The 71,101-nt window shown below is 51.1% G+C and overlaps 2 protein-coding genes across 2 annotated transcripts; both read right to left on the reverse strand.

The window, feature by feature from the left end:
* Window positions 1-24,323: 24,323 nt before the first annotated feature.
* Matn1 (matrilin 1) lies at window positions 24,324-33,275 on the reverse strand. Its single transcript, XM_008831152.2, has 8 exons — window positions 33,119-33,275; window positions 31,398-31,744; window positions 29,705-29,927; window positions 28,074-28,199; window positions 27,211-27,627; window positions 26,483-26,635; window positions 25,235-25,315; window positions 24,324-24,745 (listed from the first exon to the last, which is right to left on the reverse strand). The coding sequence occupies exons 1-8, from the start codon at window positions 33,222-33,224 to the stop codon at window positions 24,696-24,698; spliced, it is 1,503 nt and encodes a 500-aa protein (XP_008829374.1). The 5' UTR covers window positions 33,225-33,275; the 3' UTR covers window positions 24,324-24,695.
* A 12,552-nt stretch (window positions 33,276-45,827) lies between these two features.
* On the reverse strand, window positions 45,828-68,707 carry Laptm5 (lysosomal protein transmembrane 5). Its single transcript, XM_008831153.3, has 8 exons — window positions 68,494-68,707; window positions 53,847-53,940; window positions 53,302-53,378; window positions 51,288-51,416; window positions 50,674-50,796; window positions 49,418-49,513; window positions 48,341-48,433; window positions 45,828-47,100 (listed from the first exon to the last, which is right to left on the reverse strand). Exons 1-8 carry the CDS (start codon window positions 68,578-68,580, stop codon window positions 47,011-47,013), a joined length of 789 nt encoding a protein of 262 aa, XP_008829375.1. The 5' UTR covers window positions 68,581-68,707; the 3' UTR covers window positions 45,828-47,010.
* Between the last annotated feature and the right edge of the window lie 2,394 nt (window positions 68,708-71,101).

Below are 71,101 nucleotides of genomic sequence, written 5' to 3' on the forward strand. Positions count from 1 at the left end.
AATCTGCAGTGTTTCCTGGGGAAAACGGGGCTGGGAGGGTGGACAAGGGACACTTAAAATCCTCATACATTCTTATGCTTGAATTTAAACAAAGAGCTCATATCCCTTTCATTGTGTGTGTGTGTGTGTGTGTGTGTGTGTGTGTGTGTATTGTGTGTGTGTGGTGTGTGTGTTGTGTGTGTGTGTGGTATATGTGTGTGGTGTGTGTATGTGTGTGTGTTGTGTGTGTGTTGTGTGTGTGTGTTGTATGTGTGTGTGTGTTGTATGTGTGTGTGTTGTATGTGTGTGTGGTGTGTGTGGTGTGTGTGTGTGTGTGTTGTATGTGTGTGTGTGGTGTGTGTGGTGTGTGTGTGTGTGTTGTATGTGTGTGTGTGTTGTGTGTGGTGGGTGTGTGTGTTGTATTGTGTGGTGTGTGTGTATTGTGTGTGTGGTATGTGTATGTGTGTGTGGTGTATGTGTGTGGTGTGTGTGTGTGTTGTATGTGTGTGTGTGTGTTGTGTGGGGGGGTGTTGTACGTGTGTGTGTGGTGTGTGTATGTGTGTGTGGTGTGTGTATGTGTGTGTGTGGTGTATGTGTGTGGCGTGTGTGTGTGTGTTGCTGGGGATTGAACCTAGGGTATCACACACATGCTGGTCAAAGGCTACACCAGTGAGCAGTGAACATCTCCACATCTCCAGTCCTTTTTTTTTTTTTTTTTTTTTTCAAAAAGTTTCACTGAGTTGTTGCCCAGGCTGGCCTTCAACTCACTCTAGAGGCCAGACAGGCCTTGAACCTACAATTTTCCTACCTCAGACTCCCAGTTAGGTGAAATTACAGACCTCCACCATCAGGTCTCACCCATTTTTACATTTTAAAAATCAAATAGGGTCTGGGGCTGTAGCTCAGTGGTAGAGCACTTGCCTGGCATGTGTGAGGCCTGGATTCCATCCCCAGCACTGCAAAAATAAATGTTAAAAATAGAAAACTAAAAAGGGCCCAGCCAACCTCTCACCACACACCTCTGGTGAGCCCACCCTGCTCGCCCACTCCCGGACCCCCAGCACTGTTCTGGCATGCATGCCTGGGCTGCCATTGGCTCAGCCTCTAAGAGTGTGCACCTGGCCACTGCTAACTCTCACCCCAATACAATTTCAACACTGTGATTATGAGGAAGTGCAGATAAAATGAACAAGGCTCTCCAAACTCACATCCCTCCCCAGCATGGGCTCAGGACCAGGACAGGCGGGAACCAAGTGACAAACGTTCTCTTGTCACCTGCCTGCACCCTGTGATTTAATATCGTTTTGACATTTCTCCAGCTGAGTGGCAGCCAGGGCTCCCATCGCATGAAATCAGGCAGATAAAAGCAGGAGCAGAGGGCATGGGGACCTTGACTCCCTGTCATTTTGCCACCATCTCTCCCAGAGACGCGCTGGCGTGTTAAGCTGCTGAAGTCAATAACGAAACGGATCGGGGATGAAGGTGGAAAGAGACTGAGAACCCCTTAGAACTGTTCCTTCCTCAAGAGTCCCAGGGTTCTGCTGCTGTCTCTGGGAGAAGGGGCACCAGGGGGGTTGTACACAGCCACGCAGAGGAGACCCAGGCTGGTGGTGGTGGAGTCACAGGGCTCCATCCCATGAGCTGAGCATCCACTACATATGCACCAGGTCAGGACACCACCGTGAACAACATCTGCAAGGCTCCAGCCCCAAGACAATCATGAGTGTTTCCGTTTCTTTTCTTGTTGCTATGAAAAACTACCCTGACATAAAGCAACTCATAAAAGAAAGGGTTTATTTAGCTCAAGTTCAAGATGCAGTCCATCCTGGCAGAGAAGTCAAGGCAGCAAGAAGCTGCTGGTCACACCATGTCTAGCACAGTTAGCAGGGAACAGTGAATACAAGCCACTGCTCAGCTCCCTTTATCTACTTACACAGTCCAGGGTCCCAGCCAGGGAATGGTGCTGCCCACAGTGGACAGGTCTTCCCACCTCAATTACTACACTCAAGATAATCCCCCACAGGCAGACTCAAAACTATCTCCCAGGGGATTCTTGGTTTTCTCATGTTGACAATTAGTACTCACCATCCCATGATGAACTTGCAGTTAAATAATATTATCTCCTGCTTGTTTACTGATACCCATTTCATACTCAAAAATACCCTTTGAAATAGAATTTTACAAAAAAGGCAAGTGAGGCTCAGGGAAGTTGAGAAGGTTCCCACCCTTGAAGTACTTAGTAAAAGGCAAATCCCTGGGATTTGAACCCAGAACATCTGTGTGTCCATCTATCTGTCTGTCTGTCTATACCCCACACTCTGCAGGAAGCAGCATCTCTCCTTGTCTAGAACCTGAGCCCTGGTCCTCCTGGAGCTTCTGTGGCAGTCATTTACCTTTCTGCCACCCAGTCCCCAGCCTCACTCCTGGGTGAGCGCCAGGCAAAGGTAAGGATGCTGTGTTAACATCTGTGCTGATGAGCCTGGCAGAGGACAGTCAGAGCAAGCACCTTCTGGACTATTTTGACATGTTGAGGAAATCAGGCAAAGCCAAAGGGCCAGTGCTTTGGCCCACGCCTCCTAACTCTGTAAGAGTGGTCCAACCGGCCCCTACTTGACTTCGTGCATTCTGTCCTATATCTTTTTTAAATATTTTATTATTTTTTAACAGAGCATAGGGTAGGGGTTTATTTACAGAAGAGTGGGCACCCCGTATTTACAGCTGCACTGGAAAGTCCACACTCAAATACAGATCCTGTGACTTCCTGACAGCTGCACAAAATGGTGAGAGAGGTGCCTCTTGGTGTTCTCGGCTTATAGATCCTTTTCTCCTTCCCTGACATGCAGCTAAAGTTGATTGATTGGGTGGGAGGGGTAATTGAGTCCCCCTAGCTCCTTGATAAGCATGGGAAGGAGGTGTGACTATAACTTGCCAGCATAGTGGTCAGAGGACATTTCCAATTAACACTCCACCCCTTCCTCTGGTTCTTACATTCTTTCCGCCAACCTTTTCCGCAAAAGTCCCCGAGCCTTGGAGTGGGTGGTAAGTGCGGGATGATCTTCCTCCACAAAAGTCCCCGAGCCTTGGAGTGGGTGGTAAGTGCGGGATGATCTTCCTCCCATTGTGGCAAGGCACTGAACTTTCAGGTCTCTGCATCATCTGTTTTCCATGGGCTGTTGGTCAGTTTCAGTGGGATTCCATCTGTTATAAAAACACACACAGCAAGAAGCAAGAACATCTAAACCGTGGGTGCTATAATAACTTAACCTATGGGCGAAAACACAAACGCTTGGCCGGTACTTTAGCAGATGCATCACCATCTTGGTTTTTTTGAGGCAAGATCCGTCACTGGGACATGGGACTTACTGAATTGGCTAGACTGGTTGTCCAGTGAGTGCCAGGGATCCTTTTGTCTTCACCTCCCCAGTGCTGGCTTTGCAAGAGTGCGCCACCAACTCTGGCATTTCTCTTGGGTCCTAGAGACTGAACTAGTCTTCATGCATGCCAAGCACTTTATCAACTGAGCCATCTCCCCAGTCCATGTCTCCTTCTTTTTGGTCTGCTTCTAAGCTTTTTCTTATTTTATATTTATTACTATGTATTAACTGTACATATTCATGAGCTTTGATACATACATACAGCATGCACTGATCAAACCCGGCCTTCCTCTCCTCCCCCATTTCCCAATCTTTAGCAATCATTATTCTACATCAAGATCAACATGTTTTTTAAATCTACGTATGAAAGCAGCCCTACTTGTCTATCTACATCTGGCTTATTCTACTTAGCATGAAGTACTCCAGGTCCATGCATTTTGCTACAAATGACAGGATTTCATCCTTCTTTGTAGACGAATAATATCCCTTTGTGTATATATTCCACATTCTCTTTCTTCCTGCACTGCTGAGCACCTGGGTTGATTTCCCATCTTACCCATTATGCATAGTGCTGCCACGAACAGGGGCATAGGGTCTCTTTGGTTTGCTGATTTCCTTTGTCAATGTCTTTCCCTTGACAGCAGGTAGATTCTCAGAGAGGAAATGGATACAAAAGTCACTCCATCCCTGCCAGAACTAGGCCTCTGCTCCCCCCTTTCCCTACAAAGTGACATTACCACTTTTGACTTTGAGAGAGGCCCAGATCTGCAGACTGAACCTGACATTCAGTGACACGGGGCCAGGCTGCTGCTGTGCATCTAAAGTGTATTCTTCTTCCCAAACACCTGCTGTGACATCATGTCGACTCAACCTGAATTCCAAGGCACAGTTCCTCCCTCCACCTTTCCATTGCATGCGCCCCACAGATGACCCCGCCCGCTGCCCAAGCCCATGGCTGGGCCCTGGACAGCAGGCCACTCCACCCCTCACCCAGCATCCTTGACGAACCAACACCACCCAACGCCCACAGCCTCCAACCTCCCCTTCACTCATTCCTTCCTCCTGGAAGATTCAGGCTATATGACCATAGGCAAGTCTCTACCGAAGTCAAGACCTCAGTTTCCCCATCTATAGAGCAAGACCCAGATAGGGACCACCCAGATGTACCCTTCGTCACTTGAGCGGCCCAGCAGAGTAGGATGCTACTGGCTTTGAGCACAAACGTGTACCAGGAAATCATCCATCCAGTGCCGACCCTGCTGGCCACCTTTCTTCTCCCTCATATACATCTGTGCCTTCTGTGCTCCCGGAGAGTACCACAGCAGAGAGGGACAGGGCTCCTTTCGCCTGGGACTGCTATCCAGCAGTCAGAGTGACCATAAACCAAGGAACCCACTAAGAGAAAGAAACCATTTCAGGCTGTAACAAGGAAATACAAAAATTAAAAATAAATAGGACACTGTGAAAGAGAGTAACATTCTCTGAGAAAGATCTTATCACCATGGGAGAACAGATACAATGAAACACCAATATTGCTCCCTGGTGACTGGCCAGCTGTCCCCACCCTGTGCTGGCAAAGGGAAGTCCCCTACATGGCTCCCTTCCCACCCCTCACTCATCCTACAAGTTTCTGGCATTTTCCAGCATCCAGCTGGGCAGTATGACTCTGGCCTGTGCCTGCTGTGCCTGGCCAGTCCCCTCTCAGACCCCAGGGAGGTGCCCTGACCTCCAGGATGGGGCTGTGTGAGCATGCCTCCTTCCCATAGATGAATGGACCATATCAGAATACCTGAACAAAAATCAGCTTTGGGCTTGAGCTTGAGATCCTGACCCTGACCCCCACCTGCCCGATGGACAGAACAGAGAAAAGACTGGATCAGACAGAGAGACATACCAGGAAACAAGGAGAGCTGGGAAGGTGTTGTGAACACACTATGCCGGAAACAGACACATGTTAGAATCCCAGGAGCAGAGTTACAGGAGGTCGTGAGTTTGAATTTTGCTGGAAACAAAACTCTGGTCTTCTAGAAAAGCAGGAAATGCTCTTAACCACGGAGCCATCTCTCCAGGCCCTCTGATTTCTTGATGTAGGCACCTGGAGCTATAAACTCCCCTCTTAGGACTGCTTTTATTGTCCCCATAGGTTTGAGGTGCTATGTCTTCAGTTTCATTTGGTTCTAGGATTGTTTTATCTCCTTCTTGATTTCTTCAAGAACCCAATTATCATTCATCTCTCCAGTCATGGGACACAAGTCTTCTATCCCTTCCTCTTAGCAAGCGCTTTGGGGTTGCCAGGACCCCACTGGTCCTGTATCCTTCATCATTACTGTACAAAGTGGGGACATATTCAGTTATAGCAAATGCAGCCCAGCCTGTGCTCAGTTCCCTGCATCCTCCCATAAGCCCCTAGAGCCCAGAGTCAGGGTCTACGGACAGGAGTAAATCCTGTTCATTTGAGAGACCCTATGCCTTCACCCCGGGGGGGTTCCATCCCATCTGCAGCCCTGAGCCATCAGAATTACAACTACCTGAGCGACAGCAGTGGGGCCTGGCGTTCGCAGAGCTCACTCCACTGGCACCCCAGATCTTTGCCATGGATACAAAGAGCACTCCACACTTCATGTTTTCTTTCTAATGAAGCAGGGTGGTTTTGCCAGAGCTGAGCAGCATGGAGAGGGCAGTGTGCCCAGGCACCAGATCTGGGACACTGGACTTCTGACTGCAGGGTTATTGGTCCCTCTGGGTCTCTCGCTGCCCAGTCTGGGGTCACCCAGGCATTGGCTGTTGCTCAGAGCTGTGGGAGTCTATCCCCAGCACAGACAATAGAGGTCTCTTTTTTCTTCTTTTTCCTCTTCCTTCTCTGGCTGCCCTTCCTTGCTGCCTGTAATCTCTGAGATCTGAGACGCAGACGTCAGAATGGCACCACTGCCCTCCTTTAATTAGAACCAGATTCCTCTGCCCCAGAGCCCCAGCTGCAAAGGACAGAGACCCATACTGACCATAATTAATGTTTCTCTGCTTTGCAGAAAATGGGGTGTAGGACCCAGGGTGTGGATTCTTCCTCAGGACCCTCAGTAAAGGAGAGAGCCTGGAGGCAGTTCACCAGCAACAGACACTCCACAGGCAAGAAAGGAAGCCAAGAAGGGAAGCTGCCAAGCTGAGAGCCCTGGACATCTTGAGGGAGAACCAAGGGGTCCCCTAGATGGGCTGGAGCCAGCCTGGGCCCTCCACCAGGACCGTCAGTGCTCTGTGCCTTGGAGGGAAGGAGGGATGGTGAGGGACAAAGGAAGAGGAGGGGAGAATGGGGAGGAGAGATGAAAGGAAGAGAGAAGGGAGAGGAGAAGGAAGGAGAGAGAGTGGTGGGAAGAAGGGAGGAAATGTGGGGTAGTGAGGGAAAACAAGCTGGGGGAGAGGGAGAGAGAGGAGGAGGAGGAAGGGCAGAAGCAGGTGAGAGGTCTCCCAGGTGAGATACCAAGACAAGGGGCTCTTGTGTGAAATGAAGAGTCATCACTGCCTTCTGCTCCCGCAGAGCCTTTGTTCTCTGCCAAAGCACCAGAGGCAGAGCCTGGTTCCAGCCAGAGTCCAGAGCCCAGGGCAGAGGCTGTTCAAACATGCTCCCCAGCAGTGGGATGACTCAATACACTGACACACTGAGAGGCAGCTCTGGCCCTTCCTCCAAGATGCACCCACCCAGTCCCTGAGTGACAGGGGAAGTGAGGTGGGGCAGAATTCTGGGTCTCAGCACCCTAGAGCATACCCCAGAGCCTGACTGCTCCCAGGTTTGGGGGTGGGGGAAGGTTGATTGGTTGGTTTGCGGGGGCAGGCTTGGGGACTGAAAATCAGGGCCTCACACATGCTAAATACATACTATACCATGGAGCTGCATCCTCAGCCTTAATCTGATGCTTAAGCCAGAATCACATCCGAGGTTTGGTGTGTTCACCCACAAGCTGGAGAGAGTCTGGATGGCAGGGTTGGCTGTGCCAGGATGTCCCAGTGAAAACACTCACTGAGGGTGGAGGAGCAAGAAAAGCATTGCCTACACAGAAGATGCATGGATGGATGGATGGAGGATGGATGAATAGATGGATGGATGATGATGGATGCATGGATTTATGGATGGGTACATGCATGGACAGATGGAGGATGGATGGATGGTTGGATGGATGGATGGATGGATAGATGGTTGATGGATGGATGCATGGATAGGTACATGGAAGATATATGGATAGATGGATAGATGGATAGATGGATGGATGGATAATTGAATGAATAGAGGAGGAAATGGTAAGAGCAGGAATAAATAAATAAATAAATACAGTGACTAAATGATAATACACATTACTGGAGGGATGGTATCTGAGTAAACTAGGCTAGTGATTTGTACCAGACATATATTCCCATGTTCCTAGTCTTATAAGAGGGGAGACTGAAGCACAGAGAGGTTAGGAACTTATTCAAGGTCACACAGCTGCTATGAGGCAGACCTGGGACTACACCAGGCCGTCTGGCTGTACAGCCCATGCTGCCAACTCTACCGGAGCTGATGCCATGAATCAGGCTCCCAGAAAACTGGACCTCCCCACTAAACCCTGCTTCATCTGATATTTTAAACCCCTGACAAAACCCAGCTCCTACAGTCTGGATTTCGTCAGGGAATCTTTCCATCTTGTCCCATGGATGGTTTCCAGTGGTGATTTTCTCCCTCAGTTTCCAGCCTTTAAAGGCCTGGAAGGCGCAGAAAAAACTGGAGGGGTTTCAGAGGGCAGGGCAGCAAGGCAGTGGAAAAATCTGAGGGCAGGAGACGTCCCAGCCCGCACGTGTGTGCCACAAGTTGTGGTGCTGAAAGCCAGTGTTTGGTCTGGGAGATGGTTTCTCAGTCTCATGGCCACACTGCTTGCTCTCTACAATCCACTCTTCATTGTAGAGGAAGAAAGGAAGGAAGTGGGCCCAGGAGAATGGGGTGAATAATCACATGCAGATAGATTAAGGCACAGCACCAGCAGCCAAATGTGCCCAACAGTAAAAATAGTTTGTCCCTTAGGTAAGGAACTCTTTATCCTTGGAAGTATTCAGGTCATTACAGGACAATGAAGACAGGAGGCCCGTGTTATAGACAGTATTTTCTGTGTCGATATCCTGACTCTGAGAATTCTAGTTCAGTTCTGGAGTTCCTCAGAATGAGTCTGTGTTGTTCCAAATCTTTGATGCCAAGAGATTTTGTAAAGATCCCAAGAATTCATACCGAGATCCCAAAATGCCATGTGGAGATCCCAAGATTCCACACAGAGCTCCTGAGATCCCATATTGAGATCCCAAGATACCAGAGGACTCCCCCCTCAAAATCCTACACAGAGATCCTGAGATTCCACACGAAGATTCTGTGGGCTGACAGCCCTGGAAAGCATCTGTGAGATTGTGATTATAGGATGCAGCAGATAGGATGCTCACACCCTGCCAATCAAACCTCCAGAAAAGCATCTTTAAGTGCAGAAAAGATGTTCAATTCCAGGATTCTGTACATCTCAGAGCTAGGAATGGGACTGACAGGAGAGAGGTGACAATGTGTATACCAATCAGTCTCTGGAAGGTTAACTAACCAGTTATCTCCAAAGACCTTTCAGTGCTGCAAGCAGAGACCCCGGGAAGTCCCCACCCCACTCTCCCTCTCTCCTTGCCTGACTCAGTCTGCAACCACCTAGAACCTCTGGGTTCAGGGAAACCTCCCAGAAGCCCCCATTCCCCCTTGTGCCTGAACTACATTCCAGCAAAGGACCTGATTAAGAGACCGTGACAGAAGTCTACAACCTGCTTTGAGGTGCTCCCTCAGGCTAGAAAGACAGAATTGGGTATCTAGCCTTAGTCTTGGGACCCAGGCTGGTCAGGTAGGACCACACCCCACATCCTGACTGCTGCTGGATCTTAGCCACTGTCACCTGTGCAAGTAGCTAGGATCATCCCAGGGACTCCTGCACCTGCCTCATGGGGCTAGTGGATTGGATCAAAGCCCTTTAGAAGGACCACCGAGAAGTGACCCCGAGGGAACATTTCAGTTGATCCCTTTAGAACACACTTGGGGCACAGGGACACTGTGTTCAGAGGGCAAGTGAGATTTTTCTGGTGTGTCTCCCTCAGAATATACAGCACAGGGAACAAGAAACAACAGCCCACTGTCACCCTCCTCTGTCTTCCTCCTGGCCACCTTCTCTGCCAAGGCACCTCCACCCTCCCACCCCACCCCCACTTTCTAACTCACTGCACTCTCAGGCTCCAAGCAGGGCTCTCTTAACATTCAGTTCTAGCTTCTCTAGTAATTTCATTCCTAGAAGGGGTTCACAGAACAGGCAGAGAGGACAAGAACACTGGGAACCCAGTGACCCTGGGTTCTAAGGAACATACTAGCAACGTCTCCCCAACCCATCTAAGCAGCTCCTGAGTGGGGCTGGAGGCCTGGGTCACATACTGTGGAAGGAATCAAGCCCTGAGCCCTCAGACGTGGCCATGGAAGAAGAGTGAACCACTGTCTCCCCACCTCAAAATCCTCCAAGAAATGCCCCTACTGTTCTGCCCTTACTTGTCCCTGGCTTGGACCCCAGTGAGCTACAGCAGAGTTCTGACCTCACCACAAGTGAGGGGTTGGTTCAGACAGTTCCAGCTTTCCTGGTGCTTAATGTCCAGCAGGTAGAGAGAGCACAGGTTCCACCTCCAACCTCCACCTGTGTGATACTAGTGCCACCTTTGGGGCCTCAGCTCTCTGGTTCACTGCTTAAAAGCTCTGGCCAATCAGGGACCTCCTATTTCCTAGGCCACTTAAAAGAAAGGCAGAAGAGCCTGAAAATAACCAGAAGCACTTCTGGGGATATGAATTCACTATGGCATGGGATTACACCCTCAGAAACCATGTAGGGGCTGGGGTTGACAACAGCATGACTTACTGCTGGAGGATCAAGGAGGGACCTCCTGAACCTAAGCCACAGGCAGACCCTCCAGGCCATAGCATAGGCAGCCCTGCCAATGACCAGAGAGGGAGGACTCAACCCAGTGCTGCTCAGGGTGGGCCCAGAGCCAGCTAGTTCACAGCCACCAAGAGCTCAGCTGGGGACAAGAGAAAGGTCACCGTGGTGCCAGATACCAGTCTAGCAAACACATGTACACCCACATCGCCAACCAAGCAGCCCTGCCAATGACCAGAGAGGGAGGACTCAACCCAGTGCTGCTCAGGGGAAAGAGGACCAGAGCATCCAGGCCAGGCCAGCCACATAATTCTCAAAGTCACTGCCTCCTACAGGATAGGCACAGGGGCCCCTTACATACCCACAGCCATAGCAGGACCAGTCTTTAACTCAGGGAACAGACAACAACTCGAAGCCTCCATGTGGGCTGTCCATTCAGCCAGACCCATCTGGGGACAGATCAGAGCACTGTGGCCTCATTATTCTCCAGGCTGTTTCCCATGGCCCCTCCCTGGGATGCTGTGGTTGCTATAGTAATCACAAAGCTGGAGGTAACAGAGGCAACTGCTGGTTGCAGACAAGGGGACATCTCAACCCCCAGAATCTGTGGGGGCTCTAGGGGACTTGGAGACACTTGGGGGCTTGAGGGATATGTGCCCTAGGAGAGCAGGGGTCCTGAGAGGCTGCACTTTGAGCCCTACTTCTTCCTGGGCCCTATGGCATGAGGGGAACCCTTTTGTTGTCCCACTAAACCTCACCACATGAATGGTCTCATTTTTCAGATGAGAAAACTCAAGTATCTGAGGTATGCAGTATGTCCATCACAGGAAGTCCAGTGGCAGGGCCAGTGTTCCACCCAGGCCTGCCCAACTCATGATGGTCTTTGGGCCTCAGTCAGCACAGACAGGAAATGACCAATAAGTATGGACTCTGGTAGAGTGCTAGGGAGGGGCCAAGACTGAGAGCGGGTAAACAGAGGCTCAACCTGTGATGCTGCCCTCCTGAGGTGTGTAGCCTTGGGCATCTCAGCCTCCACTACCTCATCTTCCCCCAAGGTGATGTGAGGGGTCAAATGATCCTATGTGCTTGGTGCACCGTTAGTCAGGTGAGGCTGGAGCCCAGGCTGGCCTTACTCAGAATCTCCTGGCTTGTGGCTTCTTTGTGCATCCTTCCTTCTTTTCTTCCTTCCCTCCCTCCATCCATCCATGCCCTCCTTTCTCCCTTCATCCCTCCCTCATATTCCTCCATCCATCCATCTCTTTATCCCTCCATCCTTCCATCCATCCCCAATCTCTCCCTCCACCACCTCTTCCATTTCTCTTTTCATTCCCCCTCCAACCCTCTAGCCCTCCCTCCTTTCATGCCTCCCTATCCCTCCCATTCTTCCCTCTATCCAGAAAGGGGCCTGGCACATGCTAAATGGCAATGCAGACTTCTGACTTATCTGAGAACGAGTGTGACTGGACAGTTACAGACACTCTGCCTGTCCCGAGGTCCCTCCCCATCCATCCTTCAAAGGAGGTGACCTGCTTTTCTAATACACAGAGAGAATCCAAGACTCAGGTCAGACCAACTACCCCAAACACACAACTCCTGCTTCCTCCTCTGCTGTCTGGAGCCCAGTAGCCTCTCCAGACCGAGCTTAACCTCTGCACCACACCCAGTCTGTGTGCTGCTCCCTCTCACCCTCTCTGGTCCAGACCCTGCTCCCTGTTCTCCCCCAGGGCCCATCACTCCCTGAGGCTTCAGTCAACCACATTTTGCTGTGACCTTTAACCTCTGCATGCAGCAGCTCAGGCCCAGCCTCCACAACCTCCATACACAGATGCCTCAAGTTCACAGCCACAGTCACATCCAGTATCCCCTCAAACATGCTTACCTACACAGGGACCCTTATAAGGCACCCCCAGGTCATCACTCAAGTCCAAATCCTGGAAGCCCTCCAGACTCTCCTGTCCACCACTGGGCTCACTCCTCTCTGCACCAAGATTAAATCCAAGTCCCCAGGAACCACCAAACCTACCCCTTACTCCAAGTCTACACCCACGTGGTGACCAAGGGACCTTTGGGCACAAATCTACTCCTGTCACTCCCCAGCTCACACTCTGCACAGCAACCTCCACATTCAGAGGCAATCTTTCAATTCTACACCACCCACAGCACACACCAGCCCTAGGGCCCAAGGGTCTGATCTTCCAGCCCCTCTACCACCCAGTGCCTCCCCAGTGGAGGCTGGACAGTCTTCTTCCTCCTTCCCACCTCTTTACTCACGAACCTCTCCTGGTCTTGCAGGCACCAGTCCAGGAGTCTCTTCTCCCAGGCAGGTTTCACTATTCACAGCAGCTTGTGTTCCCCATCCACAGCTTAACACACTTCATATGACATGTGCTCAACCCCAGTTTCTCTGGTCTACCAAAGCACCATGAAGCCATTAAATGTAGGTGTCATGTTCAGCACTGCCAATGTGGCCATGTCTGACACTCAGCCAGGAGATAGACAGAGGGGATGGATGGATGGATGGATGGATGGATGGATGGATGGATGGATGGAGATATATGATGGATGGAGATATATGATGGATTAATAAATGGATGAGTGAATGGATGGGCAATAAGTAGATGATGGATAAAGAGTCGATAGATTGTGGGTGGGTGGATAGATAGATGATGGATGGGTATGTGGATAAATGAATGGATGGAGAGATGTAATGATGGGTGATTGGATAGATAAATGGAGGGATAGTAGGTAGATGATGGATGGTGGATGAATGGCTATATGGGAGAGTGATGGGTTATGGATAGATAATGGATGGATGGATGGATGGATGGATGGATGGATGGATGGGTGTGGATGGATGATAGATGAGTACATGGATGAATGGTGGGTGGGTGGATGGATGGATGGATAGATGGATGGTAGGTGGATGATGAATGAGTACACTGATGGATGGATGGTAAGTGTATGTATAATGAATGAATACATGGATGGATAGATGAATGGACAGTGGGTGGATGGATGATGAGAAGATGGATATGACAAAAGCTACACATGTAGCACTCAGAGCTGGTTTGGAGACTCAGAGATTTCATGCTATCCATTCCCACCCACCAGTAGATCTCCGCAAGAAAATGAAATTCTCCCACAATACAAAGACCATCTGCATTCCAGACCTACCTGTCCTGGTTGCCTCTTGCAGCCACATCCCTATGCAGTGAGTCTTGTGGCCTTAGTCATAGCAGTTCCAGGAAGCAGTGTCACCACCCAATGGATGGTAAGTCCAGCCACTCAGAGTACGAGGTGTTAGGAGGCCCCCAGTGGGGACTTCTCTCAGGAGGCTCTGCTGAGGATGGATGATGAGCTCCACCACATCCCTCTCAAAAGGAAACCACAGGTCACCAGACCAGAGTGGACCTCCAAGATGATGGTGACACTAAAGTCAATAAGTTACTGCTGCGTTAGGGTGCAAGACCCACCCAAGTCCCTCAGTCACAAACTGAGCCAGACTGGATCCAGGACACCCATCTTGGTGGCCTACAGGTGTCTCCAATGTCCCCTCCCAGCCTTCCCACCCTGCCTCAACCCTGTACCCACACAGCATCTCTCCCTGTTTCTGTCAAACAAACAGGAAGTGGGCTGGTTTTTCTATTTGCCTCACCTTGAACAGTAATGCCCATGAAATAAAGGCTCAATGTGCTAATTGCTTGTGGGAGTTTTCCTCTGTTGCCCATTAAAATAAATACATGACTGGTAAAATATAAAATATAAAATCTCTGTCTGTGCCTGACCCAAAGCCTTCTCTCCTATTTCCAGTGAGCAGTCAGCTCCCTGGGAGGCTCTGGAAGGGGAAGGAGGAACTGTGGGGAGGGAGGAGGAAGCTGGAGGGGAGGAGTAAGAGAGTCTGAGAGGAAGAAAAGGAAGGAGAAGGGAAAAGAGGAGGGGAGAAACAGGGAGCAGGGCACATGGAAGGTGGACAAGCTTGGCCTTTCCTGCCCAGCCCCAGGCCGCCAGGTTCCTCTTTCTCCTGGGAAGGCTTGGGTCAGCTGAGCATAGGCCACATGTATTAAGGCCTGGTGGGGACTAAGGCTGGGAGGATTGCAGTGGACCCTGAGAATGGGAAGCAAAGACCTCAGTACAGAAGTTCCTAGGGACAGAATCCCATTTTGTATCACCCTCAGGACAAAGGCGCCTGCTACCCCCAAAATTTTGCCAGGAATGAAGACAAGAAACCACCCGGGGCATCTGATACTGTAGAGAGGAAGTCCTTCCACAGGTGCTCACTTGCCCCCATCTGCAGCAGACCTGTGGGAGGAAGGCAGAGCAGAGAAGCCAGGGCCAGGAGTTAGCTGTGGGTAACTATGGCCTGTTCTGGACATGGCCAACCTGGCACAGGCCCAGAGGCAGAGACAAGAAGAGCCGGACCCAACCTGGAGCCCCAAGAGCTCTAGGCAACAGAAGGCTCATGGTGCAGACAGAAGGCACAGGCTGTGGATTTGAATCCCAGCACCTCTCCTTTGTTCCGTTGCCTCCTGAGACCCTGCTGTAAGACAGGGACATCCCACTCAGAGGAGCTCTGAGGAATGAAGCTAGTGTTTCCCAGAGCAATGCTCAACCAGTGGAAATCTCCAACAGCTATTCACCAGTTTATAGTCACTAATTACTATTTGTGGAAATGCAATGTAAACATGCTATTCTGTAATACTATATATGTGTTTCTGTTTTATATTTGCCTATGTATTTCTATTATATTTATATTGTAGATGGTTTTATATGTGGCTACATAACATACTGTATTATATAGCATGTGTTATAATCTACTATAAATTTCTATTTATAAACTGCATTCTATTACTACCACTGAAGGACCAGGAAACAGTGTGGGCAGCTTCCTCCGACCCTCATTCATACCAGGACAGCATTGACTCACACCAGGGCTTGAGACTGCAATTGGTGGTCCTGCATGGCACAGACTGTGGGGTCCCTCAGACACCTCTGTTGGGGTGTCTCTGACCCCATAAACACACCAGACCGCAGGAAGTTTGGCTCAGAATGAGGGTGTCCTGGGAACTCAGCCATTGGCCTGTGGGAACTAGAGAAGGCATCTCTTGGGGTGCTGCTTCTTGAGTCCAACTTCTCCCCAGGAGTCATGGCTGAGCTGCCAATCTTAGAGAGCCCCCAAAGAGACCCAGGGACCCAGAGACATATCTGGCCCAGGTCCCTGGGGCCTCTGAGAGCCAGGGAGAGACAGGAGGCACAGAGAGCTGACTGCCTCTGGGGAGACCCACATTCATGGTCGCTTGAGAAAGGGCATTAACCCCTCAGGAACCATTGGAGGATTGCAGGGATTAGATGCTGTGCTACAGGTAGAGAGAGGGTCAGGAGCCAGCTCAGCTCACAGTGACCAGGCTGAAGGCTCCTGCTCCTGCTGGGCGACCACCCCATTTCTGGGCTGATGGTGCCACCTGGTGGCTAGGCTTCTCTATAGCAGCCCCAGGGCCTGCGATTCCCAGCACTTTGAAGATCACAAAATCATCTCTGTGTGCTGTTTGCCTTAAACACACAGTAGATGATGTTTTAACTAATTCCATAATTCCAAGGTCCAAGGCAGCCCTTGAGATGGCCTTTCCCAGTGCTCTGGTTCATGTCACAGAGGAGAACACAGACTCTGAAATCACAGGTGGGTGGAGGGTATCCCCTCTGGAATCCAGGTCTGGCTCTGATAAGCAGGATTCAGCCATGCTGTGAGCCCGCTCCCATCTCTGAACCTCACCATCCAAAGCACAGGGCAGTAGCCACAGTGACTCCCACCTCAACACACCACCTTTCCACACCATCCCAATCCACACCCATCCACACACCCCACACCCCACCTCAGTGCCTATAAACTGGTGATATGCAAATCTTAGTCCTGATGATTACGAAGGAATAGCCTCGGTCTGACAGCATGCCTCCCGTACTCCCAGGCACAAGCCCAGACCTGCCTGCTCCACCTTATCCTCTGTCTCAACTTCCCCTTTGCTTCTGACTCCCCCTGAGCAGGAAAATCTCTGCAACCCAGAACTCAGAGTGGGTGCTTAGTCATAGTCGATGAAGAAAGTGATAGATAATTGCAATTTTTGGTCCTATCGTGACACCATTCAAGTGCCCAGACTTGATAGAGACTTTTTTCAAAAAACAAGAGCTCATGTGGCTCAGGCTGGCCTTGAGCTTACTATTTAACTTAGAATGGTCTTCAACATCTGATCCTCCTGTTTCCACCTCTGAAGTGCCAACACACCCTGTTTATGCAGTGCTAGGGACTGAGCCCAGGGCTTTGAGATCCCAAGATTCCACAGGAAGAGTCTGTGGGCTGACATCCCTGGAAGGCATCTGTGAGCTTGTGATTCTAGGATGCAGTAGATAGATAAGATGCTCACACCCTGCCACTCAAACCTTCTAGAAAAGCATCTTTGAGCCCAGAAAAGATGTTGGATTCCAGGATTCTACGCATCTCAGTGTTAGGAATGAGGCTGAGTGGGAGAATACTTCCGCTGTCCAAGGGAGGTAACAGTGGGTAGCCCAAGCGCTCTCTATGTTCAAATCAACAGTTTTTTAGGTTTTCTGTTTGTCTGTCTGTTTGTCTGTTTGATGGTTTGTTTTGAGACAGGGTCTCACTGTGTAGTCCAGGTTGGCCTGGAACTCATTATGTAGACCAGGCTGGCCTCCATCTCACAGAGATCTGCCTGCCTCTGCTTCCCAGGACCTGGGATTAAAGGCATGTGCCACCATGCCTAGCAGATCAATTTTTTTTTAATTTTCTATGCATGCGGAAATTTTTTTCCTCTTCTTCCTTCTCCTCCACCCCCTTTCTTTTTTCTCCTTTCTTTCTATCTTTCTCTCCTCTTCCTCCTCCTCCTTCTTCTTTAGACAGAGTCTCATGTAGCCCAGGCTGGCCTTAAAATTGTTATGTAGCCAAGGATGACCTTGAATTCCAAATTCTCCTGCCTCATCTCCCAAGTGCTGGGATCACTTTTGAGTGTCGCCATACCTGCTGAGTTTTATTAAATGCTGGAGATGAACCCAGAGTTTTGTGTGTAGCTAGGCAAGCACTCTACCAACTGAGCTCCATCCCTAGCCCAAAGCTCCTATCTTCTTTTCTGTTAATTATACAAAACGGATTTGGTACTGGGACTCTCCAGCCACCCCCTATTTCAAAAACTGTTGCTCCAGGAGAAAACCATGTAACTAAAAGAGGAAGGACGCAAAGCAATCCTCCTCAAGGCCCTGCCATCTTCCCTCCCTGGCAAATCCTACAATGAACCGCATTTGTGAAAAACAGTCCTTGCTCACATGCTGCAGGGCCAGCATATCCCACTGTAGCCAAAGTCCAAGGAAAGAAAGGCTTCAAAAAATCCCAATTAGTTTAGTCCTGTGTATCTACATGAAATTCAGAAAAACAAAATCAGAGGTAAGTTGCTGTCTGCAGATAGACCCTGGCTGTCTGGAAGTCACTTGGGTTCCTATTTTCAAGATAACATTCATTTATAACCTTGGGTTACTCTAACCTGCAGTGAGGAGAGACTGAGTAATCATCTTGAAAGGGTGGATGTTTTGGGGGCCTGCAACAGACATGGGGAGAATAGAGATGAGTTAGGGCAGGAGTTTAGAGCACAAAGACTCCCAAGAAGTTGTTCAGAACCTGAGGTGAGGACAGGTTCTGAAAAAGCCACCTAGCACAGGGTCGCTGGCACCACCCAGCAGGGACTTCTGTAGCATGTCACCTCCAGCTCCCTAGCCCTGGCATATGGTGAAGCCCCTCCTCTTTGGGGACACACTGCTCAGCCTCCTCAATTCTCCCGTTGGGTGCTGCTGACCCCACTTCGTCTACTCGAGGCCTGGGCAGAGCCCCAGGCTGACTGACCGGTCAGAACCTTGAGTCCCTGGCCACCAACACTGTTTCAGCAGAGAGCTCAGCCACAGCCAGTGAAGCTGTAGTCTGCAAACTTGGAGCTTGAAGGGTGTGAGCACAGAGCTGTGGGCATCTCTGGGAGAGGGCTGCCAGTGCAGAGGTGGGCAGGCGGGGCAGAGATCAGATCCAGGAACAGAGAGAGATGGGGGCCAGATGACATTGCTGAGCATAGGGCCTTCCAGCCACGGGAGTCCTTGGCTTCTTTCTTGGCTAAAGTTTCTGTCATTTGTAGTCCAGGCCTTAGGCATCCATTCTGATCCCTGGTACCTGAGAGGCTGACAGTCTGCCTCCCTCAGTTGCATCCCGCATGCTCCTGAGGCAGTTCCTCCTCCTGGGGCAGGAACGCTAGAGACAGGATGCATTCCTTTCCCAGCACAGGCACATACATACACACACATACACTGTACACATACGCACACAAACATACACAGCACACACACATACACACACAAACATACACTGCACACATACATACACACACAAACATACACAGCACACATACATATACACACAAACATACACTGCACACACATACACAAACATATACTACACACACTACACCACACATACACATACATGCATACACAGAAACATATGCAAACACATATACCACATACACATACCCTATACACATATACATAGTACACACACAAACATACATATACACATACTACACACACACATACAGACATACACACATACATACACACACTGCACACTCACACATACACAGACTAAACACACTTCTCATACACACATACATATGTATATACTTACACACATGTACAATACACACCATACACATGCATACACACTACACATACACACATACAAATGCACTTACATATATCCACACACATACACATACATATATACATACACACTACACACACCACATATATGCACACATATACATCTATACATAAACACATGCACAGGCACATACACATATGCATACATGCATACATATACACATACACGGAGACACATAAACACATGTGTGTACACATACACACTAATACACATGCATGCCCACACATACACGCACACACATACACACACTCCATTTTCCCTTCTCCTGTAGAGTCCCAGGTCCCTAGCCAGGCCTGAATGATTGGAGCAGCCTCGGCCTCAGCCACCAAGGAAAACCCCTGTGCTGCTCCTCGCCTGCCTGTTGCTCTGTGTCCCCTCCTAGCACAGACCTGGTCTGCGTCTTCCCAATGCAGAGCCAGCTTGGTGGGGGCCTTCACTACCCGCCAACACTCTGATCTCTCTGCCCTCAGGCATGGAAGGTCTGGCTCCCCAAAAGACTGCCTGGCTGGACTGTGAGCCTGCTGGTTCTGGCATGAGGATGGGGGAGAGTGTGGCATGAGGATGGGGGAGAGTGTGGCATGAGGATGGGGGAGCGTGTGGCATGAGGATGGGGGAGAGTGGCCCCTAGGACTGCTGAGCATACCCTGTGTGCTGAGGATTGATGTCCAGGGCTGGGGAGATCCAGGACATGAGTTGGTCCCTGGTAAACCCAGGACTCCCGACGCCTGAACGAGTCCCACCAGCCACAGGATGGGAAATAAACACTGCCTTCTAAGTCCTAGGAAGGCTTATAGACCACCATGAGTGAGTAGTTTCCCTGCCCTCCCTGCAGGCAATGGTTCCAACACAGCCCAAGGGTCTCAATGTCTCCTGTTAACAGCCCTGCCTCAGATCCAGCAGGGCCAGCCTCATAGTCACTACCCTTCCCTGGAGATGTGACATGGATATTGGGTCCCTGCTACCTCCCACCCACCTGGTGTTTGAGGGAGGCACACCAAGTTGTACCTGTACAGGGAGGATCAGGTAACATTGTCCCTTCACCTAAAAGTCTTCAAGGACTTCCTACTATACTCTAGATTAAGCTCAAAGTCCAAGGCCAGTTTATAACCCTTGCACAATCTCTCAAGTCTCTTCTCAGGACACATGGAGCTGTGTTCCAGCCTCCCACAGCTCCAGGCCCCCATTACCAGCCCCAAGGGCTCTCACACACCTCTTCCTACCCCTCAGCATGCTCTTTCTGCCTTCCCTGTCCTTCTATGCCCATACTAAGGCTGGTCTCTTCCAGGACACCTCCCTAGCCCCAGGCTTCAACAGACACCGGGACCACTGACCACAGCCTACTCCCACAGTCTACAATCCAGGCTAGATTCTCTAGGCCGTTCTTTCTGATGTCTGTCCTCCCCTGCACAGTAAGCAAAAGATACCTGAGGCCACAAGGCATTTTCCATTTTATCCCCAGCGCCTGGTGTGTACTCAGCCTTCAGTGTGACTTAATAAATATGGAATGAATGCATGCGTGCATGAATGAGCCATCCAATAAAGAAATATATGGTGGAGTCTCATTGCTCAGCTCTCTCCCCACAAAACCCTGTACCCTCGCTGACTTCCACCCGTCCTCCCATGTACCTCACAGCCTGCATCCTCAAAGGGCCTTACCTGACCTCTGAGGCTCTCCTACCCTCTCCCTGTAAGTTCACCTGTGGCATCGCCTCCAGGAATTCCAACAGATCTTGTCCCTACTCACCCAGCCCTGGGCTCCCTGGAAGCCCTGCCCCTTGGTATCATATAAAAGGACCCATTGCCCCAGTCAAGAATGCCAAAGCCTAGGGTGAAGGAGTCTGTCTGAGTCAGGAGCCTAGAGGGGGATTCACACCTAGGGCTCCTAACCGCTCCACCCTCCATTCCCATGGGGTATTTCCTAGAAACCCGAAAGGACCCATTGCCCCAGTCAAGAATGCCAAAGCCTAGGGTGAAGGAGGGTGGGCTCCTAACCGCTCCACCCTCCATTCCCATGGGGTATTTCCTAGAAACCCAAAGCCTGACAGCCACTCGACATTTGTCTATTTAATTGTTTCAGTTTGGGGGTCCCTGAGAAGGGCCTGGATCCTCTCTCCATGCCACTGAAAGGAACTGGGATCCATAATGTGTCCAGACTCTGACAGCACTGGTAAAGTGAAGCTGCACTGTTAACTCACAAACTTTTGCCCTTTCTGTTCTCTGTTCTTCCCCAGCACCTAGACTAGGGTCTGGCCTGAGTGCACTGCAAATATTTGTTGCATGACTCAGTGATGGAGACTGCTCATGTCTCCCTCCTGCCGGAGCCCTGGGACCTTCAGACTACCACTACTTAGAACACAGATAAAGCTGTCCTCCAGAGGCTGAAGGTTCAGCACCTGCCAGCAAGTCCCCAGTGCAGTGAGCTCCTTATGATGAATGGCCCTGTGACAAGCCAGAGTACACATGGTAGGGTGGGCTTCCAGCCAGCACCAGGGGCTTAGGAGACCCAGTCAGAGCAGGCCAATTGGGCTACAGGCAGCTCAGGAGAGTTGTTGGGGAACAGATAGCTCTGGCCACATCCGAGACCAGAGAATGATCCCATGAGGCAGAGCATAGAGTATAGGGTACTACCTTTCCACCCACTGCTGGTAGGCTAGGAAGCAGGGCTCAGATTTCCTTCCCACAGCTGGAGACTGGGTCTCAAGCCTTGTCAAGACACCAGGTAGCTGAGTGGTATAGGGACTGGAACCTGGAAATTAATGAGAATGGGATACTGAGACACCCCACATGCACACAGAGATGCCAAGTCGGGGCAGCTGAGCCAGGTCTCTCAAAGGTAGGAAATATTTACTCAAGGGCTGCTACTGGGACAGGTTAGAACCATTAGGAGGCAGGGCTTGGTGGAAGGTTCTTAGGGCACAAGGGATATGTCCCCATAGAAAATTGTGGCACCCCAGCCTCTCCATCTTTATCTAGGACACTAACTTTCCTCTGATACATACATAGTCCCTTCACGGCGTGCTTCCCAGAATCCAAACAAATGAGGCTGATCCTGCTAAAACTAACCTTGAATCTCCAAAACCTTCTCTCTTTATAAAATGGGTTGACTTGGGTGCTTTGTTATGCTGACACAAAAATAATACATAGACTGTCCTGTGAATGTCCAAAACAAGAAGTAGAGTCAGGCCCAGTGAAGGAGACCAATGAGTGACTTCGTGTGGTAGGCAGGTCAAAGATGGCCAAACATTCTTTCTCTCTCCTACATGGAAGGGTGGAGTTTATCTCCCTGGTCCTCTAATTTGGGCTGAGCTGCATAAAACTGCTGTGACCAAACAAAATGTAAGGTCAATAATGTCATGTAAATTTATCATGCCTCAGCCTAAGAAGCTGTGGAAAGCCTATGCTACCATATCAGATGTCCCATTCCCTGCTAGAGAGCCCACGAGAGACAGACCCAGCCTTCCAGTCACCTCTAGTAAGCCCCCAGGCAGATGAGTGAGCCTTCCTGATGACTGAAGACCCAGATGACTGCAGCTCCAGCCAGAACCACCCACCGAGCCCAGTCAACCCTTTCAATCATGACTGTGGGTGATTATTCAAAGCTAAGTGTTGGGGCTGTTTGTTTAATAGCAATGATTAGCTGGAGCACCCTTAGCTTGGAAAGCACCCCCCACACCCACAAACACACAACATCCCAGGAGTACCACTTCACAATTTCCAGAGGGTGGTAGCCTTCAACCTCTGCCTTTTAGTAAGATGAGACCATCCCAGCTCCTGAATCAACAACCAGGTAACTAGGGTTTCTGTCTCCACATTCCAGCAGAGGGACGCTAACTGGCCCAAGTTGTGCCAGTCCTCTACCCACTGTCCCATCAGCTGAAGCCAGAAGACCAGGTTTTATCCTCAAGGTAACTCAGAAGAAAGGAAGTACACGCCACGCGATCACCACAGGGGGCCTGCATCCAGACAGGCTCGGTGAGTGGCACCTGAAGTGGCTGTGCCTGGTAAGCTGCTCTTGTGAAGTCACCGCCCTGTTGCTTGACTCTTGAGTGTGTCAGTGTTGTCTCCTCAGTCTACCCTGAGAAAGGTCCTTTGGGATGGTCCGAACTTCTTGTTAAGAGCTCCTAGCACGCTCTCCAGCAAGAAGCTAGCAGTACACTAAAATGCCCCATTAAACAAGAATGGGTTCAGACTGTCAGGAATGCTAGCAGTTTGAGAGGCAAGGAGGTGGGAGGAGGGGACTAGGGCTCAAAGTGCAGCTAGTGGAGTCCAGAAAAGCCTGGGAGGGAGTGTGGAGGGAAGTAGGTGAGAAACGGAGGGAGGGGAGGAGGAGGAGGAGGAGGAGGAAGAGGAGGAGGAGGAGGAGGAGGAGGGAATGATGATGCCACCAATCCAGGAAGAAACACAAAAGGGGCCAGGCCAGCCCAGGTTCAGCAGACCACCCACTGCCATCACCCCATTCAAATGCTCAGGGGTTCCCAGATACCCAGTTGAGGCACAAACCTCCATTGCTACCTAAAGCCATGCTCTTTCCTCCAGCTAAGGCCAGAGCAACATGAAGACCCTGCTTCATTCAGTTTCCTTTGCCACCTTCTCCCTCCTGTCTCACGAGGAGGCTCTTGTAAGCACTTGATATCTGGATGGATGGATGGATGGATGGATGGGTGGATGGATGGATGGACAGATGGATCAAAAATGGATAGATGATAGATGGACAGATGGATGGATCAATGATGAATGGATGGGTGAATGGATGGATAATAAATGGTCATATGGACAGATGAATGGACAGATAGATGATGGATGGATGGATGGATGGATGAACAAACGAGTCCTATCTGGTTCCACTGCCCTCCCCCATAACACTGTGTTCTCTTAATGTCCTGCAGTTCTGATACAACACCTGGCCTAGAGCGAGGGACCTCATCACCACTCAGCCTTCCCCTCTGTGAAGTGTGGATGGTTCCTGCCTGCTCAGGCTGGTTCCTGGGAGGATGGGCAGAGACCAAAGGAATGAACTTCAAGTTGAAAGGGCAGGAGAGATTGAACTGGTCTTGATGTGGCCACTGTCACCTTCATCACCACAGTGCTGCTGTCTCCATAACCCCCTCATCACAGCACCACCATCGCCCTTTGTCCTACACCCCCAGTCACCACACAACTGCTAGCTCAATCCAGTGCTTAAGTTATCACATTTAATTGTTTTTCCTCAGGGAACAGAGAAATCAGAAAAGAGATTCACAGCACTCAGAGTCAGGAAAAGGTTAATGGGGGGGTATAGGAATATATTAAGCTTTTGGTTGAGGGAAAAATGCACACAGTCTCTCTCACATCCACTCTCTGTGTTCTCACCTGTGCACATGTCCCTGCTCCCAGACACCTGCGCCCTCAGGCACACACACGTGCTCCCAAGCAACCTCTCACACTCTGACAGACACAGGCATGGGTCCCCTCCTGCTCCTAATCCAAGGACTGCAGAAGCTGGAGAGGCCTGCAGGTGTCCCAGAGCCTAGCTCCCCCAAGTCCCTTGCTAAAACCACAAAGCTGGACTAACTGGAGCTACAGGGGACATTTGCAGGACTCAGCCAGCCATGCATGGGATGGGAGGTGGCAAGGCCATGGTGGGAGGTGGCCTTAGACGATTCTGTTCTCCAGGACAGCCAGTCGCTTGCTCACAGCTTCCAGTAGACTTGGAGTTAAGGACGGACAGACTCAGGGTAGCCTGTGCTGGGCCCCCACTTCCGGTTTCCTCCAGGAACTTTTCTGGGGGCTTTCTCTCACACTCCTCCGTTCTGTCAAAGCCTGGTTATGCTCAGCTGTAATCACCTGAAGGCTTAGCACTGGGGATCCCCACCTCTGAGTGTGGGTGGGGTCCACCCTACCACCAAGGAGCCTGAGAAATGAGCCCATGGGCTCCATATTGGGGGGGGACATATCCAGAACTCTGTATGTCCCACCCTGGAGTTTGGCTTCTGCCTCAGTTTCTTTGACTGCTCCCTAGGAGCCTCTGTGTTAGAAAAAGTCTGCACCAGGCTGGTGCCAAGCTATCCAGCCAAAATTCAGACCTTAGCAGGAGGAGGCTGCTCAGGGCCAAACCTCTTTGCCGACATACCCCAGCATCCTACCCGTTGCTGTCTGACCCTCCCTGCCCACCACAGCCTGGCAAAGGATATGCTTCCTGGTCAGGGCCTGCAGCAGCCCCTCAACCTTGGCCTCGAATCTCACTATAGACTCACAGGCACATGGGTCTTCCTCTGCAGTGGACAAAGGAGAGAGGAGGACGCAGATGAGTGGTGGCAGAGAGGTGGGCAATCGCTGTTGGGGCTGACATGGGGTATTTGGGAGAGGAGGACAGGACAGGACAGGAGGAATAGACATCAAAAGGATGAGACAGTGTCCTCAGGAGGGATGGGGAGTAATCTTTCAATGTCCTCAGAGCCCTGGCAGGGAACTGTGCTGAGCACCTGCCCTGTGAGGGCACTCACAACATCTCAGCTGAGGTGCAAACCAAGGGCATCATGCTCTGAAACCAGGCTCCGTGTGTATGTGTGTGCACATGTGCATTTGTGCGTGTGTGTGTGTGTGTGCATATGTATGCATGGAGAGGCCAGAGGTCAGATTCAGGTGTCATTCCTCAGGTGCCATCCACTTAGTTTTTTGAGGCATGTTCTCACATTGGCCTGAAGCTCACCAAGCAGGCTAGGCTAGCCTGGCTCTTTCTCCCTAGACTCTTGGATTACAAGCATGCCACGCTGGGCTTTGTTTGTTGATTTGTTGGGGTTTTTTTTTTGAGACAGTGTCTCACTATGTAGCCCTGGCTGACCTGGAATTCATTATTGAGGTCCAGGCTAGCCTTGAACTCATAGAGATCTGCCTGAGTGCTGAGACTAAAGGAATGAGCCTAGACTCCTGTATTCTTTTTTTTTTTTTTTTTTTAAGGAAGAGCCATGAGGCTCCTAGATTCTTTTTTTAAGGTGGGTTCTAAGGATAGAACTCGGGTCCTCATGCTTGCAAGGCAAGCACTTTACCAGCACTTTCTTAGCTGTAGAATCCAGAATTTTTACCATAAGGATTAGACCATGGGCCAGGACACCCAGAGGGCCAGGGAGGCAGCAACCTTCAATAATCGCTCCCAGAAATCAACAGTGGTCCTATCCCTCTGGCCTTGACTTTCCTGTCTATAAAATGCAATACTGATCTTTCAACCAAATGGGAGCAAATGTCAGCACTTGCAGAGCACTAAGTACAGCACCCTTCAAGGAAGGAGGTGGTTCGTTAAGTGTCGTGGTAGTAAGCTAGCCAGCCTACTCCCCGGGCTGCCGCCTCGCAGTAAAACCCCATTCAGCTTTTTCCCACCCACAAGCAGATCCAGAATGGCTCCTTGTAGAGCCTATCCTTGATGGTCCCCTGGACTCACTCACCCACACAAATCTTCTTCTGTAGTTTCTTGCCAATCTGGCTGATGGTCTTGAAGTCAGCTGTGTAGAAGTAATGTTCTGCCACAGGCTCTGAGGCGATCTCCCTCAGCTCATCCTCCACAGCATTGCCTACACCCACTGCAAACATCTTAAAGCCTGCCAGAGGAACAAATACATGAGGCTGGCCTCCAGGACCGACAGGCATAGGACCTAACCTCCTGGAGAATGCCTAGGCAGCCAGCACCAGGCACCTCCTGGTGGCTGCTGCCAGAATTGCAGGTCCAATGGCTGAGACAGAAACAAGGAATCATTTTCTGAGGTTCAGATATATATGTGTCCCCAGGCTGTGCAGTTTGAACTGGGAGTGTCACCTGGCTCTGAAATATCTACCTACTGGTTATTATTCTCCTAATTTAATTAAAATGCTAAAACTAAGAAGCAAGCTTGTCCCAAAATGAGGCTGTCTTCCAACAGTTGATGTGTTCTCAGGAACCAATGTTCAGCTTGGAAAGGTCCAAGCCTTACCAACGAAAGAGCTGTCAGGACAAGCCACTTGGTTCTCTGGGCTCAGTTTTGTCATCCATATAAAAGGGAATTGTTCTAACAAATGACGCCCACTTTGACTCTGCCTAGTTCAAAGTAATAATGAGAAGACACTAAACTACAGTGGGGCTGTACCCATATGTGCGCCAGCCACTCATGGGGTTCAAAGCCCAGCAGGCAGCACCTACCAAGTTCTTTTGCCTTCTGGGCAGCATCATTAATGTAGTCCTGGCTCCGACCATCCGTGAAGACGATGCCCACCTTCTGGGCACCAGGCCTCGCCCCACTGGACACCGTGAAGGAGTTGTCAACAAGATACTTCAGGGCAGCCCCAGTCATAGTGCCCTTCTCCATGTAGGACATGTTCCGCACAGCCGCCTTGATGTCCTTCTTGGTGTGGAAGCGGCCAAGCGGGAACTCCTGACGCACAGAGCTCGAGTACTGCACCAGCCCCACCTGGGCCAGCCTGTCTGACACGTCCAGTGTGTCCACAATCTGGTTGATGAACTTCTTCACCAGCTCAAAGTTCTCTGGCCGCACGCTCTTAGATCCATCGATGAGGAAGACCAAATCAGTAGCTGAGCCGCCGCCACCACCACTGCAGACTGAGGTGGGCACAGTGACAAACAGATGACACTCGGGGATGTGGTCACCCACCCCCACCATCGCTGGGTACTCATCATGTGCAAACTCTGTGCTGGGGGGTGGTCACCCAGTTTCATCCTCAGAGTTCCCGCTACAAAGCCAGAGTTCCTGGTGCCATTTTACAGCCTCAGAGAGAGCTAGTAAATCACAGAACTCTAAAATGATGGCACCAAGATTTCAGCTCAAGATCTGTGCCTCCCCTAACCTCATAACTATTATAGCTATTATGAGGAGAGTCCTAAGTCAAGAGAGAACAGTTAACAGGCTCACAAAAGTACCTGTTTACTTCCTACATTGGCCCAGGGGCAAAGTGCAGGGGGCCTTGGATGGGCCTCCTGGGAAGCAGCCAGGGACCTGCCATCTCCCACCTCCCTCCCCAAGGCTTGCTGGACACCCAGCCACTGACCATTGCAAGTCTTGCCATCGCTGTTTAGGGTGAAGCCCTCATGGCAGGCACAGGTGTAGGAGCCTGGAGAACTGATGCACACCTGCTCACAGTCGTGGTCCCCTGTGGCACACAGGTCTGACACCACTGGGGAGAAGGGGAGGCTCAGAATGCATGCTCACAAAAACTTTGACCTCTCAGCCAGAACACTCCTCCCTGCCTGTGGAGACCAGGACCCCTTGCATACTCAGGGAAACTGAGACTCCCTCCTGCAAACTGGATGGAGTCCAGATCCCACACTCAACCCAGAGTGGAATAGCTGCTCTGGGACCAAGATCCCTAGGGAAGGTGATAATGCTGTCAATCAAAACTAAGGTCCCTCTGAAAGGGTAGTGGTCACAAGAGCAGGGCCTTTCATCTGTTCCATTTGCTGCTGTAGCCCAAGTGTGGGGACAAACTCACACAGCAGTGAGTCTAGCACACACAGTTTGCTCAATAAAAATGTGTTATATGCAGAGTATTGAGCGCTGCACTGCACCACCGTAGCCCGCTGAATCCTTATGGGAGGGACATGCTCTTATACCCATTGCACATATGGGAAAAGATCAGGCCCAGCCTTGCCCCTGGTCCCAGACTCTGCCCCTTTTGACCAGTCACATCTCTAGGAAATCTCTACACAAGGCCCATCTCCCCTCTGCAAAGGGCTCCAAACTTTCCCAGGCCTTTAGCACCTCCAGCATCATGCAAACTTTGGGTGCCAAATCCCACCACATAGAAACACTCCATAGGGTTTTCTTGTTTTTGTTTTGTTGCTTTTTGTTTTTTTGGGGGGTGGGGTTTGGTTTGGTTTGGTTTGGTTCTTTGGTTGGTTGGTTTGGGGTTTGTTTTTGGTGTTTGTTTGTTTGTTTGTTTGTTTGTTTGTTTGTTTGTTTTGAGACAGGGTCTCACTATGTAGACCAGGCTGTCCAGAAACTCATAGAGATCTGCCTGACTCTGGCTCCTGAGTGCTGGGACTGAAGGTGAGCACCACTACCCCCAGTTGCATAGGGTTTGTTATAGACTCCCCTAACTGAGTTCCATCCGGGCAAGGTCATCAGTAAAAAGACTCTTGACATCACTTCTCTCAACTCCTTGAACTTGGCCTGCTTGGACCTTCCAGAATTATTGGTGACCAAGCCTGGGTGCTCGTCCTACGTCAGCCTGATCTGTTCTACCCCCAGCTCCTGGAGGCTGAGTCACCCATGATAATCACGTAACTGTCTCTGACATTGACGACCAGGCCTGGCCCTCTGACCTGGCCTGGCTCCTTTCTGACTGTGGATCCTGCCCAGTCCCACCCTCAGTACTCACTCTGTCTGCACTCTTGCTGTGCTCCTCCCCAAGGCCTACACCACCACCACCCATCCCTCTGTCTCCGCCCTTGCTGGGACACCACCCTGACCTGAGAGCCCCAGACTTAGTACTGCTCAGTGTTAACTCTGGACCCCTCCTCAGCCTCACCCACCGCCTAGGTTCTGCCCAGACCCGGTACTGATTGTCTCCATCCCTCTCCGGCCCGGCCCAGACCCCGCCCCAGGCTCACCCTCTGTCTCTGCCCCGCCCAGACTCCACCCCCGCCCAGGCCCCACCCCCAGGCCTGCTCTGCCGCCCACCGCAGAAGGCCTCCTGGAACTTCTTGGCCAACTTCTCAATGACGTTGTAGCTCTCCACGTAGTCCACGTGCTCATCCTGCGGCTCGCTGGCAATCTGCCGCAGCGTGGCCTTGTCCACGCGACCCACGCCGATGGCGAACAGCTCGATGCCGCTGGCCCGGGCGCGTGCAGACACGTCCCGCACGCTGTCCTGGGGCCTCCCATCTGTCACCACGATGACCACCTGCAACACGCGGGGGCTGTGATGTCCAGCTCCAGGAGGAAGCCCGGTGGCAGAGGGGGAGCTGGATGCCCAAGGGGCACAGCGGCTCGCCAGGGGCATGGCTGCTGGGAGCCCTGCATATCCCTCCCCCATCAGGAAAGAGGCCCCATGAGCCAGGGAGCTCTGCGCTCAGGGCCCTGAGTGTTCCTCAGGGGGCTTGCTGAGGCCTCAAGCTGCTGAGAGCCACGCCCTGGTGACTGTGCCCTCTGCTCTCCTTGAGGCCCCTATGGCTAAGGGTTCCATGTGTGTAGAATCTTCCGGGCTGTAAAGGCCAGGCAAAGGAATCGGTACCGTGCAGTTCTGAGTACTGACCACCAGAGGACAGTCCAGGCTCATGAATGGGGTGGGTCGCCTCCAGGGACGGCAGTGTCTGGCTGAGTTCAAGGAAGCCTATCTGGGTGAACCAGTTTACTCTGGAGATGTGCAGGTCATGCAGGTGGCACACAACATTACCATCTCTCTCCATCAGCATTGCCTGGAGCCACCGCATCCTCTCAGCCATGACCATCACAGCCGCAGCACCTCATGCCACACCATTTGGGCAGCCCCACAAATCAGACCAGCAAGCTGTCTGGTGAGTCACTTCTCTGAGGGACAGGGATGACTGGACTTGTGTGTGATGGTCTCTGTGAACACTTCTGCCACTGAGCATTTTGGGTAAATTGCTGAAGCTTTGTGTGCCTCAGTTTCCCCATCTGTTACTGCCTCCAGGCAGGACTGTAGTCATTGGTCTGCAATGTGCTTGGGAGTAGGGCACAGAAAGGGTAAGAAAGGGGCTGTCCTGTGGACAAGGGCCCTGGACAGGCAACATGGTAACTTCCCAAGCCAGAAGAGGCTGTGATAGGTACACACAGGGGCCTATGGGCATCACAGGGGAGGGACTGAACCAGCCTCTCGGGCCCATTGCTGAGCCACAGGAAAAGGACGCAAAAAGTGACATGCCCATGACTTCAGGGCATTTCCTTCATCTTCCTCTGGAACATAGCATAGCCCTCAGGGGGCTGGCAAAGTGGTGCTATATGGGGCCCGCTGGGCACCAGGCACGCTTCTGAGTACTCTGTGTCTTTGGTTTCATACTCAGAGCAGAGTTCTAAGAGAGTATTCCATTTCATAGGTGGGGAAACTAAAGCAACATGATAGGAGTTAACACTCTTTGGATGGCAGGGGTGGCATGGGGTATGGAGGCTGGAATCCAGCCAGGCTGGTGGCAGAGTTCTTTCCTTACCCAGTACATAAGCACCTAGCCTGCCTCACTCTACTTCAAGTAAAATTCCAACCCTAGGTCTGCTACTTCCAGAAGGTGACCTTTGGAATGACCTCCCCATCTCTAAAGCAGCTGTGTGGTCCACCAGGCAACACTCTAAGCAGAGAGGCCGGTGGAGCCCTGTGTCTTCAGCCCAGACTCTTGCCAGAAGCAGCCAACACCCATACCTTGCTGATGTCGGGGGACCCGGCGCGCCCACCCTCGTTGTCGCTGAAGGCTTTGGTGATGGCAAACTGCAAGGCCAGGCCGGTCATAGTGCCTGTGGACAGAGGCTGGATGCGGCGCACAGCCTGCAGCAGTGAGGCTTTGGAGCCGTAAGCCCGAAGTGGAAACTCAGGCTTGACGGTGCTGGCATAGTTGACCAAGCCCACCCGCGTGGCATTGGGCCCCACATTCAGTGACTCGATGACCTGCGACAGGAACACTTTCACCTTCTCAAACTCCACAGGTCGCACACTACGAGAGCTGTCGACAACAAACACCAGGTCGGTGGGTCTTGTCCCACAGAGGTGCCCTGAGAGGAGGGGATTGGGGGAGAAGACAGAGAACAAGGTCAAACGTCAGAGGAGCCGCCTACAGCCTACAGTGAGCCTCAGTGGCCCAAGTGGCTCCTTTGCTTGGTGTGTAGACTCAAGCACAGCATGCAGCTCAGCTCATAGGAAGGAAGGCTGGAGGATCCTTCCAGTGTTGGGCCATGAACTTTGCTCCTGAGCCTCTATTCCCTTCTCTGTGCAGTACACTGACAGTCTTCCACAGTGAGCAAAAGTCCTCGGAGACCTGCAGGGGCCAGCCCACCACATGAGAGTTTTATCTGAACTTTCTGACAGAAAGCTGGGAAGAAGGGGACCTCCAGGGTGGGCCCAGCCTTAAGGGTCAATATGGTACCCATCGCACAGCCCCCTTTCATGGGCAAAATGGAGCTGCTTCCCTCTCCGGGCAAGGGGGAAGCAAGAATTCCTGGTGCCACCTCATCACCCTGAATGGGTAAGTTCCCAGATTTCCTCCTCCCCAAGAGCAATGTCCCCCCAGGCTCCCAGAGAGACAGTCCCAACTACTGGGAGATGCCTGGAGGTAAAGTGAGGATCCTGGATATGCTATTCTGTAGCCCTGGGCAGGGATTGGCACGTTTCTGAGCATGATTTTCCCATCTGTGCCGGGGGTGCGGGGAGGGGGGGGATGACACTAAGTGTTGATGTCCTGGATGTATGGCTGGGAGGTTGGGAGGTTGGAGAGGGGAGCGCTATACACAGGCTGCCGTGCTTCACCTCTACCACATGGGAACAAACCCATCCCAGGACTGAATGAGTACCTGGAGCCCTGGCATCAGGAGGCCTTAAAACCACGCCACAGCTAGCAGCCTGCTCCCTGCTAGCTAAGGTTCCAAATTGGTAAACTGAGGCCCAGACACAGGGAATTGACAGTACTCCAAAGCTGGTGTCAGCCCCTAGTAACTCGGGGGCTAGCTCCTGGTATGGTCCTAGGCAGGTCCTTCCCCTCCAGCCTCAGTTTCCCCATCTCTACAGGAAAAGCTGAGCGTTTGAGGATTGCCAGGGTATAGCTCTGGAGAGTCCAGCTGCAGGACTGGCAGGAGGGGATCAGACAGGTGGTTTCCAGATCTCCACTCATCAAAGAGGCCCAAGCCTGGGCCTCGTGCCACTCCAGACTCCAGCCAGCTCTCTGGAAGCCCCACTCCCTGCAGCATTCATGGTCTGAGAGTCATCTGCCCTGGCCCTCACTAACATCACCGCTTCCTCAGCCTGCTGTGGCCCCCGTCCCCTCTTCCAAGTCCTGGTGCCCACTTAGCCTCCACCCATCTCTGTGTCTAGCTCCCCATGCCATTTATGAGGGGTCACTCCACTAGTGTCCCTGTCTTGCATGGTCCCCTCACCTCTGGACTGGTGGGGAAGGCCAAGGCTGCCAGGGGTCTGGAGCAGCAGCAGCAGCAGCAGCAGCAAGCCACAGAAGATGAGGCCAGGGCCAGAGCCGACTTTCATGGTTGCGACAACACAGGCAGCCGTGGCACACTGGAGGGGGCCGATGGGGGCCGCCTTATCAACTTCCCTGAGCAGGGGACAGCACCCCTGCCCCAGCCCCTGTGGGCGGGGCCCAGCTGAATGGAGGTGTGTGTGCCTGGAGAGGGCGGGAGCAGCTCACCACAAGGGCCCCTTTGCCTGCAGAAGCAACTAGAGCCGCAGCTGGAATTCAGGAAATCTCAGGTGGGTGGGGGTAGCTCCTCGGGCCAGAGAGCGTGCTGACTTGGATTTACCACCCAGGGACACTTGAGTCTATTGGCCTCGTGCCCCAAGCCTGTCCTGCACCCTCATCCCACACCCACAATTCCAACCCCAGTTTCCTCAATAAAAACACTTCCTGCCGCCTCTCTGTACACACACCATCTTTTTCATTTGACTCAATCCCACCCCCCCAGGCCACTAGGCCTTTGCATATGTAAGCCATCTGCCTAGCATGTTTTCTACCACTAATTCTATCTAGCATAATTCTCCCAGATCCTAAAGGCAACTAACATGCCCCTGTGCTTGTATGTACCAAGCAGGTGAGATGGTGGTTAAGAACAGGTGAGTGTCCAGATCATCTGCCTGTGTGACCGTGGGCAGCTTTGTGCCTCTGTGCACCTCATTCCTCATCTGGATACCAGAGATGGTGTCCGAGCTGTCTCCCAGGGCTGGTAGGAGGGGAAGAAGGCTATCTGAACTGTCTGGGTCAATCCTCACAACTCCTTTCTTCCCAATGGAAGGACCAAGTCCAGAGAGCTCAAGCCACTCTTCCAAAGCCACACAGCCTAGAAAAGGCCCCAGGGCTGTGGTCTCAGCCACATAGCTTGCTCTACAAAGCTTGGTGGCCATGGGTCTCCATGCCATGCCTGCCTGGCAAGTCTCAGGCCAGTGAGTGGTCCTGTCTAAAAAAACAAAGTATCCAGACATGGTGGTACATGCCTTTAATCCCAGCACTTGGGAGACAGAGGCAGGTGGATCTTTGTGAGATTGAGCCCAGCCTGGTCTGCATAGAAAGGCCCAGGCTAGCTGGGGCTACAGAGACCCTGTCTCGATAAAATAATAAAATAAATAAATTAAAAAAATAAAATAAAACAAAACAAGGTCATTGATCCTAGACAGAAAATTATGTCTGTCACATCTGTAGACAAACATAGTTTCTTACTGTATGCTAATATGTATCCTTATATCTAAAGACAAGGATACCTCTCACCACCCATCAAAGAAGCTTCTTTTTGCAACAAATGGAGAGTATTAGAGTTCCACAATTGATCAGACACAGAGAATAAGTCTCTGTGAGAAGCCCAACGCTAAGTGATACATCTACAACGCAACCTCTACACCTATGGGTCAGGGACCATGGCAGAACAGGGGCAGAGGGAATATTACTGCAGTTCTCATCTCTCACGAGCGAAGCTTCCTCAGGCAACAGAGGGTGATTAACACAAAAAGCCACAGTTGACCAAAATGCAGAGAGTAAAAGACTGCAGAGTGCCTGTCCCTGGATAGGACTCCCATAGTAAACCTCTGCCATGCAGGGTTCGGAGACCGTGTGGAGGACAGAGCGGTGGGAAGACTGTAAGAGCCGGGGTGGTGGGTGACCAGGATTCTGGGAACTTGTTCATATGAACTTGCAGCAATGGTGACAGCATGCACAAGACCCATGCCAACTCAAACCGGCCAAAAACCCAGCATAGGAGTGGGGAAATGGGTAAGAAGTCCCAACTTTAGCTGAGGAACTGTTGGTAAGTGACCGATAGTTGGGCAAGGGAGTTGGTCTTCTTTAAGGGAGTGATGCTAGATTGGTTGACTAGGCTCCAGTGGATGGAATCACACTGAGGAACCGCTGAAAATGCGAGTTTGACTTGCTAGGCCTTGACATACATGACAGAATGCATGAAATCTAGAGGGCAGGCCATGGCGGAGTGCAGATAAGGGAGGGGGTCTAAGTATGATTACGATGTATTGTATGAGGGGCTGGAGAGATGGCTCAGCGGGTAAGAGCACTGACTGCTCTTGCAGAAGACCCAGGTTCGATTCCCAGCACCCACATGGCGGCTACGAACCGTCCTTAACTCCAGTTCCAGGGGAATCTGAAGCCCTCTTCTGACCTCCTCAGCATTGCACGACACAGGTGCACTCACACCCTCTTCTGACCTCCGCAGCATTTCATGATATGAGTGCACTCACGTATATGCAAGCAATGCACTCATACACATAAAATAAAAATAATAAATAAAATATTTTTAAAAGATGTATTGTATGAAATGCACACAAATTCAGTAAAAAAGAAAAAAACTAAAAAAAAAAAAAGTAGAGAACAACACCTGAGGTTTACCTCTGACTTACGCGCGCGCACACACACACACACACACACACACACACACAAACATATACACCTGCACACACAAATGGAAACAAGCACCCTGACACACATATGCAAATATAAAAAGAGGAGAGAAAGAGAGGGGGTCAGGCACAAGTATGCACACTCTTGTGTCCTACCACATGGGGCGTGTTCTGCCTGGAGATGTTGCCAGCAAGCTCTTCAGCAACCTTGGACATCTAGAACCATGAACACTGTAACTTTCATTCCTTTATAAAGTCGTCCAGCCTGAAGCACTTTGTTGTAGTAATGAAGACTGGACCCACAGCCAGGAACAGTACCTTCCATTGCACCATCCTGGAACTGACGGGCAGGAAAGAACACAGGTATAGCCGAGAAGTGCAAGTTCAAAGGCATTTCTGCTGTAGAGAGCTGTGTGACCTGAGGCTGCTGGTTTCACCTCTCTGGGCCTCTTAGTTTGTCATGGTGATATGGCTGGCATGACTCATGGGACCACCTGGGGAGGCATCATGAGGACAGGGAGAAAGAAGGGAGATGGATTCGGGGGTTGTCACTGTTGTGGGGACAGAATCCAATCGGCAAGGCCCCATATGCTTCACTCTGGAAGCTGCACCTTGCAGAAAAGAAAAATACAGAGAAGTTTAAAATGGCACAGCCAGGCACAACAGACCCAGTCCACAACCCCCATCATTGTCAGCAGTTACAACACCATCTCTCACCCTCAGTGTAGCAGTCTCTTGGTCTCCTGTGTGTGCCCAGCAAACCTGTGAGGTTGATAGTCCTGATGGGGTCTATCAGCCCATTTGTCAGATGGCAAAACCAAACCCCAGAGAAGTCCGGTAACTAGTCTGAAGTGACCCAAACAGTTAGGGGCAGAGCTGAGGCTGGAGGTACAGGTCACCTTCCCCTTCCTGACTGTGTTAAAGAAAAAGGAAGTTCATCTCCCATTTTAGTTTCATTTGTCCCTAATTCTCAGCTTTCTGCAAACCCAGAAGCTGGTGTGGCTGCTGACCCCTCCAGAAACTGCAGGACCCACCTGTCCCTTCCCCAGATTATGATGGGGGGGCTGCCCCCCACCCAGGTCTTTCCAGTCTGCTTCCTGTTCCTGGTGCCCAGGGACTGTTCAGAACAGATGAAGAAGCAGTTAACAGAAGGAATGAGTGATGAACAGGGTCCCATCTCAGTCACAGCAGGGGCAGCAATGATGGTGCTAGCTCGGGCTTCTACAGTGTAGACAGGGAGAACCTGAGCCAGCGCCCCTCCCTACCCAGGGACAGAGCCCTGTTGCTGGGCCCAGCTGGGCCAGTGAAGCCAGCCTTTCAGCTCCCTTCTGAATGGCCAGTCTGTGCCCCCAGGAGTAGCACAGGGACCTTCTCTGTGTCGCTTCGCTTGTTAGCAGAGCCCCAGAAATATGCCACAGGTAGGCTTTCAGAACAGAGCGAGTTCCAGAGAGAAGGGAGGTTTTCACATTCCATGGTAAGGCTGCCGGCCAGGGGTACCTGGAAGTTCAGCATATACATTGAGGACAGAGAAAAGAAATATTTGTGTTTTAAAATTGTCTCACATTTTTCCCCTGGCCTTAAAATCAGGAACAATCTGTCCAGTGTTGGGGGAAGGGGATATGGGATGTGATGACATGTGCCCTCCATTTCTGCAGCCTCCCAGAAACCTACGGTGCCCAGATCTGCTCAGAGGACGTGTTTGCCCCAGCCAAAATGCAACTCAGTGGGATGCCTACAGGTCTCCCTCTCCAGTGCTCCCACACAGGACTCCCTCTCCAGTGCCTGCTCACAGGCCCCACACTTTCCTCAAATAGCAAATAGTCACAAACCAAGAAACAGCCACTTCCACAGTAGTGGGGTCCCAGCACTCCTCCCCCCCCACCGCCACTGGCAGGTTTTCTGAATCCCCTAAAACCTTTACCATTATTTTTTTTTTTTTTTTTTTTTTGAGACAGGGTCTCACTCTATAACTCAGGCTGGCCTCAAACTCACAGCAATCCTCCTGCCTCATCTTCTTAAGTACTGGGATTACAGGTGTGAGTCACCACGATCAGTGTTAAATATGTATATGTGTGTGTGTGCATGTGTGTGTATGCGGGCTCTCACTCATGCACAGCCATGTAAAAGCCTGCGGTGTTCACCAGGTGTCTTCCTGTATCAATTTCTACCTTGTTTTTTTTTTTTAAAACAGAGTCTATCGGTGAACCTGAAACTCCCCAATTTGGCTACACTGGCTGGCCAGCAAGCCCCAGGGGACCCAAATGTCTCTACCTGCCCCCACCAGGCCTGCAGTTACAGACATACATCAGTCACCACTCCTGGTTTTTACATGGGTGCTGGGGATTCGAACTCAGGTCCTCATGCTTGCACATCAAACCCTCTCAGCATCTCCCAGCCCCACAGTCTTTAACTCTGAACCAAGTCATGTTTTAAAACTTTCTCATCCTGCCGAACATGGTGGTGCACATCTTTAATCCTAGCACTCAGGAGGCAGAGGCAGGCAGATCTCTGTGAGTTCAAGGCCAGCCTGATCCACATAGCAAGTTTAAGGCCAGCTAGGGCTACAGGGAGACGCTGTCTCAAAAAGGCCAAAAAAAAAAAAAAAAAAAACCTTTCTCATCCTAATAAAATAACAGCCATGAAATCATTGGTTTGAGGCAATTTGTATATTTATTCCAATTCACATTAAAATAAACTCAGACTAATTAAATTTAACTTTCTCAACTACATATCACCCAAAACAATCTAGCACTGTGCCAAGGCTGGCGGGCCAGGCTTGGAGGGATCGTGACAAGCAGGAAATACTTTGGAATCGCAGAGCTAGGTTTGATTCCCTGTCCTGTTCTGCTCCTGCTCTGGTACCATACAGGAGCTCCCTCTCTTTTCTGCTGCCTGTAAGCTGAAGTCTTCAAGCTCCTGTCACAGGCTGTGAGAAAAAATGCAGCAAATGCTGTGTAGATGTTTGTTGATTTGTTTTTGTTTTTGGTACAAGGGCCTGAGTTTGAATGCCCAGCACCCATGTAAAAATTGGGATTGATGATTATGTGTATGAGTGTATTGGCTATATGTAAGTGCACCCACGTCGTGCAATGCATGCAGAGGTCAGAAGAGGGTGTCAGATCCCCTGGAACTGGAGTTATGGTTGGTTGTTAGCCACCATTGTGGGTGCTGGAAATCGAGCCTGGGTCCTCTGCAAGAGCAGCCAGTGCTCTTAACCACTGAGCCATCTTTCCAGCCCACCCCCACATTGATTTGTTTTAAAAGCCTCTTTGTCTGGGTCAGGAGAGATGAGACTGCAGTAACAAACATGCCCAAGATTATGATGGCTTAGCACAGGCTTTTCCCCTGTCTCCTGGCAAAGCTGGGCAGAAAGCTGTGTCCCATGCGTGGGCCTCCTCCAGTGCTGCCCACTCTAGTGACCAGCTGAGTACAAGTTCTGTCTTCAGATAACCAGGAGAGAAGTGATACACTTCAGACAAGAATTATCCATCCTGTGACTACCTAGGTGCTGAGGAGTAGGACGTGGGCACTTAGGGAATGGTCTCATGTCCAGTCATCTTCTGTAATGGTTAGCATTGATTGTAAACTTGACAGGAGACAGAGCTACCTAGGAGACAAGCCTCACCTGTGAGGGATTCTTTAGGTTAAGCTGAGGTAGGAAGATCCACCCTAAACGTGGACACACATGGGCTAGGGGCCCGAGCTGAGTAAAAGGGATAAAGCAAAATCAAGATGAGCACCAGCAGTCATCTCTCTCTGCTTCCCAACTACCCATATAATATGGCCATCTCAAACTCCTGCTGCCACTCCTTCCTGACTTGAACTGTCAGTCAAAAGAAATTCTTCCTTTCTTAAGTTGCCTTTGTCAGGGTATTTTATCACAGCCATAGGAAACACAACCAGTAACCCCTCCTGGATGAAAAGGTATCTGGGGATCTAGATGACCCCCCCATATCAGAATTCAGACTTTGACCAGACACACTAGTATGTATGTGTAGTCCCAGCCTCGGGAGACTGTGGCAAGAGACTGCTTGAGCCCAGGAGTTTGAGTATAAGTCCCAGCCTGGGCAACATATTGAGACCATGTCCCAAAAATATCAGGCTTAGCTCAGCACTTAAGTCATGTAAAAACCTTAAATCTTTGGTTCCAAAGGGCCCAAAAGGTTATTTAAATCCAAGCCAGGCTGCTTGGCCTGTGCCAGAGAGGGAGCAATAGCTCTGGTTCTGTCCGTATTGAGAACCACCTTGGGGGCAGAGGATGCCAGGGTGAGTTTCCTGATGGAGTGTCTGGACCACTAGGGCAGCCACCACGTTTTCCCCTGACAGGCTGTGTGTTTCCATCCAGCTATGACTCCCTCATCCTGGCCACCCTTGCCTGCTGGGACACACCTAGCAACAGCTAACTAGGCACATGTCCTCCAGCATCCCAGAAAGAACCTGGCTGTGGGTACTAGTCTCCAGGACCCCAGCCAGCCATTAGTGCACTACTGCCTGGAGCTGCAGAGACCCACCCAGCTGTTGCTCCCACCCCACAGACTGCCACCAAACACCCAAGGCGAGCCAGAGGGTGGGCCCTCAGCCTGTGCTATGACATTTAAAATGACTCTGTAACCCGTAGTTAGTGTCTGGACCCGGTGTTTCTAGGATCTTCATGTCTTATTCATAGAACTGATATCAAGGTGCATACAGATTGCAAAGTAGCAAAGAAACTTTATCCAAAAGCACCATCGAGCAGCAAGCCACCTGAATAAGAGTAACAAAGGGCCCCAGTTATCGTTTGTGAGTTCCTTTATGGGGTTCAAGAGAAAGATGAATTGGTTACCAGGGGATGTAGCAATAATAGTTCTCTGTTTTGATTGTGTTATATAACCTTTATCTACTGTATGTGTTCCTTCCCATGATGCATCTGATTTCTTTAAATTTTTTATTTATTATTCTATTTTTCATGTGTGTATGAGTCTACATGTATTTAAGTGCACCCATGTCATGCAATGCCCATCTAGGTCAGAAGAGGGCCTCAGATCCCCTGGAACTGGAGTTACAGATGGTCGTTAGCCCCCATGTGGTTGCTGGTAATCGAACCCAGGTCCTATGCAAGAGCAGCCAGTGCTCTTAATCGGTGATCCATCTCTCTAGCCCTGATGCATCTGATTTTAATCATACACATGCCCATTATTCATAGGCATAAGATAGTAAGTAGGCCCTAAATCACACCATCCCACTGCACTCTGTCCTTCCATTCTAAGAGCTTTCAGCCTAGTGTTATGACCCAGGGGAGTGGGGAGGTCCCAGACCACCTCTCCCCTCTTCCCCAGAGGCATGTGCAGCTCCTGCCCCAAAGACCTAAGCTGAATCACCTGTGCCTGAGTGTCTACCAGCTGCCATTGATGATCCAGATTCCTTTACAAAGTACTCACTTCTTCCAGACTCCCTTGCAGCTAGGATTACCATGTAACTAGCCCTGACTAATGAGGAGAAAGAAGGAACTATCAGGTGAAAGGGTACAGTATCAGAGGAGGCTTTTGTGCTCCTGCCTTGAAGCCCAGAAGTAACAACAACCAACTTGTAAGCATGAGGGAAAGATAAATTAAGGGATTTTAGCCCTAACTTTTTAAGATGATGAGATAATGCCAGCTGCTGCCTATATCTAGATTTCTCACTATGCATAAAAGTATATATCCCCTGCCGGGTGTGGTGGTGCATGCCTTTAATCCCAGCACTTGGGAGGCAGAGGCAGGAGGATCTTTGTGAGTTTGAGGCCAGCCTGGTCTACATAGTGAGTTCCAGGACAGCTGGGGCTACAAGGAGACCCTGTCTCAAAAAGACAAAAAAAAATTATATATATATATATATGTATCCCCAATTGTCCAAGCCACCAACATCTACATTTCTGTTTCAAAACTCCTGAGTGTTCTAAGCATCTTCAGTGTTCCACCTGTTTGTGTCTCAATGGTCCTTGAAGTGGAGGTTGTGTTTAGTTTGGTTTCACAGATGAGCACAGGTGACCTGTAACTGGTGTAGGATGGATTCAAGCAACCAGTCCAGCTCCAGGGCCCCTCCCTAAGTCACACAGCCCCATTATATCCCAGCCCAAGTCTTCTCAGTACCCCTTCCTCTGTAGAGATCACCCTCCAACCCGGAACCACACACACACACACACACGCACACACACATACACACACACACACACACACACACACATACACACCCCTACACCTGTCTGATCCAACTGCAGTCCAGAGTCCCCACTCCCTGGAAATCTGCCTTGACCTTATGGCTTAGAGGTAGCACCCTGGGTGCTGCCCCATCCAGGCCCCTCCACCACCATCAGGCACCCATCCTGCCAAGCTCCAATGGCTTCTGCTTCTTTGTCTTGCCACAAGAAAAAGAACAGGTAGACCTTGATCACCTCTATGTCATCAGCATGTCCAGATTCAGAACCAGGCACAGAATGAGCTTCCTGGAATATTCTCGAACAAACAAATGAGCACAAGAATGAATGAACAGCCTGCAAGAAATCCATGTTGGAGAATAAAATTCGACCTGGGGGAGCAGTATGTGGGGTACAGTGGGGAGGTTCTGTGCAGGAGAAGCTTGGGGTGACCACATCTACATCTTCAGGAGCCCACTGTGTGCACAGGGAGTAGAAGTGGGTGATTTGGAGCCCCCAGAGTAGAAATGCAAACCCATAAAGTGGGTTCAGGACTGTGTGTTTGTGTGCATGTGCACTCCAGTGCTAATTCCCAGGAGCTATCCCGGATGGTGGGTGGGGTACATGTCTTGGGGTGGGGGTCACAGGGCAACCTACAGGAGCTGTTCTCTCTTTCCACTGTGTGGGTCCCAGGGACTGAATTCAGATTGTCAGGCTTATTAGCACGCACCTTAATCTGCTGAGCCATGTCATTGGCTCCCACCATGTTTGTTTGTTTTTAAATTTTTTAATCTTATTTTTATTTTATGTGTATGAGTGTTTTGCCTGCATGTATATAAGTGCACTAAATGTGTATAATCCCCCCAGAGGTCAGAAGAGAGCATTGGGTCTCCTGGAACTGGAGTTATACATGGTTGTTAATCACTATGTGGGTGCTGGGAACCAAACCTAGGTCCTCTGCAAGAGCAGCCAGTACTCTTAGCCACTGAGCCATATCTCCAGTACCCCTCAACACCTCCTTTTTGAGACAGGACCTTTCACTGGAATTTTGGGGCTCTCTGATTAGTCTGGGCTGCCTGGCCAGCAAGCCCCCAGAGATCCTTCTGTGTCAATCCAACCCCCCACAATGCTGGAATTGTGGGCGCACACCACCACATGCAGCTTTATTTACATAACTCAGGTCCTCGGGCCTGTGTGACAAGCATTTTACCAACTGTGCTATCTCTTGAGACCTAAGAACCCACTTTAAAAAAATATTTTTTTTATTTTTATGTGTATGAGTGTATTGCCTGCACGTGTGCAAATACACCCGTGTCGTGCAATACTTGCAGAGATCAGAAGAGGGATTCAGATCCCCTGGGACTGGAGTTACAGATGGTTGTTAGCTGCTATATGGGTTTTGGGAATCAAACTCAGGTCTTCTACAAGAGCAGTCAGTGTTCTCTGCTGTCCCAAAACCCCACTTTAAAAAATAATTGTATTAGCCAGGCATGGTGGTGCACGCCTTTAGTCCCAGCACTCGGGAAGCAGAGGCAGGCGGATCTCTGTGTGTTCAAGGCCAGCCTGGTCTACATAGTGAGTTCTAGACAGCTGGAGCTACAGGGAGACCCTGTCTCAAAAAGATAAAAAAAAAAAATCTGCATTTTTTTTTGATGTGTATAAGTGTATTATCTCCTTGTGCGTAAAGTATACCCATGTTGAGCAACACCCACAGAGGTCAAAGGCATCAAATCCCCTGGAACTGAAGTTACAGATGGTTATTAGCCACCATGTGAGTGCTGGGAACCAAACCCAGGTCTTCTGCAAAAGCAGCCAGTGCTCCTAACCACTGAGTCATCTCTCCAGTCCCAAGAACACACTTTTTAAAAAGGCCTCCTAACTAGGCATGGCAGCTCACATTTGGAATCCCAGCATTCAGGAGGCCGAGGCAGGAAGAGTCCCAGGCCAGCCCAGCCTACATAGGAAGACCCTGTTTCAAAATATCAAAAAGAATTTTTTAAAAAGGGACCTCAGCTGTATAGATGGAAGCCCTTGCTAACTGCTGTGCTACTCCAGAACGGTGGGACATCTTGAAGGAGGGGGTTCCTCCCAGGGTGTGAGCAGCAACCATCTTATGAATGTGAGGGAAAGATAACCTAGAAGGGGGACCAGAAGCCTCCTACCGATACCGTGCCACTTCCCATCCAGGATCCTGCCAAATGAGCAGCTCCTCTGTAACCCAAAGGCTCTCCCCAACGTCTCCCCAACATCCGGAACCCACTCAGGGCTCCCTTAGGTAACCAGGGTTTATGAGAGGGGAGGGTCACAAGAGGAAGGACACAGAGGTCAGAAAAGACCTGAGGGACCAGTACAGCTGTGGCAGGCCCCAACCTTGCCAGAGACCCACTAGTGACTTGTGGCAAATGCCTTCCCCACTCTGGACCTGAGAGGTGAATGGCCACTATATGTAAAGCCATGAAAGGAGAAGGAATCATGGGGATGGGACAATGAAAGGTCCAGGCAATTAAGGGACCATCTTGCTATTCAAAAACTAAGTCTTACCACTCCTATAGCCACCATCCCCGCCTGCAGCAGCCCATGTCCCAACCAGCTCCCTCCTGGCCTCCCGCTCAAGCAGCCTTAAGGGGGTCCCTATCAAAGGGCCCCTGTCTGATCCTCAAGTGGGGCATTGAGAGGCCCCTGCATGAGCTGCCCAGGTGATCACAGCCCGCTTAGCTTGGCTGGCCACACGAACTTCCCCAAACCCAGCTATTTCCTGTCCCTCAGCTGCCCCCTCCCCAGTGCCTGACCACAGGGCACAATCCCACCACACAGCTCAGCACCAAAGGTCCCAGCCAGTGCTGGGGGCAAGGAGGGGGGAGACAAGCAGTTCACCTAGAGACCAGAGCCTTCTGATCCTTGGGCCATACGGTCCCTTACTCTCCTGGTGATAAGATGTAAGGCTAGGGACAAGACCAACAGTCTCTGCCTATAACCTCTGATCTCACCCTACTTGCTGGGGATCTTTTGGAGTGGGGTCAGGGGTCTTTGCAAGATACAAGCCCACAGCCTTGCATGCTAGGCAAGCCCTCTGTCACCGAGCTACATCCCAAGCATTGGTTTTGGTTTTGGTTTGTTTTTGTTTTTGTTTTTGAGACAGGATCTCACTATGCAGCATGCTGGCCTCAAACTCAAGATCCTCCTGCCTCAGCTTCCCAAATCTTCCATCGTGCCAGGCATTCCATCTCTCTTGGTATGGGTGATAGATTCTGACTCAAACTACTCTGGATCTCTCTTGAAGTCCTTCCCAGACAGGCCCCCCACAGCTCAACAGCCCCAGAGGGGAAAAGTAAGAGATAGAGAAAGAGACAGGATCAGAAAAACATCACTCCTGGATCCAGCTGTGCCTGAAGCCAGATTCCCAGACTTTTCCCTCTATGGTGAGAGCCAAGACCCATCCAGGCCATAGGGGCATGGGTAATGAACTTGATTCACTAAGGTTTCTGTTACTTTATACCCATCTTCTTCCAGGGAATGCTCTTCAAGATGAGGTCAGCCAGGATGAGCAAGCAGAGAGCCCTGCCCTTCCATCCCAGTGGATGCCTGACTCCTCTCTGGCTGTTAGAGTACTGAGCCCAGCCCTTCCACTGTCATGGGAGGCCTGCTACATTCTGTAACTTTGGCCTGGACCAACCTTCTTTCTGCGCTACCTGCCTCTCCTTCACTCAGTTTGGTGACGTATCCCCCAAAAGACTTCATCCTCTGGACTCAGATCGTCCGGTTTTCTCCATGACCCTGGTGGTGACCACTGCTTATGATCTGTCTCCTGCCCCAGGCTTTGAGTCTCCAGCATCCAGAGTGTCCCTGGCTGTGTCAGGGAGGACAGGGTGTGTCCCTCTCCATGTGAGCAGAGTTCCTCCTTGATTAGGGAGACAAGATGTTCACATAGTGACCTGTGGTCAGAAATAATATCAGGGGCAACACTGATATGCTGAGTAGGCCCCTGAGGATGAATAGAGGTACTGTGCATGTATGTGCTGGGGTTTTTAAGACTGGAGGCAGGTCCTCTGCCCCTACACCTTCTCATGAACCACAGGAGCCAAATGGAAGCTTCTAGCTGCTTTATTGGCCCTTCTTCCAGGTCACACACAAGTGATGACACAGGTGCTGTTGGAACCCCTTGCAGTCCTCTGCCAGTCCTGCAGGCCTTGCAGGCCCATCTACACCACAGGCAGCTCCCTCAGGATCCCTAACCATGGGAAAGCCAGCAGAGGGGTATGGAATGGACCTTCCCTGCAGATACCACAGAACACAAGCTCTGGCTGGCTCTGCATCCACCAAGGGCCAGCCTGAACAACTGGGCAGCCCTGGGCAACCCATTCCAGGCCTGTGGTTGTTTGAGCACAATCTTGGGCAGAACAGATTGGAGTGATCATGGGACAGCCCGACAGCCAGGCCCTAAAGCTGCCCATAACTGAGGTGGCCCTTGAACAGAACCCACCACCATGTAACCATCAGGGCCAGTGCAGGTGAGGACAGTGTATCAGCAGAAGGTTGTGGTTCATGGGAAATGACTGCTTAGGATAGAAACAATTTCCCACAGGGAGCAGAGCAGTTGCTAGAATGTTCCCAGGATGCCCCAGCCTCCAGATGACTGACCAGAGGCAGCCAGGTACCAGTTTCACTGAACTGAACAGTGGGACAATACCACCATTTCTTTTTTTTTTCTTCTGTTGACACCTCAGTTTTTTATTAGATTTTATCACAATTCTGAATGCAGCTGGTTGGCTGAGTTGCTATTTAAGCAGCCTATTTGAAGGAATTTTATATGTATATATTTGGGGGAAGAAGGGGTGGCTAATTGGTGTCACGGTCATGAACTGCCCTGTGGCCTAAGGGCTTTGTATGAACTGGCACCCGGCACTGTTGTTGAGCAAGAATCCTTTCCTGATTCCACAGGCCTGGTGTTGTGAGCTGGGGCTGCTGGCTGGTGGCTATTAACCAAACTCACCCAAACCTAGCGTGACAGTACTCTAAACTAGTGTGTTACAGATGAAGATAAGCTGAGCTGCTGGGCTGAGGATTCAGTGACTCAAAGTGTCATCAACCAAGGAGTGACCCAGTTGTGAGTGAGGGGCCTCCAGGAGGAGAGGCCAACAAGAAGGGCACAAGCAGATCACCCTGAAGTTCGCTGGGGGATCCACGCAGGCCACAGTGGCCACCAAAGCGAAGAAGCACAAGGAGACAGCTTTGCCTCTCTCCTGGCCCAGGGGCTAGGGCCTGGCTGGATCACACCTCAGAGTATGGGGGTGGTGGGGGGTCCCCCTCTGGAGACTTGGAGGGCAGAGACAAGGCTTCCTCATAGGATGGGAGGGCCACCTGGGAGAGACAGAGAGAGCAGCTGAGCACCATCAAGAAAGACCCATGAGTTCAACCTGGGGTGCAAGGACCCAAACGCCCATCTCTAGCAAAACGATGATGACAGTGTCTTGTACACTAGGATTCATCTGTGAGACCTCGGTACACTTCCTGTACCCACAGGGGACGCTCCTGACTCAGCCTGTTCTACCTCAACATCCCAGTGTCTGCATGAGCATTTCCAGTCCATCTGATCTCAGAAGAACTGAGTCCCATCCCTCCCATCCAGGGGGTGGACATGTGACCCAGGATGGACCACTCAGGTACAATTCGAGCCCCTTGGCTATAGTCCTTGGTCTGGAGAAAGTCATGTGACCCAAGCTAGTTCAATCAGATATACTACTGTTTCTATTGGAGTTACTGAAAGGGTGGGATGTCAGCCTATGGGTTTGGGCAGCTATTTTGCCACCTTAAGGAAGGCCTGCCTGAGGCGCCAATACTGAGGAAGGTAGAGTCAAGACATAGAGACCAAACCCTATGGTCAGGACTCAGCCAGACTGACACAGGATGGGGCGGTAGATAGATGAATGGATAGATGGATGGACAATGGATGGATGGATGGATGGATGGATGGATGGATGATAGATGGAAGGGTAAGTGGGTGAGCAGATGGATGGATAGTGGACAGATGGACAAAGGATGATGATAGATAGAGGGGTAAGTAGGTAAGTGGGTGGATGGATGATGGATAGATGAATAAATGATGGCTGGTTAGATGATTGAAGCATAGATGGGTGGATGTATGGATGGTCAGATGGGTGGATGGAAGGATGATGATTAGATGATGGGTGGTTGTATGGATGAATAGATGAGTAGATGTATGGATGGATGAAGGTTAGATGGGTGGTTGGGTGAGTGGATGGGTGGACAGATGGATGGGTAGGCAGGAATATGGGTGGGTAGATGGATGAATGGATAGGAAGACAGGTGAATAGATGGGGTGGATGGATGGATGGATGGATGGATGATGGTTGGATGGATGTGTAGATGAATGTATGGGTGAGTGGGTAGATGGATGGATGGATGGATGGATGGATGGATGACATCTTACCCTCTCAGAACTGACAGTGTTTACATTTCCCCTGGTCCAGCCATCTTCTTACAAGTAAAGAAACTGTAGCTCTAAGAAGGAGAAGAACCAGCCCCACATGGTACAGCAAGAGAGTGGCAGCACTGGGACATGACCCTCCAGCAGCCTCACCTTTGGGAGCATCTTGGTGCTGCTTCTCTCCAAAGCCGAGTTCATGTACTTCATCAGTCTGTAGCATCTCCACACGCACTTGAACATGTAGACCTGGAGAGGAGCCTCGTCAGGCTGAGCTTTGCCCACCCTACTGCTCTTGCCTGAGATGTACTGAACAGATGTCTGGAGCCTCCCAGGAAGCCACTACTCACTCCAGAAGGCAGAATCCATCAACTGTTTAGACCCTCAATTCTAGTTTAGGAGCCCCTCATGGTCCAACCTGATGTGTTCCGGAGACTGCCCTTCCTAATGCCCACAGCCACCATGTAGCAAAGGCTCCTCAGTGTTCTGACCCACCTCCAGCTTCCCTGGGCACAGCTCTACACAGCCTACTTGGCCACCCCGAGTGATGGGTATCTCACTATCCAAGGGTCCACCCATCTTAAGACAGAGCACATGGTGGGAAAGTCTTCAAAACTGCCTCTGAGCTGGGCATGGTAGCATCTGTCTATGGCCCCAGCCGTTGGGAGGTAGAGGCAAGAAGATTAAGAGTTCAGAGTCAGCCTTGGCCACATAGTGAATTTGAAGCTAGCCTGAACTATACAAGACCCTGTCTGAAAAAAAAAAAAAATCCCGATGCATTAAGTTCATGAAACAGTGTGTGTAACATCAGTGTGTTTGTCATTAGAATCACGTTCACAGTGTGTACACACTTGTGGGCACTCAGCTGCTGCAGTAACTGCTTGCTCTTAGCAGTGGAGATAAGAATTGAAGATGTTTCCCTAGCCCAGAAGAAAGCCTCATAGGACTGAAGTCTAACCAAGGACAGCACACTGAGCCGGCGCCACACTGAGCTGCGTGCTGAGCCAGGGCAGTTGAGCAGACAGCCTCACAGACCCAGAGCCTCTAAGATGGTATCCCGGAGGATTCTGAGCAAAATTAAAGCAGTTGGGACAGGAGGGCTAGAAAAGAGGGCGGGAAGGGAGGAGATCGAAAGCACACCTGTCTCTGCCTCCTCGCAGTCAGCTATAGGAAGACCTGGGCTACAACAGAGTCTTAGCCATGCTCACAGAGCCTTGGAATGGAGCCACTCACCTTCAGGATGAGGACAGTGATGAAGGCCACTGAGAAGATCACCATCATCTTGATGAACTGGCTGTGCGGCATGCCCTCCTGGCTCGGGAGGTAATTCTGCAACAATATGGGGCCACAGGAACACCTTTGACCCTAGGGGCTCTAGTTCCCCCATTATGCAGGGTCACCAACCACACTCCACACCATATATATCCACTACCTTGGCAAGTCCCAGCCAAAGCCTCACGAGGCCTGGGAAGTTGGTGTGGCTGATGCTTTTCAGGCTGGGCATGGCCTATGTCCTCACTAGATGGCTTGGGCTGATAGGAGTCCCCTAGACCTCTAATACCCAAGAGGACACATACACACACACACACACACACACACACACACACACACACACCTGTCCCCCAGGGACGCTCCAGGCAGGGCCAACTTTCTTAATGAGGGTATAGAAGACATGACCTCTAGGTAGGGGGCAAATATGCCCACACGTTCTGTTTGTTTCTTTGTTTGTTGAGAAAGAGCCTTACTGTGTAGCTCAGGCTGGCTTGGGACTCACTATGTAGTCCAACCTGGTCTCAGACTCACAGCAGTCCTCCTGCCTCAACCTCCTAAGTGCCAGTACCACAGGCATGGACCAACACACCCAACTCCCCCACACATTCTTTGATGCTCCTTCATCCAAAATGGGGAGCAATGGCCTTTGCTCTGGAGGATAGCTGGACCTGGCGCTCACTTCTAACTTCTGGATCAGCATGAAGACATTGCCGTGGAGCCTCCTTTTCTCCTTCATCCGTCCATTGAGAGATGCCAGCAGCCAGGCCCGAGGACACTCAGGCTGCCCTACTTAAGATCTCCACAGGGAGGAACCAGGCAGTGTCAACACTGGTGCAGGGAGCCCTGGGGAGTGAAGTCCTCCAACCCAGCACTGAACTCACCCTGCAAGCCACTCCCAAGTTCCCAGTTCTTAGAAACTGTGACATAACAAGTGTTTTGTCATTTTAAGGCATGGTGCTTGGGGACAAAGCATTAAGCAGCAATGGAAGTTTGGTGTCGTTGCTATAATGCAATTCCCAGAATAGGATGCCTTGTTTCTCATTGTCACCAGGCCTCCTTTCATCCCAAGAAACTTCTTCTGACAGCTGTTCCCCCAATAGATCACTCTGTGCCTGAGTCTTCTTCTAAGGAAACCCAGCCTCCAGTCACTGGGCCCAGAGAGGGAGAGAAAGCATATGGCCCCAGGTCACACAGTATGGGCATGGTCTGGTCCTTACCATGTGGTTCATGGACTTGAAGTTGAGGTAGGTGGGCACTTCTACATAGGAGCTGCATAGGGTCAGGATGCTCAGGCAGAAATCCAACAGCTGCAGTGCCATCAGGGGGACCTTGGAGGGACCCTTGGGAGGACGAAGAGGGACAGTGAGGATCAGTGAATGGGGCACAGAGTGGCCCTCCCCTGAGACGCTCTCGGCCAGAAGTGCCCCATCATCCCCTCATTCACTGTATACAGGGAAAAGGATACTAAGGTGACCAGAACAGGGATCTTCTGAGGCCCCAGCCCAGGGCTTGCCACCTTCCAGCAGCCCTATCCTTTCAAAGTCCATAGTCAGGGACTATGTGGGCCACTGTGAAGGGACTGTGCTTGTCATGACTGGCTAAGGCCACCACACTTTCCCTCTGTAGGAAGTTCGTTGACCTTGACCATCCCTGTCCCTTGATCCCCAAAGAAAGAACCAGACTGAGGCTGGGGCCTAAAAAGGGACAATCCCCTTTCCTTGGAGGTAAATCCATACATAGCAGGGGTTAGGGCCCTTGTTAAAGAACAAGGAGAAAGGAGACCCAGCCTGAACCAACCAGACCAGGCCAGGCCATGCACAAGGGTACTCACGGGCCGGGACCGGGAGGTGAGCTTCAGGTAAGCCGGCAGCTCAATGTAGGAACCCAACAGTGTGAGCAGGCAGAGCAGGAAGTCCATGATTTGAAGGGACAGGAAGGGTAGTAGGTACTTCTCCCGGTTCTGGAAGGCAGGCCCACCCTGTCAGAGCCCCCCTGACAAGCCAACAGTTCCCCACGCAACCCATACCCCCAGGCATCCTGTTCCCTCCTGGATGGTATTCACACTACCAAATCAAAGACCAGGGCCTGCCTAGAGCCACAGCCTTCTGTAAGTGATGCTCTGGGGACTGGGAAAGTAGGCATCTCTCAGGGGGTCTCAGAGGACATCAGGGAACCAGCTCCACGTACAGAGGCTCTGTTACGGTTTTTTCTTTGTCTTTTTTTTGAGACAGTATCTCATATAACTCAAGTTAGTCTCGAACTTTACACCCAAACTTGAACTCCTGATCCTCCTGCCTCCACTTCCTGAGTACTCGGCTCAGGTTACAGGTGTATACTACCATGCTCAGTTTATGGGGTGCTGAGGATTGAACCCAGAGCCTTGGGCTTGCTAGGCAAGCACTCTACCAACTGAGCCCAGGGACAAGGTTATAAGATGGGGGTGGGGGGTACTAGGAGGTGTGGCCTGGGGGGTACACCTTAGACAGATATACCTTATCCCTGACCTTTTTCCTTTTTGCTCTCTCTGCTTCCTGGCTACTATGAAGTAGCAGCTTTACCAGCCACACCCTCCCCACCATGATATCCTGCCTTGTCTCAGACCCAAAGAAATTGAGTCAGCACATTGTGGGCTGAAACAGCCCAAGAAACTCCTTCTAGTTGATTCTCTCAGGTATTGTCCAACAATGGACCCTGGCTGACAGGCTTGGAGGCAGGACCCAACTCAGTTCCCTCTCAAGAACCCATAGACAAGGCTTGGTGTCCAATCTACAGAGAAGGGCACCCTGGAAGGGAGACACTTAGCTAGATTCAGAAAGGGGATAGGAACAGGAGGACAGGGCCAGGGGCAGAGGCACCAGTGCGCAAAGGCCCCAGAGGGAGGTGCCTGCCCTGTGTACACGGCCACCTTCCTTCTGCCCTGTGGTCACAGCCAGATGTGACAGGACATGGAAAGAGGCCTCAGGAGGCCAGTCAAGGTCTCTCTCTCCCTCCGTCAGAAGCCAGTGCCCACTATGACCAGCACCAATGCATATGTGCCCACTCTGGGGGCAAAGATACAGAAAGAGAGGTTTCCTGGGGTCTCGTGGGTGTCTAAAACCACTCCGGAGGTGATCGAGAGAGACCTGTTTGAGTCTTGGGGAACCCCTGCTCTGCCTTTCTAGTCAGACACTGTGAGCTTCTGTGGCAGCCCTGCAGCCACACTGTGCACTGAGGACACTTCCTGGGAAGTGGGGTTCCAAGCTATAGGAGGGGTGGCTAGGGTATGTGACATTCCGGACCAGTGCTGAGCCACCACTCCTCTGCCCACCATCAAGGTGGTAAAGTGTCCAGGTCAACTTCCTCCCTTGCTAGTAGCTGTGGGACAAATGGCTGCACTTTTGTAGGAAGTGGAGCCACAGCCTGGCTCGATCTCCCCCAACTTCCTCCGGGTCACCCAACTCTGTGAGTCCACCTGTCTTCCCTAGCATGACCACAGGATCCTGGGATTTCAAGAGCATGGGTCCCTCTGCGGGGCAAAGCTGGCTGGCTGTCTCGTCATCCTTGTCCCTGGGGAAAAGCCCAGTGCTGGCCCCTCTCCCCACTCCCACATCCCCCTTCCTCTTTTCTCTCCAAGCCCCCAGCCCCACTTGCAGTCTGTAGGACATGGGTCTCCAGAAACCCCACTGCCCATGGCACAGTCCAGGCCCTGGGAGGTTCCATCTTAAAGGGAATTAAGGCCAGAAGTTCAGGGAGTGCCATGGGAGAGGAGGCTCCCTGAGGACACATGTGAAGGTCTGTGGGGTGCTTGGGCGGGCTGGAGGGGAGAACACCTTGGCCTAGCCCCTCCATCCCTGCTCAGGCCTTACCTTGATCACACCGAACAGCAGGCTGAGACTGATGGCAAACAGCACTCCAATGAGCAGGAAGCTGGAGAACAGGTCCACTGTAAGGCAGAGCAGAGAGGTGAGACCCAGGCAGAGCAGAGCCCTGAGTCGTCCTCCATCCCCTCCCGCCCCACCCCACTAGGAACCTCAGTTCACAATTTAGAAACTGCTTGTGTGGGGACAAGCATGTGAACAGGGAAACCCAGGTCCAGTCCGAGGCCTGGCTGGATCTCCTGACCCAGGTAAGGGCAGGAAGGAATCCAAAGGAAAGGCCTGTGTTTGACAAGGAGTCCCAGCAGGGGGAGGGACCGGGACGGTGTGAAGTACGGCAGGTCAGAGTGTCAGAACCTAAGCCCCTAGTGTGGACAAGGACAGCCCCTTTCACAGATGATCTAGTTCAGACTCCTAGAGGCACAAGGGTGTGCAGAAGTCCAGTGAGGATGACTGGACCTCAGACCCTGGGCCATGTGTCTTGACCATGAGATGCCCATCGGTCCCCCTCCCAACACCACTGCCCTCAAACCTACCAATCTTGAGGTATGGCATCTTAGCAAACCTACAGGAGGCCTTGCCACGGGCCACCTCCACTGTGTGCTCGATGAACAGCAAGACACTCATGACCTGGGAGAGAGCAGGGCACCAGTTAGTCGACCCCCATCCCAGTGGGGTGCTGCCAGGGGCCTGGGGTAACAATTCACCCAGTGGACATCCTGGTTAATGTTTCAGTCTCTAGGAAGGAGTGGCTCAAGCACCTCATTCATCCTGGCCCTTCCTCTCCTCTGCTGTGTGACCTCAGGCATGTGACCTGACTTCTCTGTGCCTCAGTTTCCTCATATACAAATATGGCTCATATAAGTAGCTACCTAGGGTGGTTCCTGTGAGGGGCCTAGGGTAGATTCAGAGCCACACCTGGCTCTCTGGAAGCACTGCCTCTCATTGATGAAGGCCAGGCTCTACAGGGAGACTGAGGACACCCACCCTGGATACATCCCTCCCCTGTATTCCAGCAATAGGCTCTGGCTGATGTGGAAACTTGTCACAACATCAGAGCATCATGGCGTTGAATGGACCATGAACAGAGACCGTGAGTCAGTGGGTAACTAGTCACTGCTTTTCCCATCTTTAAAATGGAGCTGATAACACCATCTTCCTAGGGCTTTGGGGATCAGGCAGGATGACTGACCAAAACAGATAGGAAAGCCTCTGTCTGTACAGGCAGAAGGTAGGTATGGCTTGGGCTGCCGGCTCCGGCAAGGGGAAACCTGGGTCTCTAGTTCTACCTGCTGCATTTAGAGAATGAAGGAATGAAGGAAAGAATTAATGAATGAAGCAAGCCTGTCCCCTCAGGGACCCTTGTGATAGAGAGGGAGCAATTCTGATGGGCCCGCATATCAATTGGAGGCTTAGCTGCCAAAGTTGCAGTTTAAAAGGATGTCAGAGATCCTGTCTTGTTCACACCCTGATCATTCAGCACCATGCAGTCATGTGGACCTCACGAGTCCACACCATTCCAACAAATTCCACACCCCTTCTCTACTACAACATATCCCAGGAATGATCTACGCATGCTGAGTACAAGATTATCCCCTCCCTTGCAGTAGGTGCCCTTTCTCTATTAATGCAGCCTAAGTTCACATCGTCTAAGTAGCAGGTCATGCTGAGCTAACAGGCAGCCAGAGAGCCTCCATCTGTTTCCCCTTGCTGATTGCGGGGTTGGTTGGTTTGTTTTTAGCTCAGATACAGATCTCAATTTATCTTCCTGCCATTATACATCCAGTTCAGGGAGTCAGAAAGGGACGGCACAGGAAGGTGATGAAAAGCTGGCTCTGGGATTTGGATCCAGATTGCTGTGTGTCCTTGAGCAAGTCAACTGACCTCTCTGAATTTGCTCACCTGTTAAAAAAAGGCACAGACTACATTGAGTTAAAAAACGCTTTAAGCTAAGCCAGGCATGGTGATGCACGCCTTTAATCCTAGCACTCTGGAGGTGGATCTCTGTAAGATCAAGGCCAACTTGATCTACATAGTGAGTTCCAGGCCAGCTGGGGCTACAGGGAGCCAGGACCTGGCAGGATCAGAAGTCAAAGTCTGCCTTGGGCTAGATAAGTTTATTTGGAGCAGTTGGAGCACCCGCCAGGGCCAACAGGCCCCCTCTAGCCTGCTCCATGCCTGGCACACAGGGGGTTAAAGGCTCTGCTTCATCCAAAAGACATGCAGCCACCCTGAGGTTCTGTGCTGGGTCACAGGAAACTTCCCTGAGAAAGGGCTGGAGCCCCACCCCTAGACCCCAAATTCTGTTTCTGGTAGCCTCTTTAATGAGCCCATTCCAGGATGCCATCACTAAAAGCGTGCACCACCATGCCTGAAACTATTTCTAACTCAATATAGCCTGTGCCTCCTGAACCTGCTATTGCCTTTTTACAGGTGGGCAAATTCGGAGAGATCAGGTGACTTGTTCAAAGACACCCAGCAAGGGAAAGGGGGACAGATCAGGAGAGGGAGTACTGTGAGGCTGTGTAAGCAGAGCACAGACGAGCTGTAAGTGGGCTCAGAATGGGCGCACAAGCATCTACAGGTGTGACAGGAGGAGACTTTTCAAGTCCCTGGTTCTGAAAAGCAGCTCAAAGCAAGACAATCACAACTTGGATTTGCCAGATGAGCCCTGGCCTGCTTGCTTTACAAGCTTCCTCTGTTCCTTTCATAAGTTCAGCGAAGTTAGGAGGCACATCTGAAGTCACCCAGCAAGGCAGGGGCAGGGTGCTGTCCTGCCACCTTCCAGCCCCCAAAATTCCTTGAGCCGGCTCTGCAGGTCCAGACCCTAGCGGGAGCAGGCACCATAATCATACACCAACATCATGAAGCGCTTACACACACGTCCACATTTCTAAGTTTTGGGCAGTGTCCTAAAAACACTGTAAAAATTCACCAAGAATTTCCAGACATTAATAAAAGAGATGAAGTGGGGCGTGGTGGCACACACCTTTAGTCCCAGCACTCAGGAGGCAGAGGCAGGTGGATCTCTGTGAGTTCAAGGCCAGCCTGGTCTACATAGCAAGTGCCAGGCCAGCTGGGGCTACAGGGAGACCCTGTCTCAAAAAAAAAAAAAAATTAAAAATTAAAATAAAGGAGATAGTCAAAACTTTAGAAATCCCAATATTGTGGCCAGGTTATGGCTCCATTGGTAGCACACTGGCCTAGAATACAGGAAGCCCTGGGCTCCCTCTCCAGCACCGCATCTTTTCAAACATGGTGGTTCATGCCTGTTAACCCAGGATTTGGCAGTAGAATTGGCAGTTCAAGGTCACCCTGACTAGAGGGGAAGTTTGGGGCCAGCCTGGACTGTGTGAGACTCAGTCTCAAAATAAATAAGCTGGAGAGATGGCTCAGCAGTTAAGAGCACTGGCTGCTCTTGCAGAGGACCCAGGTTCAATTCCCAGCACCCACATAGCAGCTAAAAACTGTCTGTAACTCCATTTCCAGGGGATCCAATGGTCTCTTCTGACCTCCATGGGCATTGCACAGCATGGTGCACTTACATGCATGCAGGCAATATACTCATACACACACAAAAATAAATAAATAAATAAATAAATAAATGTCCTATTATTGCATCCTGAGACCCCAAGATCTCCTTGACTGTCACCCCACATCAGAGACCACAGCACCTCACAGTCCCCACCCCACCAACTCCTCAGCCTGGCCCCTCCATTCACACCCCAGCTATAACCCTTGTAAGTGGCCGGTGACCTGGGAAGGGTCAGGAAAGGGCCATGAAAGTGTATCTACACAGTGTATGCCATAGCAGGAAACACTAGCGGACTTTTGGATCCCTCGTGAGGGACACATCCCTGCTACCAGGAAACATTTCACCAGCAAGAAAGCCTAGCATGGGGCTTTGAAGGATATGTAGTTTTCCAATAGGAAAGAGAGGAAGATGTTCCAAGTTGTGAGACCATCACATGCAAAGGCGCAGGGGCCTGGCAGTGTGGACAAATCTGGATCCCTCTAAAGAGGATGTCCCTTCCCTAAGAGAAGGGATGTGGCAAGGGAGGCCCAGAGACAGAGATCAGGCCAACGTGACACAGCATAACTATTGCAGCAACAGAATCAGCTCAGAACCCTCTGATTCAAGGTAGGGAAGTGAGGCTGCAGCCCACACCCTGCTCAGCCTCCCTACCACACTCCTCTCTGCCTTCCCCTTTCCGCCCCCCCACCCCCACACACACTCTGCTGCCTGGTTCCTCCAAGGAAGTGGCAGGAAGGGGCATGGTTGTAGGAGGCTGAGGGAGAAGCCACAGCCCTGGCTGTGGGGACAGGCATGATAACATGAGGAAGAGGTGCAGGCAGGAGGGCTGAAGGCGGTGGACCTGCTGGCGGGGAGAGGCTGCACCACTTTGCTGGAGTCAGCTTGGTGTGACTGTGGCTGAGGGGGTTGGGGGAGGCTAGTGATAGGGAAAACACCAGTGGGCGGGCTAGGAGGCCAGAAGTAACAGCTGTGGCCCCCGTTATCAAAATGCTGCCACTGATATGGATGGTATTAACGGGATGACAGGGGCAATGCCCGGATGTTGTGGCGATAAGGGTGATCGCATAGGTGGATGTTGCTGACATCAGATCCCTCACTCTGAGGTTCAAATGACGCAGCACAGAAAAATTAGGGGTCGTGGGAAAGAAAGAAATCCCTCAGTCCAAAGTCTGGTTGAGGCCTCTCTCCAGCTGAGGATCAAGAGTTCTAAACGGGACAGGGATGGCTCAGCGATGGGGATGCTTGCCTCCAAGCCCGTCCACCTGAGTTTGACTCCTGGGACCCATGTGGTGGAAGGAGAGAACAGACTCTGGAAAGTTGACTCTTGACCTCACACATGAGCTGCAGCATGTTCCCCCATACACACAAATAACTGAATAAGTGTAAAACAAATATTTTTAATAATTCCCAAACAATTAGAACAACTGCTTAAGGCCTCTCTCCTTTCCCATCTGTTTCTAGAACTCTTACCCATTTACAATAAAAACCATGTCCTAAGCCCTCTGTGTGATCACAGTAGCTCCTGGTTTTGCCTTGTCAGGTGATAATCTCACTCAAGACACCTCAGGAACCACCCTGGAATCTCACTTACCAAAGCGAGAGAAAGGGAAGAAAAATAAAATGTCTCAGCAAACTTTTGAGATGTAACTTGAGAGCCACCAAGATGGTCTATAAGTCAATAGCAGAAAGTGCTAAATCACAGCTCTCCTATGATCAGCCCACGTCCACATGTGATTATGTCTTATTCTTTGTCCCGTCCCCTTTAACCCTCTGTTTAAAACTTTGAATTAAAATATCTTTTTTAAATGATTACATTTATTTAGTGTTTGTGTATGTATGTGGGCACACGTGTATCATAGATGGAAGTGGAAGAGGAACAGAGGATAACCTATGGGGAGTCGGTTCTCTCCTCCCACCATGTGTTTCAAGGTTTGAACTCAAGTCATCAGGCTTGGCAGCAAGCGCCCTTACCCCTTAAGCCCCCTAGTCCCAAGATTCTATTCTGCCCTGTTGAAGCTGACATTGTGGAACTGTGTCTCTGTTCCTATGCCTGATGACACAAAAACCAACTCTTGCTTCAGAAGGATGGGCCCACTCTGGCCACCATGTTGACCTCGGGAGAGGCAAGCCCAAGGCCAACTTCTCAGAGCCAACTTCACAGAGAAAGGACCCTACCGGCAGGCAGCATCCATTATTCAGCCCACCCAGGTGCAGGGACCCCTCCCTCTGTTAACTTCCAGGTCACCGCCCACTCTCAGCATAAAGACAGTGGGCTCCTCTGAGGCCTAGTATTACTGGAACAAGAATCATGCCCGGGCCTGCCCTAAGACTGTCCTCATCCTTCCCTGACAGGTAACTATAGTTTGCTCAGTGGGTCCCTGATGTCACTCACACTTTTCCTGCGCTGACCCCCAGGACAGTTCCTCACTACCTTGTGTTCTGCTGAGGGGCCTAGAGCATTGGGGACCTCAGCCTTTAGGATCAATGTTTATCACCCCTGCCACTCCCATCACCCCAAACCTCACCTGCCCACCCTGAGGAGCCCAGGTCTAGTCATCCCACAATAGGACCCAGAAAGCCAGAAACAGCATCAGTTAGAGGAAGCTTCCCACTCCTGCCCCCGCTTCCTGTCACAGTTTATCTGGGGTGGCCATGCTGCTCCCCCAGAGCTCTAGATCCCCAGTCCATCCTCAGGCACCAGATAGCATCGCAACACTCTGTCCCTGGTGGCACACTCCAATGCACCCAGTTGGCTGCCTGGCTGCCAGTCCCCAGAGCTGGCTTTTCTACTGCTGCCCAGCTAGTCCTCCCCACCCCACCCCAGCACGATTAACCCTCCCTTCCTTGATGGGTGACTTCAGACCTCAGTTAAAACCACAGTGTGCTAAAACAGATGTGGTAGAGCCAGCCTGTCATCCCAGCACTTGGAAGGAGCAGGCGGGAGAATCAGGAGTTCAAGGTCATCCTTGGCTAGAAAGAGAGTCCAACCCAGCCTGCTCTACATGATGTCCCATCTCCAGAAAAAGAAGGTAGAAAGGAAGGAAAGTAGAAAGGGAGGAAAGGGGAGGGGAGGGAGGGAAAAAAGACAAGACAGAAGTCACTGTGGCCACAGTGCCCTGTTGTGGGGTCTCTCCCTCCCCTCGTGGGTCGTTGGCCACCGGTCCATGAGAACAAAGGGAGCAGAAGTGACAAACGGGGTCAGGATGGCCAGTGAGCACTGATGGAAGAAAGCCCTTCCGGGGAGGCAGATTTAGTGATACAGCTCCAGACTCAGTGAAACAGCTCCGTTTATTCACTGGGGGTCAGGGAAAATATAGTGTGGAGGCAGCAGCCAATGCTTCAGCTGATAGGTGCTCACAGTATGCTTTATTTACATGTGGTAGGGGGATCCTATCCTCTGACTATGGGGCAATGCCTAATTATCACATAGAAAAAACCTGGGGGCAGTTTTTACTCCAGGTAACTATGCCAAAGGTCATGTTCCAAATAAGGTCAGGCATCGGTGCTTGGCGGCACTTTCCAGGTAAGTCAGGCAGAGAGCAGGAGGCCCCCACTGAGAAAGGGAGTCCTTCCATATAGCACCGCTGAGCCCCTTAGAGCTATCCGGACACGGAGGACTACAGGGTCCCCCAACACCTTGTGGAGCCCTCCCCAAGCCATTTTAACTTCTCTGCACCTCAGTTTCCCCAATTATAGAAGAAAAAGCAGAACACACCCCCCCCAAAAGAGGTTGTAGGGAAGAAATGAGGCAACATCTAACCATCATGAACGATGGTGACCCAGGCTGGACAGGTGACATTGGCTGCTTTTACAGAGGACCCAAGTTTGGTTCCCAGCACCCACATGGCAGCTAAGAACCCCTAACTCCAGTTCCAGGGGATCACATGCCCTCTTCTGGCCTCCATGGGCACTGCACAATAGTTCACATATATAGGTAAACAAAACACTCATACGTATAAAATAAAAATAAATGACTTTTTTTGGTCTTTTTGAGACAGGGTCTCCCTGTAGCCCCAGCTGTCCTGGAACTTACTATGTAGACCAGGCTGGCCTGCCTCTGCCTCCCAAGTGCTGGGATTAAAGGCGTGTGCCACCACGCCCAGTAAATAAAATACTTTTTTTAAAAAAAGATGGAGACCCAGAAAGTCAAGCTGAACTTCTGGAGCACCTGAATGTGAATGAGAAACTCAGGTCCACGGGAGCAGCCAGGAGTTAGAACTAGAAATCCCAAAACAGAAGCAACCCAAGTGCAGTCCCCAAAGAGAAACAGACCAAGGCAGCCCAGAGGCTCACAAGGAGACCCCGGCTGAGCTGGGTGATACTGGGGGTGAAGTTAGAGGCTGTGAAGACACCACCCCAGGAGCTCTGAGCTAGGCTGATACCTGCTGCATGCCAGGCCTCAGTACTTAGAAAGATGACTCAGGTCAAGCTAGCTACTGTGCCAGCCTGTGTGAGGCAGAGCACAGAGACTCAGCATGCAGGCTCTGGGGACATTCAAAGGAGCTCAGGGTCCCTGGGGGCTCAGGGACGTCTCAGAGGAAGTAAGGGTCACTGGAAAGGAATGCAGGCATAGTGGATGATATGAATGAAGGACAGGGTATGTGAGGAAAATGAGGCACTCCTCCTACCAAACAAGATTTGGGGCCATCCAGGTATACAATAGGATCCCAGTTAATGACAGGAGATACATAGCTGGAGAAGATATGGGATAGGATGGGGATACAGTAATGTGTTGGTTTTACAGGGCTGATCAGAGCCCTCATAGAAGTCACAACACATGCAAAGGCCCTGAGAGCAACAAAGCAGAAAGGCATCAATGATGCAGGATGCAGTTTACCACCAACAGCTCGGGACGTTCTGTACCCAGAGCACAGGCAGTCAGCTATGGCCAGGCCATCTGGAGATCCCCTCCCTGGTAAGGCTGTCTACCAGAAGAGGAGACAGGGAGGCAGGTCTTCCTGAAGGCACAGGAGCCAGGGGAAGCCTGCCAGGCCAGGGAATGACAGGGATGTTCTGTCTGGGGAGGCCCATCAGATTCCCCTTCACGGGCAGCCATGTGGTGCTGTCTTCCAGGCTCCGCCCATGACCTCGTTGGTCGTCTTTAGTTCCTGCATATCCATCCACAGATAATTCCCCACACTGCCACTTCCTATTTATTTTGCTAACTGAAGTTCCCACAAAAAGACATTGCACCCACATTAAACATTAAACATGCTACAAGACTGGTTGAATTCAATAATTGTGGAGAGTTGGAATGTTACAAATCTAGAGCCAACTTATCTTGGATTGTTGTTAGCCCATAAATTGCGATTTTTTTCCCACCGCTGCATTTAACCTAACAGTCTTGTGACTACTTGGTAAATTCTTCCGGGATATACAAACAGACTCCTAGCCTCCACCAAACCAAACGCTAAGAATGTCATCAGACAGCATGTGAGGCCCACAGCAGAGACTTCCCTGCTTTGCTGTAACCTGCCTATCTGATGTTCCCACCAAAGCATTTGAAAAGTATGTCAATTCACCATCTTCTGGGTTCTGCTTCTATAAAAAGAAAACCTTTGTAAACCTGTCACTATGTTGGAACATGATATCGGGGGTAACCTGAATCTGTGTACCCAGCCCACGGCCACTTATATTTGTCTTCAAAGCAAACTCTCTCTTCCCCTTCAAGGTGAGAGTTGTGGATTTTGCATTATCGATCTTAAGAGTAAAGAGTGACCCCCCTCCCTGCAACAATAGCAATGAGCATCATGAGGGCTGTAATTGAGAACCCGTTGCAAGCCAGATCCTCCCCCAAATGCTGACACACTCTCTCTCATAACCTAACCTCCCCTCAGCCCTCTGAGCCTCTATCAGGATCCCCACTTCTCCCACCTCACAAGTGCTGTTGACATTCAGTCTTTCATACTGGCTCTGTTTATAGGAATGGAGCTGCCGAACATAACAGCTGACCCCAGCCCATCACTGCTAGGGACTTCGTTATACCTATCTGGAACAGAGACCAGGGTTTTTGCTCTTGATCTACAATAAGACACAAAGCTGCTTGGCCTCCCTGTGCCTCAGTTTCCCCTTCTGTATAATGGATGTTGTAGGGACAGTTGCCAGTTGTCAGGGGTTTACACTGGGGGCACTAACCTCTAGGTGACAGGAGCAGAACTCAGGGCTACACAGGAGCCTTCCCTGAACTGCCATCTGGACAGGACTGGAGCCATGTAGCTAGCTGCCTCCTGGGGGTTCTGAGCCCTTCCTCTTAGGCAGATAATTCTCCTGGGAGACCCAGGCAGGCTTCCCAGGTTGCTCAGAACCAAGCCCTTGCTCTGGGCCACTGCTGTTGGCCCAGAATAAAATCCTCACTTCCTAGATTGTTGAGGCCAGATGATGACAGAAGAGGCTTGGCCTGCCAGTCGCCAGCCCTGTCTGAGTGCAGCTCCCCACTCCATAGCAGGGAGCAGCCCCAAGGGTGCCTTCACAGCTGGACCCCTCTGACAACAGAGGGACCCTCCAAGCCAGATGCCCAAAATGGCGCTGAGGAGGGGTCAAGCCTCCAGCCTAACCCTGCAGCCTCTCCACTCCCAGGAAGGGCACAGAGCAGAGGTGGTCAGACTCTGCCTCTGTCTAGCCCAGGGCATCAGGCAGGAAGGTGGAAGATCTCAGACCTTGACTGAGACTTCCCATACAGGGGCATTGGGGCTGATTTTTAGATTCCTGCTGAATAGTCTAGCTTTCAAAAGAGAAATGACCTCTATAGTTGGCTGCCAGGGCCAGTCCAGGGCACTCACTCACCTGTCAGTCTCCCATGCCACCAGGGCCACCTCGGCTCAATACCACGAAAGGATCACCTTTGGCACAGAGACCACTGGCCTCAATTAACTACCAAAGAAACTGAGGCCCAGACCGCAAAGGTAAGCAACTGCTTGTTCAAGGTCATATCTCCAGTGAGTGACAGGCCCCAGTGTGAATTCAAAGAAAAAATCCTGGAGTTCTGAGGAGGGCAGGTCAGAAGAGCTTCCTGGAAGAGGAAGCTTCCTCAAGAACTATAGAGAAGAAATGAAACTCGGAAGGCTGAGGGAGGAGCAGGGCCTCTCAGAAAGGTAGGCTGCCCCAGCAGATTCCTCCCTACGTATCCTATATACTGTGCACCACCGCCAGGCTTCGCACATTCACCCCACCCCACAGTGCCTTCCCTAGGTACCTGCAGCAGGTCAGAACCTTACTGATGGGCCATGTGGACACCTCTCTTTTAAGCCTTAAAAACCTGAGGACTCTCACTAATCTCATGCCTCCTCGCCCCACACTACATACCACATGCATCCTGCTAAGCCAGCCTGGGAAAACTGAATTCTCGAGCTTCCCCAGAACCCTGTCCACCCCCCAAGTCTTTGCCACTTGGCTCCTGGACCCAGGGATGCCTCATCCTAGCACACCCAAGCAAGTCCTGCTTACTTTGGGACTCAGGGCTCTTCCCAGAGTCTCCACTCCACCCAGTGTGTGCCCACCACAACCCCAGTACCATTCATAGTCATAAACTCAGCTTATCCACAGCCAACTGGAGCCTTAGGAGAGCAGAGGCTGGGAAGGCTGTCTGGGTCCCTGGTTGGGCATCTAAGTTGTGTCTGAGAGCAGATCTGCCCCCAGGCCCAGCCACATCTGCACACAGCAAAGGATACAACATCTGCTTTTCTGTTTACAAAGCACTGCTCCAGTCACAAGATAAAGCGGCGTTTTGGTTGTAACCCAAAGATACAGTTCATTCATGTCTGTGAGTCTCTGCAGAATACGCCAAGTCACTTACTTACACGGCAAATGGGGGAACAGACAACTACCCCACGAGGAATTTCCAGAACTCCGTGTGGTCATTCCACCCTCCGGAGGCAGAACCTTGTTCCCCACTCCCTGAACACGGTCTATGCAAAGTGGCATCCCTCCGAATGGTGCAACATGGGAAGGGTAGAAAGAAAACTCTGCAAGGGACGTCAAGGCCACGATCGGTGTTGATGAGTAACATGGGTAACACGTTCCCTCTGCACAATGCATTGAAAACGCGCCCTACATCCCCGGTTGTCCTCCCAGGTACACAGGAGCCCAGACTCATCCTAACAGCCCACCAGGCAAATCCCACTGGGGAGCTGTCCACAAAACCCCTAACAGATTTCAGAGTCATCCTGGTCATCATTACCAGGAGACCTGCCAAAGAGCCTGCCATCACCCAGAGAAACTGAAGAAGGCAACTGTGATGTCCCGGATGGGATTCTGGGGCAGAAAACAAAAGACAGTAGAAAAAGCTGAGAAAATATGGACAGAGCACGGGCTCTAGTTAACAATATAGGCTATGGATACCGATTGGCTATGTCACAGATGTCCCACTAACAGGAGATGCTGGCAGTGGGGAACTAGGGGCGGGGCACCTGAAAGTTCTCTGTGCTATGTCTGCAGTTTTGTATAAGTCAGAAACTGCACTATAAACAAAATATTTACTTTGAAAAGTAGTATGTGTGATGGGCCTAGTGGTGCAGGCCTGTAATCCTGGCTGTTTGAAAGGTTAAGGCAGGAGGATTACAAATTCAAAGCCAGCCTCAGTAACTTAGCAAGCTCTCATGTAAAAATAAAAAGAGGGCTGGAGATGTAGCTTGGTGGCAGTGTGTTTACCTAGCGTGTGTAAGGCCCTAGGTTCCATCAGAGAGAGAGAGAGAGAGAGAGAGAGAGAGAGAGAGAGAGAGAGGAGAGAGAGAGAGGAGAGAGAGAGAGTTCATGAACAGAATGTGGTGGTACCCACCTGTAAGCCCAGCACTAGGGAGATGGAAGCAGGAGGATTATGAATTCCATGCCAGTCTAGGCTGCATAGCAAGACCCCATCTCAAAACGAAATAAAGCAAATATGGAAAAGCAGAAAAAATACAGTTTTCACAGTCCACAGGCCAATGATAGCCATGGTTACAACAGCTCCACTTCCTGTTTTAGTGTGTCCCCGTTTCCACAGTCAGAGTCCGTGGAGGTTTTTCTGATCACAGCAGATGCCAGCCCCCCACTCTCCACCCTCGCCACCATAGATAATGCACTTCAGGGACAGAATGCAGAAACACAGAGGGAAAGAGGCCAGAGATCTCCTCACCAGTGGATCTACTGGAGTCCTGTCACCGACTTAGGACACTAGGCTGAGGACACCTGAGGAGCGTGTAAGTCTGGGTGACCGGAGCATCCCGTGAACAAACTCTGAAGATCCCTTGGTAGACACCCTGCTAACCAGGAGGATCTTCTGGTAATCTGCACCCTTCCCCCATCTCCACCAAGTATGGCCCCATCTCAGTCGTCAGTGGCTAGATTTAACCCTCCCCACAGGGGCCAAGTCCAAAATAGCTCACAACGTACAGTCGTCACCCATGGCTGCTCCCAGATGACGCCAGCATGGGCTCCTGGTACATCTGGACGGTGGTTCTCTTTTTCCGTCCAGATGTTCAAGGTCCTGTTGGCCCACCTGCCACTTGCCTGCTGTACCCAAGGAAAGCCCCCATTCCTGTCCTTGTGTGAAAGAATGGGAATCTCTTGTCAAGAGGGCAGAAAGATAAACTGGGGACCCTAACTCAGAGGTGAGCCCCAGAGCAAGGTGTCTGGCTTCCTGGCTCTTCCCCTGTTCTTATGCCCCTGGTAGCCCTAGAACATTCTTTCATGCCTCACATAGCTCACATGATGTGCAGTGGCACTCCAGCCCATGCAATCATGGATGTCTTAGGGGCGTGGATGGTGGCTAGGGGTTGACTACTGGCACCTACCCTTCAAAGAGTTAGCCAGCCCCAAATATCAACAGTGCACAAAGGGGAGGTTAAAGGCTTAGCTTGTCACATTCTCCTCTCCCACCTCCAAGGCAGTCTCAGCAGGGCCTCCTGCACCAAACACACCACACCTTTGCACACCTGCGTCTTCTGTTCACCCACACTGCAGCCAAACCCTGCCCTGCCTGCCTGTGGCACCCCTCCAAGAAGCCTTCCCTCATCACTTGACCCACAGTCTCTGAGTCTCCATGGAGACAGGATAGCACTCATTCATTCACAGATGAGGATGGTGTGAAGAAACCTTGAGAGTCACACAGCACAGCCTACCAGGGATTTTTGTTGTTGCTGGTAACCTGGCATGGTTCACCTTTACTGGAATATCAGAAGATGAGACACAGAAACTGCCTCCTGCTCCTCTGAAAGGCAGGAAAGTGGCAGTCAGTGTAGCCAAGCTGAAGGTTCTTCTACCCCACTGCAGCCACTCAGTGACCCCTCTGCACCCAGGAAACATCTGAGTTGGAAACCCAAGTCAGTCCACAGCCCCTAACTCCCGCTTTAGAAGGAGAAAAAGTTTCCAAGTCAGGAGCTGGCATAAAGACCCATGTCACTTTAACCTCAGAGCACTGCATTAGCTCAGAGACCTCAACCCTAAAGACTCAATGGGGATCAGCAGACCACCACCGCTCTAGGCTCCAGTGGCTAAGCAGGACAGCCTCTGAACATCCCCCTGACCTCAGCCTCTAGCTGAACAGGTTGACTCCAAGGTACCAGTAGAATCATGTCTGAGACAGCTCATAAAAAGGCCATAGACCATGTCACACACTGTCCCATGGGATTTGTAGATGCCAAGTCCATCACACTCACAGAAACCCTGTCATGCAGCTTCTATTATTATTCTCATCTTCATTTCTTATCCAAGAAGACAGGCTCAGAAAAGTTCAACAAGTTTCCTAAGGCCACACAGCTAAGGCTAGGGATGGGGGTGTACATAGGAGCCTAAAGTCAGAGCTGCCTCTAGCCACAGTCTGGCCACCCTGCCTGCCACCGGAAGCAGATGTAGCCAGGCTCCGGAGTGTGCAGTAGCTCACGGCAGTCTGTGGATTTGGGCTGATTTTGAGGAAGCTCTTCCAGGCCCAGGAGAGAGAACTATTAGCCACAGGCCCTGACTCACAGAAACAGGAAGATGCCTGGGCCTCTTGAAGCTGGGTGCGGCCATGGGTTGGGGATTGTGTATAGATCTGAACAGAACAAAACAGAAACTTTGGGCCACTCTGAAGCTGTGACTTTCCCAGGGTCACACTGTGAGAGAACAAGAGCCAAGGCTCCATGCTTGCTACACTGAGCAGTTCCATGTTACCTCTAAATGTTCTACAAGGTGCCAGGCCTGTTACTGGGGGCATTAGCACAGATCTCAAGGTGTTCTCCCAAGGGAGAAGACAGTGACTTAACTGAGCTGTGAGCTGAGAGGACAGGGAGCCCCTGCCTCCCACTGGCAGCTCAAAGGCATGATCCAAGATTCCGGCCCCTGGGACAGGCCGGGGGAAGCACTGGACGCAGGCCTGCACAGACCTGACATCCTAGAAACAATCCCAGATGGAACTCTTTGCACCTACCTGCTGGCCTCCAGAGCACTTTCTCGTCTGTGCATCTATCTCTCTGTGCACCCTCACTGTCAGGGTGCCATTCTGCCCCATTGGACAAGGGGAAACTGAGGCCCAGAGCAGGACAGGGTTTGTCCAGGGTCCCACAGAGAGGCAATAAGTAGTAATCCTCCTGTTGCAGGGTCTTGGCTGGTCAGATGGCAACACACACACACACACACACACACACACACACACACACACATGAAAAACCAGCTCCCCCAGCCATCCAGACACTTACTACATGGTAGATGGCCAAGGCAGTGGTGGCGATTCGGACGTTGAAACAACAGCAGGTCTGGCGGACCGTTGCTGCACGGGAGGCCATGGTGCACTATCCCCTCCTCTGAGGCTCTGATGGGGAAGGAGGCCCAGATGACGGCAGCAGAACAAAAAAGGGAAGCTGTAGGCTGCCCGCCTCATTTCCGCCCTGCCCTCAGACGGTAGGGGCTAGAGCTATATGACTGGGGCAGGACAGCTGCAACCCGCAAGGGTGGGGAGGGTCACAGCCAGCCTTGGGGAGCCTGGCTGGGGCATCTGCCACTCCCAGAAGGGAGGGTCCTAGGCAAGGTGCCAATACTTCACCAAGCCTGGGCTGAACACTTACCCACACCCTGCTTCCTGGATGCTCAACACCACCCTGAGAAGCCAGGATGGTGACGAAGCCCATTTCTAGAAAAAGAAACAGATGTCCAGAGTAGTCAAGGCACTTGACCCCAGTTCTTAATCATTAGTGTTGGTGGCAGGATTCGAACCCAGATCCATATGGTTGCAGAATAGCAGCTGTTCAGTAAGTAGCTCCCCTCCTCCACCCTGTGTGGCTAAGCCCCTTCACTCCTCACCTCATTCATGCCAGGGCCCTATTGTTCTTATCCTCATTTTATAAATGAAGAAACTGAGGCACAGGGCGGGAACATTGCTTGTCTGCAGTTACCCAGCTAGTCAAAAAGAGTCGGAATGGAGGCCAACTGGCCCAAGAGGCCACCCTGGAGCTGAGCTGGCTGCTGCTTTCCTCCTCTTTCTTGGAGACCTGTGTTCATCCTGAGCCCCAAAGAAGAGCAGAGGCGTTGTCACCAAGCAGAGCCATTGACATGAGCCAGGCCCTGCAGCAGGCTGCTCCTCCTATGAATGTGTAACCCCTCGAGGCCGTCTGGGGGAACCCCTGGCCTAACTGTCTTTGTGAGAGTCCCCTGAAACAGGAAATCAGAATCATTTTTTTTTCCTTGTTCCTGGGAAAAGTTGGAATTAATATGCCCTGGACTGTTCCCTGACTTCTCAGAGGGTAAGTGACTCACATTGCAATAAAGGAAAGGAGCATGAAGTTCACACAACACACATTCTCCCTCTCTCCCTCTCCCTCTCTCCCTCTCCCTCTCCCTCTCCCTCCACTGTTGAAATAGCAAGTTCCCCTAGGCAGTTCTGTTGCTGTGATAAAAACACTAACCAAAGCCAACTTTGAGCAAACACTGGGATAAAGATTGTAAGGTGGGAACGTGTCTCTCTCTCTCTCTCTCTCTCTCTCCAGGAAACCTCTGCCACCCCTGACATCACAGAGTAAGGACTGGATGCCACAGCAGTCTTTAGTTTTCCACCCCAAGGGAGATTATAAAACAAAAAGAGTTACTCTGTCAGATGCCCAAAATCCAGGAAGTCAAGGGCTGGAGTGATGGCTCAGAAGCTAAAGTGCTTGCCACACAGGTATAAGGACCTGAGTTCGGATCCCCAGCACCCACAGAAAAAGCTAGGAAAGATAGGGCTCTCCTGCAATCCAATCAGTGAGTTCCAGGTTTAGCCAGAGAACCTGTCTCAAAAAATAAGGTAGCAAGCCATTGAGGAAAATACCCAGTGTCAGCCTTTGGCCTACACACACACACATACACACACACACACACACACACACACACACACACACACACACACTGGCATCAACTTGATGAAACCCTAGTCTATCTGCTAAGCTTGGGGTCCTGGGAAACCTGGCCAATCCTTTTCTTGCTTCACTACTCCACATGCCTGACTGAGACCTGACATTAAAGCAGTGACATAGGGATTAAGAACTCATGGTCTTGGTAGAAATACTGATGACTTCTGGCCAGGTAATCAAAGCAACAGAGGAGTCAGGCCAGAGGGCCTCAAGGTGGGCACAGAAGGGTGGGAGGTAGGGGGGAAGGGGGGTGGAAGCCCCTGGGAGCTCCCATTTGATGACTGGAGAGGTGGTAGGAGGGCTCAGATCACGATGACAGTGGGTAATAACATTATGGTCTAGGGAAACAAGTGGGTAGCCCATCCCTAGGAGACGGATTAGACATACCTATAATATGACTCTTTATGGGACCTTCAGACAAACGTTTTTCACTTTTATAGTGATAAATTCATTTTAATGTGCCTTATAAAAATTATATAACTAGCCCATGAAATCTGTGATTTCCCACTTATAGGAGCATATAAACGTTCATTTTAAAACAGATGCATTAAATTAGAAAGACAGTGGATTTAAAGGAAACAGAAAGGAAGTCTTACCTGCATGCAGACGTGGCAGCTACCCACAGAGGTAGGGTCACATTGTCCCTGGCCTGAAATCCTGTGACCTGGGAAAGCCCAGCCCATCTTAGTAGCTGTGTGATCCCAGAAACAGTGCCTGACCTCTCTGAGCTGCTGTTCCCACTGGCAGAGGCTGTGGTGAAGATGAAATGGGGTCGCAGGAAGTATTTGTTTGCTTCCTCTCTTACAGTCACTCTTACACCCCCATCTCCACCTTACCAGGAGGCTGGGAGGAAGCAGAACTAGGATTTGAACCCTGATCTGTTGGAACCTGAATCCTGGGCTGGGTGCAAGTACCCCCCCAACAC

Source organism: Nannospalax galili, unplaced genomic scaffold (assembly GCF_000622305.1).
Source record: "Nannospalax galili isolate Female #2095 unplaced genomic scaffold, S.galili_v1.0 scaffold2895, whole genome shotgun sequence".
Taxonomy (NCBI): Eukaryota; Metazoa; Chordata; class Mammalia; order Rodentia; family Spalacidae; genus Nannospalax; species Nannospalax galili.

Excerpts from the sequence above, each read along its gene's own strand:
- Matn1 (XM_008831152.2), bottom strand. The coding sequence starts at position 33,224 with ATGAAAGTCGGCTCTGGCCCTGGCCTCATCTTCTGTGGCTTGCTGCTG. Across the intron at positions 27,628-28,073 it reads CGATGGCAAGACTTGCAATG|TCTGCAGTGGTGGTGGCGGC; the intron begins GTCAGTGGCTGG and ends TGCCCACCTCAG. Across the intron at positions 26,636-27,210 it reads CCAGAAGGCAAAAGAACTTG|GCTTTAAGATGTTTGCAGTG; the intron begins GTAGGTGCTGCC and ends TTCCTCTGGCAG.
- Laptm5 (XM_008831153.3), bottom strand. The coding sequence starts at position 68,580 with ATGGCCTCCCGTGCAGCAACGGTCCGCCAGACCTGCTGTTGTTTCAAC. Across the intron at positions 53,379-53,846 it reads GATGCCATACCTCAAGATTG|TGGACCTGTTCTCCAGCTTC; the intron begins GTAGGTTTGAGG and ends TCTGCCTTACAG. Across the intron at positions 49,514-50,673 it reads TCAAGTCCATGAACCACATG|AATTACCTCCCGAGCCAGGA; the intron begins GTAAGGACCAGA and ends ATATTGTTGCAG.